The sequence below is a fragment of the Tasmannia lanceolata genome, unplaced genomic scaffold, assembly GCF_043159265.1.
Source record: "Tasmannia lanceolata isolate RefF3 unplaced genomic scaffold, GAP_Taslan_0.1 ptg000012l, whole genome shotgun sequence".
NCBI classification, from domain to species: Eukaryota; Viridiplantae; Streptophyta; class Magnoliopsida; order Canellales; family Winteraceae; genus Tasmannia; species Tasmannia lanceolata.
In genome coordinates, this window is record NW_027518689.1 from 31,479,212 (window position 1) to 31,550,170 (window position 70,959).

The window sequence follows — 70,959 nt, forward strand, 5'->3', positions numbered from 1 at the left end:
GATCTAGCAATTGAAATTATACATAACTATATAAGAAACAATGACCAAACTAGGGAGATGAGCGGGTAGCAAGGGAGATGAGCGGGTAGCAAGGCGCTTCAAATGGGTAACGGATAAGGAGGAGGGCATGAAGAAGTTGGAGTCTATGATTTCGAGGAAGCGTACATTTCAATCGCAGGTTCCAACGGAGGAGGCGGCTTTGGTAAACGGAATTGATGAAGAGGTATTTACTAAGGGTCTGTTCAGTTGCACAGCGGAAACGGAAATGACGTGGTAGTGGGAAAAGAAAAGGAAAAGAAACAGCTAAGAAAGCTGCAGGTGTGTGCATTCAGTTGCCAAGGAAACGGAAAAGAAACAGATAAGAAATTGCATTCAGTTGCCAAACCCCTCTCATCCTTTTCCCAACCCAAATAGAGCCCATCCCAATCAAATCCTATCCAGATGATAAATAGATACATAACCTAACTCTAAAACAGAACACAACCCCCTTCATCTTCTTCCCCAGCTCCAAAAAACGGAGCGAAAAAATGGAAACAAAAATTAAAGAACAATCAGGCATTGAAACCCACAAAATAAACAAGTCTTCCTCTCGAAAAAAATGAGTCTAAAATACAACCCACAAGCCAAATAAACCCAGATAAAAAAATGCCAAAAAGAAAAAAAGAATCTAGATCATGGGAGAAGATGCCGCAAAATACTGAAAATGCCCAAAAAAGATGAAATCAACATACCCTAACCTAAACCCTACAAACCCTAAACAAACCTTAAACCCTAAATCAACAAACCTTTAATCCAACCCTTGGATCTGAAGAAGAAGAAGAAAACGAACCTAAAAAGAACACTGAAAACCCCTATCCCAACAAGAACCCTCGGATCTGAGAGAGGGAGGGAGAGAGAGACGGAGAGAAGGAGAAGAACAAGCTAAAAACGACGAGAGAGAGAGAGGTAGATCTTACCGTACCGAAGCTCCGGCGACGTCGAAATCCTCGCGAGGAAGACGATGGGCTCTCAAGAAGAACGAGATGCGTGGTCGTCTTTTGTGTTGAGATGTGAAAAAGAGTCGCGATAGATGTATTTCCGAGAGAAATTTTATAAAATCGGAGCCTTTTTTACGGAATTAGATGGGCGGAAAATAACTTAACACGTCGGACTTCTCGGATTCCACGTCATTTTCCGAGGTTCCGAAAGTTTGGCAACAAAACAACCACTTTTGCTACTTTCCAGGGAAATCCTTTTCCGTTTCCTTTCCGCCCAAATCAGCGCAACTGAACAGACCCAAGGAAATTGAATCTCTACTATTGGATCTGAGGTATGTTCTAGATATTGCTGAAGTTTATAACTGTAAGAGGTTGGAATAGGTTTTTTTGTAAGTGCTTAAATGAATTGTTTTTTGGGGTTAAGGTAGATGTGCCTTTTGTGGGCACCCTTTTGGGGCCCAAAGTACATAGATGTGACAGGGACTCCTTGCCCGGTGGTTTGTAGGTTCTTTATATATATATATATATATATATATATATATATATATATATATATATATATATATATATATATAGAGAGAGAGAGAGAGAGAGAGAGAACGTTTCCTAGACACTGGCGTAATTAGATTACGCAGCGCACTAGTGGTCTTTGAAGCATGTTTAATATCAGCTGTCAGATCTGCTTAATCCAAACCCTCCATGTGAGAGAAAACGAAAAGGAATAAAAACCTAATTTAATCGACAGACGCAACTTTCTCCCTCTTGCTGGACTGCCTCTCGATGGAACGTATGTCTCTCCCTCTCGCTGGAACGCCTCTCGCAACCACTGGTATTTCATCTCTCTCTCCCTCTCTCTCTCCCTCTCTCTCTCTCTCTCTCTCTCTCTCTCTCTCTCTCTCTCATTTTCTCTGCAAGCAAAAAGGGTTTGGATGGGTTTCTTTTTTCCTTTTTTCAGAATGGGTTTTGCAGAGAGACCTACGATATGAAGAGAAAAAAATAGAGAAGAAAGGTTCTTAAAGGGGTTTTTAACAGGGAAGAGGATGAGTTGTAGATGAGATGAATGGGGTTTTTAAAGGGGTTCTTAGGGAAGATGAATGGGGTTTTCAGAATGGGGTTCTTAAAGGGGTTTTTAGGGAAGATGAAGCCTGCTATTTTTTTTCTACTTATTTGAATGGGCTTTTTATGGGGTTTTTATGGGGGTTTTGGTGGTGGAGTTTGTGTGGCTTACAAAATAGATACAAACTCCATTTGACTGCGTCTGTGAAGAGGATGAGTTGTTGATGAGATGAAAATTTTCATTTCTGCATTTCATTTGAAGCTCCAAAGGCCGGTGTTACGTTCTTATTTTCTAACGAGGGTTTTGACTGTAATAATAATAAGAGCTACTACTACTAAAAACGCGTTTTCTAAGGAGGATTCTGGGTTGACTGGTCTTAAGTCCCAACTCTCTCCAATGTTCAAATTCCTTTTTTTTCTATGCTTTTGGTTTCCTTATTTCATAGGTCACAATGTAATTAGGTTGTGCCTCAAAAATCATTTCCATAGGCTGATCCTAACCATCCCATCTATAGAAGTCTCCAGAATGTACAGTCCCTCTATAGACTATAGGGTTTAGATCATCCAATGGAAATGATTTTCTGAGCACAACCTATATATATTGTGGTCCATCAAATGAACGGTTTGGATCATCCTATGGTGTGGGCCGTACCGTACTTTTTGAAAAAAAAATACAAGTTCGTATGGTCACACGATCATCAAATTGGTTAGGGGTGCAACTCGGTCGGGTTCAACCCGAAAAAAGTCGGGTCGGGTTGAGTTCCGGTCGGGTTCAGGTTCGGGTTAAGTTTTCCCAACCCGGGTTGAGCTCGGGTAGGGCTGGCAACGGGGCCGGGCCGGGCCGGGCCGGATGTTGCATTCCCCGTCCCCATCGGAAGGACCATTCCCCCGCCCCGTCCCCGCGCCCGCCCCGCGGGGATTACCTAATCCCCGCCTCACACAAAAATCCTCACCTCGAAAAAACTTTTTAACACCCAAAAAAGAAAGAAAAGACAAGCTGTATTTGTACACTTACCAAAATATAGTAGTGCCACTATCACTAGCATAAAAAATATATTTACTATTAACTTAAAAAACACTAAAACAATACTAAAATAAGAGGATATTGATAATGGCTTGCATAGTAAAACGGGGCGGGGTAGGTCCATCTCCATCTCGATCCCCATCCCCCGCCCCGTCCCCGCTCCAAGTCGGGGAATCCCCACCCCGTTCGGGGCGGGGCGAATCCCCAGTTTTACGGGTGAAATTGCCAGCCCTAAGCTTGGGTTTGATTCGGCTTGAGGGGCGACTCGAGTGAAACCCAACATTTTTATCAATTTTTTTGTTTTGCAAGCTTAAAAACTCGGGTTGGGTCGGGTTGGAAAAATGGGTTCTCGGTCGGGTCGGGTCGGGTCGGGTTGGCGTCAACCCGACCCAAGTTGCACCCTTAGTAGTTTAGTAGAAATTACATAATGAATGGGCGTACAAACAAGTAAAGTATTTGACCCAACAGGAGCTTCTAAAAGTAAACTGTTGTTGGATCAAATATCAAGGATGGGACGACGAGTACGTGTGTTCGTATGCGTAGTTTCTTAAAAGTCGGTTGCTGTTGGATCAAATATCTAGGGTGCCATCTAGATAAACAAAAATGTACGCTCGGATACCAGATAAAAACTCATCGCAGCATTGCTCATATATATTGTCTTTTATTTTTACGACGATTCGATATTTGTGTTTGGCGAAACATCTGCAGCAGCCTTTTCTCTTCTTCTTCCTCTCGGTATTTTTTTTTATTTGGGGGATTTTCGACAATCTTTGCTGTAAGAGATTCTATCTCTAATCTTTATCATATCTGCCCTAAATTTTCTTTTTTGCACCCTATTTAGGGTTTCTATCGAAGTTCTTGGTCATGAATTTCTGATATTCCTTTTATTGTTTTGAATGTATAGGTTTCCTTCTAGGTTTTGTGTCTAGGGTTAGGGTTTCATAGCCTTCTGCTTCTAGGATTTGAGACTTTTTGTTTCAGTTAGGGTTTCACAGTCTGCAATTTGTGGATCTGTTCATTTTTTTTATTCATTAAATTATTATTTTTGATTGATATCCTATGTTTTTGTTTATGATTTTTGTCTTAATTTTTTTTTCGTAATTGTCAGAGAATCAAAGGTGAGGAGATCTGTCTGTGATTTTGTTATTTAATTCCAACAACACTGTAACATGTTGTGAAAAATTAGGCCTGTTCTAGTACCATCACCATGATCATTAAAACCGGATCTTTTTATGAAATCTTTTGAATTCTTTCCAAATGCTTAGTAATTAGTGGTCAATTGCTTAGTAACTACAGAGCATATATGATGGAGTTAGTGTAAAAACTAGTAAGTGAAAATCTGATACCAGTGAAAAGTCCCCAATTAAAAGTTTAGAATTTGATTTATATGTTCTTTTCTGGTATTCTCTCATCACATCTTATTTTGATTATACAAGTTACAAATGAATTGAACTGCGTTTACTAAGGTTGTGTTTGGGGATTTGATGTACACCCAAACTTACTCTTCATAATTTTAGTTCAATTCATCTGTAACTTGTATCGCCAAAATGAGATGTCTAAAGAGGAACCCAGGCAAGAACATATTAGTCAAGGTATAATCTTTTATTTTTGACTTTTTTTACTAATGTCATATTTTGACTTACTAATCCTCTAAGGCATTGGATGTATTACTGGACACACCCTAGATAATTAAACCAATATAATGATTTGTTTGGTGATGTAGACCTTTTTTATTTGAATGGTGATGGCAACATTCTGGTAATAATAGTTGGCATTGGGATCTCTCAGTGTGATTCTTAGTTATAGCTATAGTATAGCTAATGACGTAGGAAGAAATAGGGGTGTTCATTATTCGGTTATAACCGAATAACCGAACCGAATTGGTTTGGTCGGTTCGATTCGGTTTTTTTCCTTTTCGGTTCAGTTTCGGTTATCTCAAAAAAAAAATCGGTTAACCAAATAACCAAAATTATGATAAAAACCTTTATTTTTTGAAAACAAAAAGTGCTATATGGTTACTCCGTAGGATGATCAAAACCGTCCATTTGATTGATCACAATTTAATTAGGTTGTGCTCAAAAAATCATTTCGATAGGATGATCCCAGCCCTCCGATCCAAACCGAGATTTTGCTTTTTTTCCTCTTTTTCTCTCACTATTCAGTTATTCGCTTATAACCGATTAACCAAATTTTTAATCTGTTCGGTTTTTAGAAATTTCGGTTATCTAAATTTGATAACCGAAATTATTTCGGTTGTCAAATTTCGGTCTATTCGGTTCGGTTATAACCGAACGAACAACCTTAGGAAGAAATGTTGGAACATATATATAATTGAAAACTACCGGAAGTGAACCCCTCTCTCCCCTCTAATAATAACTACTGCCACTGGGGTTTGTCAGTGCGATTTTTAGTTATAGCTATAGTATAGCTGAATGGTGTACGAAGAAGTTCTGGCACACATATATAATTGAAAACGGTTCAACTGAGGGGGCCTACATTAGGGGTTAAGTTGAATGTGTCAGAAGCCACAGGGGGTCTAAGTGTATTTTTCCCTAAAAAGAAAACATACTACAACTACTGTTGTTTCTCATAAACAACCATTAATAATTAACTGAAACCTCATCATGCTCAGAACCTACAATCAGTCCAATCCAAAAAAATCTATAAGATAAATCCTTAATTGCCTTGCCTTGCCTAATTCCTATTCCTATACCTCATTCCTTTCTCCTTGTGCATGTTTCCTACATTGATCATTTGCATTCCAATTAGTTCCTACTAGATCTACTACTGACTACTTTGTATGGAACAGATGTGTTTAAGAACTTCAAAGACAAGGTGAGATTTGGACTCAATGTAGGTAAAGACATAAGGGGAATGATGGGTTTATATGAAGCTTCACACCTTAGAATAGATGAATGTCCACTTGTCATCTCACGGGTGGGCCATCGCATGCAAAGATCGAACCATTTCCCTCAAATTACTAGGTTAGACAGTGAACAAAACTTTTAGCCAACATTCTACAAAAAAAAAAAAAAAAAAAAATATGTTTGAACTTTGAACATTGAAAATACTCTAATCAAGGAAATTCTTGTGTGATGATCCATCAAAGGCCCCCATCTATTGGACGGTGGAGATGGTCTATGTATCTTGTTTCTGTATATTTTTAGACCAAGTTTATATATCCCACAAGCATGTTATGATAAGTGGACCAACACACCTTGTCTTTTATCAATTAATGAGCTCTCAAAGGCTATTACACTTCCCAAAAAACTCTCAACACCGGCCTTTGGAGCTTCAAATGAAATGCAGAAATGAAAATTTTCATCTCATCAACAACTCATCCTCTTCATAGACGCAGTCAAATGGAGTTTGTATCTATTTTGTAAGCCACACAAACTCCACCACCAAAACCCCATAAAAACCCCATTCAAATAAGTAGAAAAAAAATAGCAGGCTTCATCTTCCCTGTTAAAAACCCCTTTAAGAACCCCATTCTGAAAACCCCATTCATCTTCCCTGAAAACCCCTTTAAAAACCCCTTTAAAAACCCCATTCATCTCATCAACAACTCATCCTCTTCCCTGTTAAAAACCCCTTTAAGAACCTTTCTTCTCCATTTTTTTCTCTCCATACCGTAGGTCTCTCTGCAAAACCCATTCTGAAAAAAGGAAAAAAGAAACCCATCCAAACCCTTTTTGTTTGCAGAGAAAATGAGAGAGAGAGAGAGAGAGGGGGGGGGGAGGGAGTATGAGGGAGAGAGAGATGAAATACCAGTGGTTGCGAGAGGCGTTCCAGCGAGAGGGAGAGAGAGAGACGTTCCAGCGAGAGGCGTTCCAGCGAGAGGGAGAAAGTTGCGTCTGTCGATTAGATTAGATTTTTATTCCTTTTCGTTTTCTCTCACATTGAGGGTTTAGATTAAGCAGATCTGACGGCTGATATTAAACATGCTTCAAAGACCACTAGTGCGCTGGTAATCTAATTACGCCAGTGTCTAGGAAACGTTCTCTCATATGTATATATATATATAGGAAAATGATTGTACGCTCGAGTGTACCAACCTTATGGTACGCTCGAGTGCCCAATCACATGTGGGCCCACATTTTTAGGATGATCCAAAGCATTCATTTGAAAGGCCCTTATATAGATGGGGTGTCGTGGACCCCGATCCTGAGAGGACTGAGTGCGGCGAGGGACGCGAGATCCCCCTGCAATCCTCAAAGATCTCCACTTGTGAAGGAGAGCTCTACCAAGGAACTCTCAAAATAGGTGCCACTCTCACAGTATAGCATGAGTGGCGATACAAAACGAATGAGATACATCCTGATCAGGAGCCAAGGCTCGAAACCGAGATGTACCTAAAAATAACTCAGAGTCGCCATCCATGGATACGCCATGGAATCAAAACAAATGCTCTGTCTGCAACGGATAACCAGAGATACAAAAGGTTCGTGCCTGATTACGAATGGAGAAGGTCCGAAGAGCACCCCCAATTCGTCCGAGTGCAAGCACTTGGTCTCTTATGCCATTTATTATTAACTCCAAAGAATTTTGGGTAAAATCATGTGAAATGGGAACAAAATATCCCCGAGTGAACGTCTACCTAATTATGCATGACTCGGGGATGAAATAATAAGCACACATAAAGTAAGATAAAAGATGTGTCACCTAATGACAATTAGGTTGTGAGTGACATGCCTAACTGGTGTCTAAGTTCTGGTGGACATACACATGTAAGCTACAGCTAAAGGTATAAGATGTACAGGAAAGGAAATCTAAAATTAACAGTTAATCATGAATAGTAAATGAAATAAGGAATAAACAAAATGCCACGCAAATAACAGAATAATTAAATAAAAACCTACGGCGTGCACATAGCGCCTATTTACAATGGGGCGAATACATAGCGCCTAATATAAAATCCTAACACATCTCATCTAGAAAGCAGTAAATGACAGATAGCAATTGCAATAATAACAACCTATGGCGTGCACATAACGCCTATCTACAAAGGGGCGAATACATAACGCCTAATATAAAATCCTAACACATCTCATCTATAAAGCAGTAAATGACAGATAGCAATTGCAGTAATAAAAACCTATGACGTGCACATAGCGCCTATCTGCAATGGGGCGAATACATAGCGTCTAATATAAAATCCTAACACATCTCATCTAGAAAGCAGTAAATGACATATAACAATTGCAGTAATAAAAACCTATGGCGTGCACATAGTGCCTATCTATAATGGGGCGAATACATAACGCCTAATATAAAATCCTAACACATCTCATCTAGAAAACAGTAAATGACAGATAGCAATTGCAATAATAAAAACCTATGGCGTGCACATAGCGCCTATCTACAATGGGGCGAATACATAGCGCCTAATATAAAATCCTAACACATCTCATCTAGAAAGCAGTAAATGACAGATAGCAATTGCAATAATAAAAACCTATGGCGTGCACATAGCGCCTATCTACAATGGGGCGAATACATAACGCCTAATATAAAATCCTAACACATCTCACCTAGAAAGCAGTAAGTGACTGATAGCAATTGCAGTAAAAGCAGTAAAGCACTATAGTTAAGAAGGTAAACCTACGCAATGAGCAAACATCAGTAGATGATAGTAAAGGATAATAATCAGTAACCTAATAAAGATAAAGAATTACAGCTAAGCATGTGAGAACTACAGCTAAGCAGGTAAGAGCTACAACTAAGCAAGTAGGTAAGCTCTAATAAGACTGAGTTAGTCTCTAATGAAAAAACTTCTAACTAACCACACTAAAAGGGAGCGCAAATGAGTCAAGGACTCTCTAATAGTACTACCAAAAGAGAATGACTCAAGGACTCTCTAAAAGACAGGGGGGCTCTAACATGGGGCTAGGTAAGCCCCCCCCTTAAAGAAGAAACTCTCTAAATGAGACAAGACTTGTCTCCAAATAGGGACTCTATAAATGAGGCAAGGCATGCCTCATATACACAAATGTTGCAAACGAAGGATCTAACGAGGCTGGGCAGGTCTCCTAGTCACAAAGGACGCAAACAAATGATCTAACTAGACTGGGCAAGTCTCCTAGTCCCGAAGGGCACAAACAAAGGATCTAACAAAACTGGAAGCCTACTAAAGAAGAAAGGGGAGTGCTACTAGAAACGAGTGAGTCCCCCAAAGATGGGCTTGGGCTAACGCCTTCATCGCCCTAACCCGACAAAGTGCTTTCGTGATCGAAGAGATCTCGAAATGCAAAGAGTACTCCAAGGAACGTGCAAAGAGTGAATCCGAAAAGAGAGGAAATCCTGAACCCCGCAAGAAGGGATGGCCTTAAAAAGATGGGATCTTTAACCTTACAAAGATTCTAAGACATGAGAAGATGCAGGAGAAGGAGAAATGACCCTAAAAGGAAGAAACCTCTTATCATGCGAAAGTTCTAGGACTGGAAGAGGGGTCAAGAAACATTCCACCATAATTCTTCCCACAAAGACAAATTCCTAAGTGAAGAGAATCACTTCCTTTAGAAAAAGCCAATCCTAACAACTAGAAATGACTTCTAATTAAAAAGGTTGCAGAAGACAGTCATATCATTTAAAACAAGTTTGGGGGAAACCATGAGATATGATATTCTGATGAAAATCTCTAATCATTGATAACAATGGTATTGATGTCAAGCTTTTATGAGAGTACTGAAGCAAAATATTCCATTATAATCTGAGCAAAGGAAAACCAAACTACCCTATTCAAATAATGGTGCTAGGATGTACTGTCACTTTCAAGGTCATACTTTGTTACTTGGTGCACTAGTATCCCATTACTATTGTCAGGTTGCTTGATTAACTGTTGAACCTCTATGAAGGAAAATGGCATCATTAGAATATCACCTCCCATGGATTCTCTGAGCAACAACAAAATTGGTATACCATCTCAAAGTGGGGACAAGAATATTTTCGGGGAAATAGAACACCACGAAACATAAAGGCCCAACTCTTAGCAAATAAGCTGAATCTCTAAAAGCACAAGTTTTAAACTTTTTGAGGAGAAATCAAGATTCAATATTGTGAAACTGGGCATTAAAAACTATGCAATTCACATACACATGAGTACATGAGGTGCATAAAGATAATAGCAACCAACCCTCCATTCTATTACATTGATCTTCAACAGATTGAACAATGACAATTAATAACACAAGTTGGGAATTTAATTGACAACCAAGATAACCTGTTTGAGCAATAGCAATCATTCAACTTTATAATCATTTAGAATACTTTTGAAGAATGCTATTCTAAATGCAAAAGACCCTCACGAAGATATTGAGGAAATGACAATTGATTTCATATCATTTTCGGAATAGGCAGATAGATAATAGAGTTTCTGAATAGTTTTATTTGAAAGATATGCCCAGCTACCATGACTAAAAAAAAAACATAGCCTAAACCAAAGCAGAATGCAAGACCCATGAGTCCTCATGTAGAGGTGCACAAATCACTTCAAGAATTACAAACACACAAATCACAAGGAAAGTCACAGACCGAATGACAGACCCATGACCATGCTCTAATGATATGGGGGGGTCAAGTATCAGCCCTCCAATGTGATTAATCTCAATGAAGGCCAATCAACATGTAACTTGAAATAATACCATGTTCATGGTTTTCCCTGTTGTAAGGTACTTATTAAGAACATGTGAAATTTGAACAAGTCCATGATCCAGCAACAATATTACTGAAACCAAACCAAACCACTAGCTTCAATTAAAACAAGAGTATCACTAAAACTTTATCAGTTTATCAGGATTTAGAGAATCAAAAGCATAGAATTAAAACAAGCTAAATAACAAACATATTTGGAAGCTCAATTATCCCGACACAAGCGCCAAAATCATAAGAATTCAGGGCAAATTCAAAGCAAAAGCTGTATTGAAGATAAACAGAGAAGATACCTAATTTTTTTTTGGTGTTGAATTCTGCTTCTTACCTTTGCTCTTTCCTTTCTTAAGCTCACCTCATCAAGCTCTTTTTTTCTCTGAATAGAATATTCAGAATCAGCTCTTGATTATAGCTTTCTTTCCTATAATATCTCGAACTACAAGTGCACGCTACTTCTCCTAGTTTGGAATGATTGGATTCGAATAAAATTTCTGCTGAGTGATGAAGTCTAGTGAAGAAAAGATGTTCGGAAAGAAGAAATTGAAGCTAGAAAGGCCACCGACAGAGAAAATACTCTGATTCTCATGAAAAATCTTAAGATCAGAATTGGGTCGGAGATGGAGGTTTTCTGATCGGAAAATATGGAGAATGGGCTAGGGTTTTGTGGTAGTGGTAGACGAAGAAGAGAGTGGTGGAGGTTGGCCGGATTCCGATGGGTTTCCCGGAGAAGATGGAGATGGTGGCTGGAAATTGAGAAGGGGGTTTGATGGTGATCAGAGAATGGGATAGGAGGATTGGGGTTTTACTAGGGCTGTGATGGAAGAGGTGATGATTGGGGAGAGGATAGAAGTATAGATGGAGGTAGAGATGGTGAGAGTTCTCGGTCGGATTCCGGTGGGTTCGTTGGAGCTCGGCGAAGGTGGGCTGAGGTGAGGGAGATGTTGCAGAGATTGTGGAGATGGGGTTAAGGAAGGAGATGGGGGTAATCGGATTTCGGCAAGCTCGCCGGAATCAATGGGGATGGGGTCGGATTTCGAAGTGGGTTTGGGAGACGATGAAGAGGGGTTTCGAGGGTTTGATGGAGGTGGTAGTGTAGATGGTGGCTGATGGCGATAAGGAGGGAGCTGATGGGGGTGGAGGTGGCTGATGGAGGTGCAGAGTGGTTAAAGATGGTGGTGGCAATGGCGATGGGCGCCCGGAGAAGATGGGGCGAAGATGGTGGCCGCACTCTCCTCTCCTCTTTTTCTCTTTTTTTTTCTTTTGCTGCAAATGAGAAGAGCCTCCCAAAACCCTAATTCGTTGGGCTTTTTTAACCTAAGAGAAATGAAATATTAGTACCCCCCTTTTCCCCTTGGACAGCGCCCTAATGTATTGATTACTACTCTTTTTATACTACAGGGGGGTGCATGGGTAAAACAACCCTATGCAAAATAAAAATGAATTTAACCCCCCCTCCTTCCATGGACCACCGACCTTAGTGCAATCCCTAACAACCTTTAACCTGCAGGGGGGCCCAAGCAAAAAACAGGGGAGATAATTTTGAGAAAATATCTCCTCCTCCCTTTTGATCCTAGCCCTTCAAATCAGCTTTTTATTTAAGGGCCGGGATCAAAGGAAGCTCAACCACCTAGGAAGCTTCAATGAATGAAGCTTTTTATTTAAGGGCCGGGATCAAATGAAGCTTCCTAAAATGCCTCCTAACTAATCCTAGTCTTAAGTATCTCACTAACCTAGCTTAGGGCTTAATGGTGACTTGGAGGGGAAGAAAAGCATCTTCGCAAATTACAAAATTGCCCTGGTTCAGGATAATACACCCCCTAATTAAGTTACACACTAATCAGTATACCCCTATATCTCCCTGGACAGCCCACCATAGCAAATTTGAACTGGCTTTTTAGGTTCCAGCGCACCCCTATTTCTGGCTTTTTAGGTTCCAGCGCACCCCTATTTCTGGCTAAGTCGCTACCCTTATTCCTACACTACACTACTCTATAAACGTCGTCCGTTTGCTAGGCAAACCGCGACGGATTCTGATGAAATTTTACAGGGACCTTGGTGGGACCCTAAGCTAGCCTAAGGTGTAATTTAGGGTCCTAACACACTGATTTGAAAAAGTTAAGCACAAAATATGGAGGTGCAGGGCACGGTCAAAATGGGGTGCCTACAGGTGTGTACCAAAAATCAGTTCCATAGGATCATCCTAACCCATCCATTTGTGGAGGTCAAAATGGACAGACATTGTTTGTTCACAAATCTGCCCATTTTTGCCCTCCACTTTGAAGGGGTTAGGATGATTCAATGGAGCTATTTTTTGGTACACACACTATCTATGATAGGGCCTTGCAAATGAATGCTTTGGATCGCCACAAAAAATGTGGGACCCATGTGATTCGGCACTCGAGCTTGGTACGCTCGAGCGTACAATCCTTTTCCTGATATGAGGAAAATGATTGTACGCTCGAGTGTACCAACCTTATGGTACGCTCGAGTGCCCAATCACATGTGGGCCCACATTTTTAGGATGATCCAAAGCATTCATTTGAAAGGCCCTTATATAGATGGGGTGTGTACCAAAAATCAGCTCCATAGGATCATCCTAACCCATCCATTTGTGGAGGTCAAAATGGATAGACACTGTTTGTTCACAAATCTGCCCATTTTGCCCTCTACTTTGGAGGGGTTAGGATGATTCAATGGAGCTGATGTTTGGTACACACCCTATCTATGATAGGGCCTTGCAAATGAATGCTTTGGATCACATCATAGTTATAAATTCCGGTCGTTCCTTCCGGCCGGAATTCCCTGTTCCGGTCGGAACGATCTGGAAATGCAGAAAAAATTCAAAATAAATTCAAAAAAATTACTAAAATGCCATTAAGGCCGTTGGGGAGTGTATTTTACAGATTTGCCCTCGTTTTATGACCGTTTTATAGTTGTTGGGAGGGCATTTTTCGTCTTTTCCAAAAAAATTCAAAAAAAAATATATAAAAAATCTAAAAAATTACATAAATTCATTTATGGCTGTTGGGGAGTGTATTTTACACATTTGCCCTCATTTTGTGATCATTTTATAGTTGTTAGGAGGGCATTTTTCATCTTTTTGCAAAAAAATTGAAAAAAATAAAATAAAAATCTCAAAAATTACAGAAATGCCATTATAGCTGTTGGGGACTGTTTTTTACACTTCTACCTTCATTTTATGACCGTTTTATAGCTGTTGGTAGGGCATTTTGCGTCATTTTCACCCCAAAAGCTATAAATAGCCCTCTAACCATTATTTTTTCACAATTCTTTTTTCACAACTCATTTCCTCTTCAAATCTTCTCCTACAACGACAACTCTTGTATCTCCTACACTACACTACATACAACTATATCTACTTCTCCTACAACAACAAAGATCATCTCAAAAGCTTTTATTATTCCAATTCCACTACAAGCTCAAGAATATCAAAGGCTTTTTTTATCTCCTACAACAACAAGCTCTATTATACTAAAGACAAGGGCTTCTCTTCTACAACCTAAGGCTTCTTCAACTTATTCTCTCATCCAAAAGGCGTAAGGAAAGTTAAAGCTTTATTTGATTTAATTTCCTTTCATTTCTTATTCTCTTTCTCTCCATTTCAACTTAAAATGAGTTCTTTTGGAGGAGCCTCATCTATTGGTTCCGCACCCGCTAGATCGGATGACCCGGCATGGGCTTATGGCCTAGTAATTCCGGGTCAAAAAAACTGTGTTAAATGCACCTTTTTGTGAAAAACTCATAAAGGGTGGAGGTATAACCCGGTTTAAAGAACATCTAGCGGGTGTTCCTGGCGATGTAGCGGCATGTAAAAAAGTCAATGCCGATGTAAAATGGAGAATGGCACAAATGTTAGGCGAAATGAGAAAAGAAAGAGCTAGGGAAAGTGTATCAAGGGCAGAGGTGGGTAGTTTTTATGCCGCACCAGAAGAAGAAGATGTGGAGGAGGGGGAGGGGGATGAGGACGACGAACCTATGGGACCACCTCAGCCTAGGAATAAGGGGAAAGCAGTTGTTGTAGAACCGAGTGGGGCAAAGAGGAAAAAGAAGGGTCTTGTAGGGGAGTTAAGAGATTTCTTTGCACCATGAACAACCCCTGGATCCCAGCCAAGCATTAAGAGTGCTTTGGCAACAAAAGAAACACTTGATCGGGCAAATATGGCAGTTGGCATGCTTTGCTATGATGCCAACCTGCCTTTCAATATTGCTAATTCACCATATTGGCAGCCAATGTTTGATGCCATAAATGCAGTAGGCTGAGGTTATAAGGCGCCTTCTTTTCACGATTTACCGGGGGGGAGGGGATATTGAAGAAAACTGTAGAAGATGTAAACAACTACTTGGGGGAAGTTAAGAATTCATGGAAAACTAGTGGCTGTAGCATTATGGCTGATGGACGGACAGACACCAAACAACATGCCTTAATTAACTTTTTGGTGTACTGTCCTAAAGGAGTAGTTTTTCTTAAATCTGTTAATGCATCTGGCATAGTGAAGAATGCTGAGGCATTGTTTGCAATTTTTGATGAGATTGTTTTGGAGGTAGGTCCGGAAAATGTGGTGCAGTTTATAACTGATAGTGAGCCAAGTTATAAAGCTGCTTGGAAGAAGTTAGAAATCAAATATGCCACATTCTTATGGACTCCGTGTGCAGCCCATTGTTTAGACTTGATTTTAGAGCACTTGGGCAAACCAGATGTGTTTCCTCTCATAGGAAGCACAATTGACAGGGCTCGGAAGATTACGAGGTTTATCTACAACCATGCAGCTCTATTGAACTTGATGAGACAGAAATTCACGGGTGTGAGGGACTTGTGTCGTCCTGCGCGGACTAGATTTGCTACCAATTTCATTAGTATACAAATTCTGGTGCTTCATAGGAAAGCTCTACAACAGATGTTCGTGTCTGATGAGTATGCTGCTAGTAGGTACATTCGACATGGATTGATTGAAGAGATCGTGAGTACAGTGTTGGATAAACAATTTTGGGACAACTGCAAGCATATTCTAAACATCAGCGAGCCATTGGTGAAGGTGTTGCGTTTGGTAGACCGGCAAGACAAACCAGCAATGGGTTACATATATGAGGCCATGGATAGGGCCAAAGAAAACATCAAGGCTAGGCTAAAGAACAAGAAGTCAGATTATGCTCCCATCTGGAGGATTATTGACCAAAGATGGGGCAAACAGCTTCACAGTCCCCTCCATGCAGCGGGATACTTTCTTAACCCTGCTCTTTTTTTCAGTCCTACATTCTCCAAGCATCATGAAGTCACCCGAGGTTTGATTGAATGTATTAATCGACTAGTACCTGATGAAGTTACACAGGACACCATCACCAGTTATATTGAGAACTATCGGGAGTCCACTGACATGTTTGCAATGAAGATGGCAATCCGCAACCGAGGCAGATTGGGACCAGGTATATTGGTTTGTTCATTTAATTAAGTATATTTTATTTAAAATTTCCACAAGTAAATGCTTAACTATTATTGTTTCCTTTACAGTTGCATGGTGGAACTAGTTTGGAAATGACGTCCCGGACTTACAGAGTTTCGCCGTCAGAATTCTCAGCCAAACCTGTAGTGCTACTGGATGGGAAAGGAACTGGAGCACTTTCGAGCACATCTACTCGGCAAAAAGAAACAGGTTGGAGCACCAGAGGTTGAATGACTTGGTATTTGTCCATTACAACCTCAAGTTTCGAGAAAGGTATGCTACTTAATTGAATTAGAATTAATTTTCTCATATTTCACCACATGTCTTTAAATTTTAAGTATTACTTATTAATTTATGTTGGACATTCTTTTCAGGGACTTAAACAGAAGATCTTCTACCACTAGCGACCCACTGAGTATAGATCACTAGATGTTATAATGGATTGGGTTGCGGAAGATGAAGATGTTATTCTGACACCAGACGACATTGGATGGGAAAATATTGAAGCGCCTTCTAGAGTTGATGCAGCCGACGACGAGGAAGAGGACACAAACCTTGAGGACACTCCTCCAAGAGGTGGTGGTGACGGCGATGATGAGGGCTACCAGTCGGTTGAGTATGATGATCCTCAACCAGATTCACCACCATTTTGATTTAGATTTAGAGATGATATGAGATGTGGCTGGCACTATGTATTTGGCTTTTGTTATTCTATGTTCTAATTTTTTATGTCTTAGTTGTATTAAACTTTGGTTTTTAAGTAATAAAGATGTCTTTTAGTAGTATTAAACGTTTCGTTCCGGTAGTCAAAACGGAACGGCGACCGGAACGGAATTTATAACTAAGGATCACATACAGTTATTGTCGCCTTCCAAAAAAAAAAAAAACAAGAACAAAGCATAAATCTTTGATACTACCAGTAGAAAATAAGATCAAAGCACAAAACTTTGTTACCATTTGTAAAAGAAGAAATCAAAGCATAGGAAGCACCAGAGAAGAAATAAAAAGGAGACATGGAAATGTCAAACCGTCAAGATAAATCAGAGAGTAGAGTTCATACAATAATAAACATGGAAATGGCGACAACAATCCTTTCTGGTTGTAGGGCATGAAGACTAAATAAAAAAAGAACCGAGGAAAAAGAAAGAAGGGAAAAAAGATTTTCTTACCCCATAATAATTGGAAAAATGAAGTTGTGGCTCCTTGATTTTCTAGTTGAGTTATTGAAGCCTTTCTTTTAAAGAAATTGTTTAAGTTTTATTTGACTTCTTATTACACAAGTTGAAGTTTTTGTTGCTTTCCCCCACTGAATGCATTTCTTTAGATGGTCTACATGCATATAGTTTTGATATTTTAGCTTATGATTTTTTCATTGCAATCAGCTATGCTTCACTCATGTGGAGATAGACCTGTTGAAGTCTTTCATTGAGCTTCAGTAGTTTCGCATGTAGCTTGTCTATAAGATTCTTTCAGAGTCTTGCATTTCCCTCATATGTAGAGATTGACATTATATCAATTCCTATCGGGTTCAGATTTGAGCCGTTCGTAATCAGGTTTGAAAAAATAGATATAGTAGCTCTTCCCTCTGTGCTATTCTTACATGCCTGGCAGAAACAAAAAGCATCTGATCAAATCCCTGCCATCCTGACTAGAAAACTAAACTCACCATGCAGATAAAAGAAACTAGAAATCTTTCCCCTTGTCATTAAGTACCAGTGACCGTGAAACAGATAAAATCTCTGTTCTATGGGTCATTACAATAAGTCTCAGTCTAAATCATGAAGCTAAAGAAAATACATAGATACTTAAATATGGGTGGTTTGGAGACTGCACTCCTTAAATTCCACATTCTCAATAGGTAATTTGTCACTAGGATATGGGCAGGGCCCCGATCTGGATCTCTGTTCACTAAGTAAAACACACGGTTGAGGACTCACAGAACTCGAAACTCCCTGAATATCTGTGCAGTTCCATGCAGGTTTCTTCGATTCTGCCATTCCAATTGCCACATTAGAGATACAAATGCCAGTAAAAGGCGAATTGTGGAGCCCCTCTAATTTTCCAGCCATGGTGACATTCTCTGCAACCATATTACTATAACTGATCTTGTCAATAACAGGAATTGCCTTTGGATCCCAGTGTTCATCAGGATGGCTGCCATAGGCACCCGTCATCCAAAAGACATACTTCATTGTATGCATGGTAAAACCCTTTACATATATGTCTTTAACAAATGCTCCCCTACCAATAGCTGTTTTGATTCTCACCCCAGACTCTGAATTAATGGCTGTGATGTCTTCAACCCTAACATCCTGTATTCCACCAGACATCTCGCTGCCTAGAGCGATGACAGCACTGTGGGGTGAAATGCAGGTGAGCCTCCTGATGATCACATGTTGGGTCGGCATCCCAACGGCAATCCCGTATTGATCCCAACCACTTTTTATCGCAATACAGTCATCACCCGAAACAATATAACAGTCTTCAATTCGTACATTGGTGCAAGAATCTGAAATTAAGACAGAAACAGTTAGATCATGAGCACAATGATGTGTTGTTCTTGTTTGGTGATTCTAGAATTAGCACTCATTCAAAGTTCAGACACATTGCATCACTCTGAAAGAGTCGTGGTATGTGGTGCAATTTAATCACACTCATTAGATTGAAAACTAGAAGTTCAATGAGCAGACAAACCTGGGTTGATTCCATCAGTATTTGGAACATCAACTGGGGCAAGAATAGTGATGCCTTTGACAATGACATTGCTGCATATATAGAACTTAATCAGCACATTGAGACAAACTCGAAACAAATAAAACCATCATTTCTGAAATGTTCAATCTAGATCAGTTTTCTTCTCTTCTATAAGGTAGAGATTGTGTCAAACTAACATGTGCTTGGTTTAAATGTGATCTTCATTAAATGATGTTGATAAATACCAAATTATTTTGGTAAGAGAAGAGCAGACCTGCTATAAACAGGATGAACATTCCAATATGGTGAGTTCACCAATTTAATATTGGATATCAGAATCTGATCGGAATACATGATTTCGATGAGGAATCCACGTGTGTAGTTCAGCTCTTTCGCTTCGAATTTGTCCCACCAGATTTTACCCTGTCCATCAATCGTGCCATTGTCGCCTGAAATCAAAATAAGGCAAGCAAGATACATAAACAGGATGAACATTCCATGTTTGTCATCTTACTTCTGTTCTGTACATATTACAAAATATTTTGAGAATTTATAACCTCAAGGCATTTTAGGTATCCCAATTTGCAAATTTTGTAGACGATTATTTTGCAGACCAACAAAAAAAATAGTGGAAATGTCATCTGATATGGGTTGGAGTAATTGGTCATTTCACATTGGTATTAGAGCTATTGCCTTACGGTATGTCTTGGGTTCAAACCCAACAACTCCTTGATATTAAAAAAAAAAAAAACATGTATGACCACCTCACAAAAAGAAGAAGAAGAAGAAGAAGGGCAACTTGTGAGGGGGAGCGTTGACTTTAAATGATTAAATAACACCAACTCAAACAACTTGTGGAAGAGGAAGTATTAATAGCAGAGTCAGAGTGAGATGAGGCCATTGCAAGGATTGTTAAACACCCTCTGATATTATAAAAGAGAAAAGACATGAAATATTGCAAAAGAAAGAATACAAGAGAATGGAAGAGAATAGACATGATAATGGTGCATCATTTACCTTCTTTGGTAGCCATGTCCTCTATTTATAGTTGTTTTACATTCAAGAAACATTAGAGATTTTATATGATGGCCGACCTTTACATGTAAAGGTCGAAGAGAACCCCTCCCCTCCCTTGATTTTTGATCCAAGAAAAGCCCTCTTTTTTTTCCTTGGATAAAAAATCAAGGGGGCATGTTTTCTCTCTCTCCGCCCTTGTTATCACACGGTCGACCACCATATAATTTCTCACACATATCAACTACCACGTATAGAAACTGAATAACTACAAAAGTTCAAAAATAGAACACAAACTCATGTTGCATCACTTATCCACGTGAAGAATGATATTTAAAAAGGTAACTACTTTTGCAACTGTTGTTGTATGTGTGGGAGAATGAAATTCAAAAGGGCAACTGCTATTGCACATGGACAGAGATGCTATCTTTTAACTGGTTTGCCTCCCAATATTGGACTAAGATGATTGGGAGGACTGTTTTCGTCTGATTAACAAATTGGGTCGCCACGAATTGGGAAGTTGGATGAACTGAGAGTACCTGTTATTACAACATCAGTGAGATTTGATCCCATAATGAGGTTGCTATGCCTGCCACCAGGTAAATCTCTTCCTCTTCCATAAGAAGGCAAGGGAGCAATAATTGGCCATTCATTCATGTCCTGCAAGTGAATTATGAGCAGTTAAACAGTTATTTAAACATGATTAACAAAGTAAACTATTCATAATAAATTAGTTCATGAAATATTATTTAACTAATATTTTATAGTTTGAAGTCACCCAATGAAAAAACAACACATAAAAAATCATAATTATCAACAGTTTGCTTTTAGACATGCATCAAATGGTCAAGATCATGCATCAAATGGGGCACTAGATGCAGATCTTCGAGTTGGAAAATTGGCTAATTCTGGCTATTTCTGACATTCTTGACACGATTGAGGATCATTTCACAAATTTTCAACGTGTTCATAGGTCAGCCAATTGTGAGGCGGATATTCTTGCTTGTGCCAGTGCAAACCCTGGGAGTTTTGAGACATTTGACCACCTCTCCCCCTTGAGGCTTCTTGGTTTTCCTGTTCTTTGTTGTATAATATCTTGACTTTCTACTTAAAGTTCTAACATTAGATTCTGTAGAATATTATTCTCAAGTTTAGAATCCTTATGGACACACCACGATTACAAAGTGGGGGCCCACATTTGGTTGATCCAAACCATCTATCTGATAGTCCCTATGTTGGATATTCAATGGCTCAGATGTCATGCCCATTGAAAAATTAAGAACTCCAAGTATTTTTCTGTGTAGGGCCCACTAGCATACGTAGTACAATGGAATTTTTAAAAGAGAGCAGATAAAAGTCACATTAATAGCTATGCTTAATAATGCACACCGACCGTTCATCGGGTGAGACGTGCCTTGGACAATCAATGGCCAAAATTTTGCAATAGAAAGATGTCCTAGTCTCATTGCTGGTCCACCAAAGGAACCATCAAAACAACACTAACATCCTAAGCGTTGCCCCAAGTCACAAGTCTCAAAGTAGGGATGTTTAAAAAAAAAAAAAACCCCACATGGGGTTTACTTCATTTGCTGAGCCACAACGTAAATAAGCCGCACCCCGTAAATCATCTCGATCCATGAGATGATACAAACCCTCCGATCTATAGAGGGACTGCACATTATAGAAAGCTCTATAGATCTGTGCAGTCCATCTATAGACCGGAAGGTTAGGACCATCCTATGGAGATGATTTACGGGGTACAACTTATTTGCATTTTGGCCCACCAAATAAACGGTTTGGATCATCTTATAAAATGGCCCAAGTGTCTTTCTCCACCGCCCGCAAAATTTACAAACATTTTCATCCTTTTCCTATTCCCACCCCCTTTTGTTTGTCTTTTCCTGAAAATGAAGACATTTCTAAAAAAAGACAAACAAAAGGAGGTGTAAATATCATTTAATAAGTTTTTAATCAGACCTGAGAGGCTAGAATAACGGCATCCCTATGTAGATAGAGAGTGAAATGGCTGGTGAGATTAAAGCAACCCGTAAGCCATTTTCCTGCCGGGACCACGAGCTGTCCTCCACCGTTGGATCCGAATTGGCTTAGATGATCGATGGCCATCTGAAAAGCCTTTGTGTTCAAGGTCACACCATCTCCCACTCCTCCAAAATCCTTCAAAGATACAGTGTGAGCTCTGCAGTTCGTTGATCGATACGTACATGATTCTAAAATCCCAACTTGATGGCATTCTGCTCCTCTTAAGCTCCATAATCCCAACACTATAAGTAAAGATATCTCAAGAATCTGCATATTGAATGAAATGAAAATAAGATGGAAATCCTAAAAACATGGTTGTCCTGTTATCTCATTTCCTTTTTTTTTATTGTCTAATTCTATCTAATGAAGAAACCAAGAGATTTCATGTATTCGAAAGATAGGAATAAAGAGAGGAGAACCCGCATGCATTAAGGAATTGTAGAACAAAAAGAAAATAGGGTTATCTTTTTTCCATTACTTGAGAACTTCTGTGATTTTCCTGAAACTCCATTGTCGTGGATGCAGCTCTATGGGTCATTCTCAGATTGCAAGAGACTATATAGAAGAAAGAAGTTTAGATTAGCATAATCCGGTTATAATTACATTCTATCTTTCTGTTGGGTTTGTTTGTTCTAACGGGGATTTACTTAAAATATGCTCCCCATTGACGTGAGTTCGAATCCCATGGTCTTACCCGATTCGCGTGGTTTACCGGTCATTACCCCCATCCATAGGAAATAGTCCCGCCCTAAAAATTGGGGTATACCCTGCGTGGTTAATTGCGCATCCATAGGGAATAGTCCCACCCTGAAAATTGGGGTCGGGATACCCTATGTCATAAAAAAAAGTGGTTTTACTTTAAAAAAAAAAAAAAAGAGAGAGTAACAAGTAGGATTCGGTGAATGGTCCCTTGCAAATCCCTAGCGTCAATGGATTGATACTGCTTCTTGATAAATAATATTTCTCAGTCCCCTTCCTCTCCATTGCAAATTCCCATACTATTCAAAACCTTATAAATGTAAAATTTCCAATAAAAATATATTACTATAAATGTAAATCAATTTGTAGCTAAACTTATCTTATAAATGCCAATTTCTTTCTGGCCCTATTTGGATTGCGAGAATTTTTTAAAAGTTTGAAAAAGAAAAGGTTTTTCAGAATTTCTTCTTGTTTTTTTTATTACATTCTGTGATTACACATGAAAAGAATTAGCTTGAACCATCGTGTTCATGTTTTATTTTACAGGGACCTTTAATTTATCATGACATCCCTCTAAATAAGTCATAACCATATCATTTCCCACTAAACTATGCATTGTGGAAACATAAAAATTTTCCTAGGAAAAAAGTTTTCGACAAGAAATGTTTTTCATGCCATCCAAACAGGGTCTATGGTATCAAATATGCCTTACAAACTCAAATCTCTTCATAGTATAAATAACTTACAAGAATTATCAAATTAAGATGATGTTTAAACATATGCAAATATTCTACTCATGGCAACAAAATCTCCTATAAAGAAAGGGTGGCTGTAAAAATATTTCTCAAATGTATATTAATCAAATTCATTGAAGTGGTGTGCAACCACAAGTCTAGCCCATTTTAATTGGTCCCACAATAATTAGATGACCCTCGAACGTTCAGCAGTAATGTGTCTTTAGGCACCCGCTAAGAGAATCTGAAGACTTGATTTTGTTAATGTTGATTTACGTATTGGGAGTCAATGTGTTCAATGGGACCCGAATCATACACCGGGACCCACTAAATCAATGGTTGTCATGAGTTGAGTTCATACGATAATAAACATGGAAATGGAGACAACAATCCTTTCCGGTTCTAAGGCATGAAGACTAAATAAAAAAAGAGAACAGGAGAAAAAGAAAGAAGGGAAAAGAAGATTTTCTTACCCCATTGATTAGATAATAATTGGAAAAATGAAGTTGTGGCTCCTTGATTTTTCTAGTTGAGTTATTGAAGCCTTACTTTTAATGAAATTGTTCTTTTATTCGATTTCTTATTGTACATGGTGTAGTTTTTGTTACTTCCCCCCCACTGACTTCATTTCTTTAGATGGTTTGCATGCATATATATAGTTTTGATATTTCAGCTTATGATTTTTTTCCTTGCAATCAGCTATGCTTCACTCATATGTGGAGATAGACTTGTCGAAGTCTTTTATTAAACTTCAGTAGTTCTCCATGTAGTTTGTCTATGAGTTTCTTTCGGGGTCATGCCTTTCCATCACATGTAGAGATAGAAATTGAATCACCTCCTATCGGGTTCGGATTTGAGCCCCTTAGTAGCCCTAATTCAAATGCATAATCACTTTTGAAAACATAGATATGTAGCTCTTCGCTATCACCTTATGTACTGTTCCTTACAAGCCTGGAAGAAACAAAAAGCATCTGATCAAACCCCTGTCCATCCTGACTAGAAAACTCACCATGCAAATAGAAGAAACTAGAAATCTTTCACTTTATTATCAAGTACCAGTAAGTTAGAAACAGATAAAAACTCTGTTCTACGGGCCATTACAAGAGGAATCACTCGAACTCATGAAGCAAAAGAAAATACATTGATACTTAAATATTGGTGGTTTAGAGACTGCACTCCTTAAATTCCACATTATCAATAGGTAATTTGTCAGTAGGATATGGGCAGGGCCCCGATTCGGATCCCTTTTCGCTAAGTAAATCACACGGTTGAGGACTCACAGAACTCGAAACTCCGTGAATATCTGTGCAATTCCATGCAGGTTTCTTCGATTTCGCCAATCCAATTGTCACATTAGATATACAAATGCCAGTAAAAGGCGATTGGTGGAGCCCCTCTAATTGTCCAGCCATGGTGACATTCTCTGCAACCATATTACTATAACTGATCTTGTCAATGACAGGAATTGCCTTGGGATCCCAATGATCATCAGGATGGCTGCCATAGTTGCCCGTCATCCAAAAGGCATACTTCATTGTATGCATTGTAAAACCCTTTACATATATGTCTTTTACATATGCTCCCCTACCGACAGCTGTTTTGATTCTCACTCCAGATTGTGAATTAATGGCTGTGATGTCTTCAGCCCTGACATCTTGAATTCCACCAGACATCTCGCTTCCAAGAGCTATGACGGCACTATCGGGTGAAATGCAGGTGAGCCTTCTGATGATCAGATGTTGGGTCGGCATCCTAAAGGCAATCCCATATTCATCCCATCCACTTTTTACGGCAATACAATCGTCACCGGAAACTATATAACAGTCTTCGATTCGTACATCGGTGCAAGAATCTGACATTTAAGACAGAAAGCACAATCAGATCATGAACACATAGATAGGTTGCTCTTGTTTTTTTATTCTAGCACTCATTCAAAACTATAAGTCCAGTGAGCAAACAAACCTGGGTTGATTCCATCAGTATTTGGAACATCAACTGGTGCAAGAATAGTGATGCCTTTGACAATGACATTGCTGAATATATGAAACTTAATCAGCACATTGAGACAATCTCGAAACAAATAAAACCATAATTTCAGAAATGATCAATCTAGATCAATTTTTTTTCTGTTCTTTAAGGTAGAGATTGTGTCAAACTAACATGAATGTGCATTGGTCTAGATTGATTCTTTATAAAATGAGATTGATGAACACCAAATTAGTGTGGTAGGAGAAGAGTAGACCTGCTGTAAACAGGATGAACATGCCAAGATGGGGAGTTCACCAGTGTAAGATTGGATATCAGAATCTGATCAGAATACATGATTTCGATGAGGTATCCACGTGTATATTTCAGTTCTTTAGCTTTGAATTTATCCCACCACATTTTGCCTTGGCCATCAATCGTGCCATTGTCACCTAAAATCAAACAAAGGTGAGCTTGATGCATAAATACGATAAACATTCCAAGTTTGTCATCTTCTGTTCCATACATATTACAAATTATTTTGATAATTTTTAACCTCAGGGCCTTTTGGGCATCCCAATTTGCAAATTGGGTAGTACTTAAATTGTCTTTACAGTGATTATTTTGCAGGCCGATAACAAAATAGAGAGTGGAAATGTCTCAGAAATGGGTATGCTTCCCAATTTTGGACTAAGATGATGGAGATACCTGTTATTACAACATCAGTGAGATTTGATCCCATAATGAAATTGCTATACCTCCCACCCGGTGAATCTCTTCCTCTTCCATAAGAAGGCAAGGGAGCAATAATGGGCCAATCATTCATGTCCTGCAAATGAATTATGAGAGTTAAACAGTTATTTAAACATGATTAAAAAGTAAACCATTCATAATAAATTAGTTCATGCAATATTATTAGTCCAATATTTTATATTTTGAAGTCACCCAACGAAAAAACATCACATCAAAAATCATATTGACCAACAATTTGCTTTCAGAGATGCAATTGTATTAAATTAAAATATAAAAATGGTATTTATCCAGTGGTTTGATAAACAAACCGTTTGTTTATCATAGCCTGAGATTGTTTAAATTGATTGTCATGTGCCGAATCTTTGTTGTATAATATCTTGACTTTCTACTCAATGTTCTAATATTATTCCTGTTTGGATTGCAAGAAAAACTTTTGTGGTGGATTTTTTTTTCACTGAAAAGTTTTTTCTTTACACAATTTAGATTGAAATGATATGATTATGGTTAATTTAGAGGGATCTAAACGAAAATTACTGCAATCCAAACAGGGAATATTATGTTCTAGTCTGGAATCCTTATGGACACCCCACTATTACGAAGTGGACCCCGTATTTGGTTGATCCAAGCCGTCTATGTGAGGGTCCCTATGTTGGATATCCAATGGCTCATATGCCATGCCAATTGAAAAATTCAAAAATCGTTTAGGGCCCACTATATAGTACAATAGAATTTTTAAAGGAAAGCAGATAAAACTCATCCTAATAGCTATGCTTAATAATGTCGGTATGATCCGACCGTTCATCTGGTGAGACGTGTCTTGGATAATCAATGGTCCAAATTTTGCAATAGAAAGATGTCCTATATTCTCATTCCAGTCCCACCAAAGTAACCATCAAAGTAAAGGATGTGTTATATTCACCCCTTTTTCAAATTGGGACAGCCTCTCTAGTGTATTTATGGCTACTCTTTTACCCTAGAGGGGGCTGTTCCAAGTAAGAAAAGAGGGGAATATATCATTTCCCTCAAAATAACTCTAAAATCATATGGGTGGCCCCAAAGCACAAGTCTCAAAGTACATATTTTACATGCTGCTTGGGTGAAGTCCAATATTTTTCAAAAAAATAATCACATGGGACCCACTTCATAGTATGATCCAAACCATTCATTTGTTAGGCAACAACGTAAATTGCTCATCTTCATAGGACAATCCTAACCCTCCCATCTATAGAGAGACTGCACATTATAGAAACCTCTATATATTAGAGGGTTATGATAATTTCCTCAGAGAAAACTAAGGATGGAGCTGAAAAAGGAAAAAGTTTTTAGCACATAAATCTACATATATAGAAGTTGGAAATCAGACCTGAGAGGCGAGAAGAACAGCATCTCTCTGGAGATAGAGAGTGAAATGGCTGGTGAGATTAAAGCAACCTGTGAGCCATTTTCCAGCGGGGACCACAAGCTGTCCTCCACCGTTGGATCCGAATTGGCTGAGATGATAGATGGCCTTCTGAAAAGCCTCTGTGTTCGAAGTCACACCATCACCCACTCCTCCAAAATCCTTCAAAGATACAGTGTGAGCTCTGCAGTTCGTTGATGGATATGTAGATGATTCGGCTCTTCTTAAGCTCCATAATCCCAATACTATAAGTAAAGATAACTGAAGAACCTGCATATTTAATGAAATGAAAATAAGATGGAAATAGCCTTGTTTGATGAGAGAAAATTCAAGCATAGAGAAACCCCCATTTATAAAATAAAAATAAAAAATCTTTGATAACGCCATCTTTAACAACAGCTTAAGCTTTTGGAGAAATTGGTAGTTTCAATGGTATCAGATCAAAGGTTCCAAGTTCAAAAATCCTTGATATTAAAAGAGGGGCCACATGTGCCACGTCTAGGCCAACCCTAAAAAAGAGCCACACGTGAGGGGGAGTGTTAAAGTGTAAAAGATTAAATAATGCCATCTCCAATGGCTTAATCTTTTGGAGTTATTGGTTGTTTCGCAAGAACTCTTTGTGGACCATATAACAAAACTTCTGATTTAAACCGAAGAGAAAGAAAAAACTATACCAAAACCCCACAAACTAGTACCTTTCATGCAAAATGCAGAAACCAAGAAGGGAAAACACTCAAACCTACAACTTAGAGAGAGAAAAAACTGAAACAGGGAAAAAATGTCCCTCATGTAAACAAAAAAGAAAAGAAAAAGGACATGGATGGGATAATTTTCACTACTTGAGAACTTCTGAGATTTCTCTGCAACTCCATTCTCGTGGATGCAGCTCTTTGGATCATTCGGAGACTAGAATAGACTATTTAAAGAAGAAAGAAGTTTGGATATGCATAATCCCGCTGTTAGATTCTATTATTCGGTTGGATATGTTCTTACGTGGTTTTCCTTATAAAAGAGAGAGAATTAAAAGTAGAAATCGGTGAACCTGAATCCTGAAAGAGGAACTAAAGATTTCGTGAGGGACCCGTGTCCAAATCCAACTATAGGGCGCCGGGACACGTGGCTTAATCTGGATCCTCTATATGGTGGGTCCCAAGCAACGGATGGGATTTGCTAGGGACCATTGCAGAAGGCACCGGGCCGGCTGTTGCATGAGAGTACAGCCACCTCATGAATAAGACAAAATCTGTGAAAAGTGAGCATCTCATGAATAAGACAAAATCAGTTGAAAAGTGAGCCTGTGTGGCCGCTCTCTCATGGCCTGCGAAATGCCTTCTCGGATGGTCCCTAGCAATTCTGTTAGTTAATTTAAAACATTATAAACGTAAATTTCCCAATAAAAATCAATTACTATAAATGTAAATCAATTTTTAGCTAAAGATCTATCTATCTATAATGGGATTTGCTAGGGACCATATCTCGAAGAAGGCATTTCACAGGTCTGCTGTTGCATGAGAGAGTACCACATAGGCTCACTTTTCAACAGATTTTGTCTTATTCTTTTAAATCATCGGAGGAGGCTGCTCTCTCATGCAACAGCTTGCCTGTGATGGTCCCTATCAAATCCCATCTAACTATCCATCTATAATCAATCGGGATTTGCTAGGGTCCATCGCAGAAGGCATTTCGCGGCTGGTCTGTTGTATGTCGGACCAGCCACCTTGTGAATGGAGACAACACTGCTGTCTCCATTCACGATGTGGCTGGTCCGACTGTTGAATGGAGACACCAGTGTTGTCTCCATTCACAAGGTGGCTAGTCCGACATGCGACAGACCAGCCGCGAAATGCCTTCTGCGATGGACACTAGCAATTCCGTAATCTATCTATCTATAATATGGGAGTTGCTAGCGATTTTCGTAGAAAGCCATTTCCGCATTTGCATGAGATGACAGCCGCACATGTTAACTTTTTGGCAGATTTTGTCTAACTCATTCATCTAATATGACTCTAATAATCACATGCAAAAGCCGTACGCGAAATGGCTTTCCACCAAAGTGGCTAGCAAATCCCCAATAAAATATACTAAGCATGTTTCTTTCCATTGTTATTCACTTTCTTCCCTTGAAAAATATTTAGGGGAACCTTGCATTTCAAAACGTGACAAGTACAACCCCTGAAGTTACAATGGGTTTTTTTAACGTGATGGAATAAACGGCGAGGCGAAAATGACTAAAATGCCCTCGTCTTCCCCGACTGAAAATGAGATGGATATGGTGGGAATTGAATCTTGGATCTGTTGAGCCTTAATATGTGAACTAAAATCAAAATACTTTAATAAAAGTACTAGAAGAATAAGAAGAAACAAAATAGTAACTTGGATCTAAATCCAACGTAACTTGAATCACCAAAACACTTCAACGAATTGTTCAAAACCCCTATCTCAAAAACATGAAACCCATCTCATCTTCAACCTGGATACCTAAAAATATGCTCCAAATGTGCAGGCCCAAAATCCACTTTGAACCAGCTCCAAGCCCACTTCACTCATCTTCAAAACCATTCAAATCCAGATTCAATACCATATACATCTCATTTCTATACCCATTCCAACCCAGATTCAATACCAAACCCATCTCATTTCCAAATCTATTCATGCTCAGATTCAGTGCCAAACCCATTCAAATCCAGATTCAATACCATATCCATCTCATTTCTATACCCATTCCAACCCAGATTCAATACCAAACCCATCTCATTTCCAATTCTATTCATGCACAGATTCAGCCAAGCCCATTCAAATGCAGGTTCAATATCCCATCCCTCTTTGAAATACATCTCTCGGAGCCCAATTCACCCATCCAGATCGATAGCCGCTAGAACCCACCTTCGCAGCCACCCAACTTCGAAACCCATTTTGATTCCTTGACACTATCACATATCTTATTTCAGGTATATAAAAAAGCCCATTCATTTGCCTTTATCCCTGTTGATGGGGTGCGACAACGCAGTAGCCTGTTAGCTTCCAACACGTGGCTAGAGGAGGGCCCACCGCAGGACCCTCGCCAGCAGGGGTAGTTTAGTAATTCCCTCGGGGTAGGTGAACCTGAACCTATAGCTGGTCGACACCTGCGTTGGAGGCATTAACTCCCTACCTACCCCAAACTTTCCTTATAAAAAGGCTTCCAAAGCTCATAAATCGGGTATTAATTCTCACCCTCGACTCTTAAAACTCCCTCTTCACTCCGGTTCATACTGACTTGAGTGTCGAAGGGCCAGTCCGGAGTACACTCCGGGTCGGTCATTCTGACCTCGTTTGCTTCTGTGCAGCATACAGTTCATCCGGACTCTATTTTCTTCACTTCAGCTCCTTGGGCCCTCCAGCTCGGCTCTTACGTCACTGTCATATCTGTTAACTGATTTCGGGCCTAACAGATTGGCGCCATCCGTGGGACCCCTGAACTAAAGGCTGTTCCAACCACTTCACAAAAATGGCAGGACGCAAGAGTGCGCGGGTGCCAACCGCACGGACCACCCGAGCCGTGCTACCCGGCAGGACTCGAAGTGAGCGACTCGCCTCGCTGGTAGTTGCAGCCTCCGCCACGGCTGAACAGAACCAGCCTCGCTCCGTAAACCTTAACCCCATGCCGACTCCAGAGCAAGTCCAAGCTCTCTTTCAACAGATGACCGCTCTCGTTGGTCAGTACCAGCAGCTGCTCCAGGCACCTCCCCAACCTCCTCCGGAAGCTCCACAACCTGTCCTAGAAAGGCCAGAAATCCACAGGGGAGGGTCGTCGCGCCGTAGTGAAGACCGGACTCACCATTCCCCCAGACAAGTCCGTCACCCCATAGCCAGGCATGCGCAGACAGAGCCGCACCGCCGTCGGAGGTCTATGTCTCGCTCTGCGCAAAGGCGCCGAGCTCATGAAGAGCGCGCGCCACAGGCAAAATCAGGGTCCCGTCGTCGAAGTCCGGAGAGCCACTCCGGCTCCGCAGCAGGCCAATCCGTGGGGAGAAACAGGTCATCAGAACATAAAGACGACCCGGTGATGCGAAGGATAGAAGAGATGGGCCATAGAATCGAAGAGCTGGCTAAGGATCAAAGCCGGCCTATGTCTAGGGCGTTCTCGAGCAGAACGCCGTTCACCGACGATGTGATGGGTGCCCCTGCACCAAGGGGGTTTAAAATGCCAGCTATCTAGCAGTATGATGGGACCACGGACCCCGTCGACCACTTGGAGACGTTCCGGACATTGATGCTCCTCCACGGTGCGTCAGACGGTTTCCTCTATAGAGCATTCCCGACGACCCTCACAGGTGCAGCTAGGGATTGGTACTCAAGGATCCGACCGAACTCCATCAACAACTTCGATGACTTCGGGGAAGACCTGGTCCGCCACTTCATGAGCAGCCGCAGGCCAAGGAAAACAGCAGCATCCCTGATGACCTTGCGGCAGGAGGATAATGAACCTCTCAAAGCCTTCGTCAGCCGCTTCAACAGGGAGGCACTCCAAGTGCCAGATTTGGACCCCTCGGCCGCTACGAACGCGCTTCTCGCGGGTGCTAGATCAAATGATTTCCGCCGAGCAGTGGCCCTCCGGAATCCTCACTCCCTGGTAGACCTAATGTCCGGGGCAGAGGAGTACATATCTGTAGAAGAGACACTGGCAGTTCTGGATTCGAGTCGGAGGAGAACCTCTGATGACAGGAACCAAGACAGGCCCCATGCTAAGCAGCGCAGGGACGATAAGGTCGTCAGAAGGGACAAATCCCCGCACAGGAGGGAGGAAAACTTCACCCCTCTCAACACCTCCCGAAGGCATATCCTGGCAGCCATCAGCGGAGAAGAGTTCATAAAATGGCCAACTCCAATGATCTCCAAGGGAAACAGGAGAGACAAATCGAAGTACTGCCGGTTCCACAGGGACCACGGACACGATACAGACGATTGCCGACAGCTGAAGGAGGAGATCGAGCAGTTAATCAGCAGGGGCTACTTGAAAAAATATGTCCGGAGTGACACCCGCGGGAGTGACCCCAAGGAGAAGGGTCCCCAGGGTCGAAGCCCTCGACGGTCTCAACCGCCCCCAGTCCGAAGACAATCTCCATCGCCGCCCAGTCCACCGCCAGAAGCACACGGCTCCCAACCAAGAGGAGTCATCGGCACAATCATGGGCGGCCCGGCGGCTGGAGGCACCTCCTCTTCTGCTCGGAAAGCATATGCACGCCGAGTCAATGCCGTGCATGCATGCAGTAAGAAAGCGAAGACGGAGAATGAGATCTCCTTCTCGGACGCGGACCTTGACGGCCTGATATTACCACATGACGACGCCCTAGTCCTGACTATGCTCGTCGCAAACTGGGAGCTGAGGAAAATCCTGGTAGACAACGGGAGCTCAGCCGACATTCTGTACTATCACGCCTTCGAAAGAATGATGATAGGTGACGACCGCTTAAAGCCCGCGAACTCAGATCTTTTCGGCTTTTCAGGAGAAGTAGTCAAGGTTGAGGGACAAATCGAGCTTCCTGTCCTCGTCGGAGAGCCGCCCTGCCAAGCCTTCGCCATGGTCAACTTCCTAGTAGTGAGGGCCACCTCGGTCTATAACGCTATTTTAGGACGGCCTGGCCAGAACCTGATCCGCGCCGTCGCGTCTGCTTATCACCAGAAGATGAAGTTCATAACGCCCAATGGCGTGGGAGAAGTTCGAGGAGACCAGCCGCAATCTCGGGAATGTTATGCAATGGCGCTTAAGGGCAGAAATGCGACGGAGTCGTTGCCAATCGAGCTACTGGACCTGAGGGACGAAGCTCAGGGAACTCAGCTCGCCGAAGACCTTGTCCCCGTCCCCCTGTGCGAGAACGATGATGAAAAGGTAGTCCAGATCGGCTCCTCTCTGGACGACGGCGCCCGGCACAACCTCACCCAGTTCCTCCAGGACAATGCGGATGTCTTCGCATGGGCCCCCACGGACATGCCCGGCATCAACCCGGAGGTCAGTTCGCACAGACTAGGTGTCGACCCGACCTGCAGGCCGGTGAAGCAGAAGAAGAGACACTTCGCCCTCGAAAGGCAGATGGCGATCAGAGAAGAGGTGGAGAGACTCCTAAGAGCAGACTTCATCCGAGAAATCCAATACCCGGACTGGCTGGCAAACGTAGTCCTGGTGAAAAAGGCCAATGGGAAATGGAGAACCTGCGTCGACTTCACGGATTTGAATAAAACCTGTCCCAAGGACAGCTACCCGCTCCCAAAAATCGATCAGCTCATCGATGCCACCGCAGGTCACGAATTGCTCAGTTTCATGGACGCCTTCTCTGGATATAACCAGATCAGAATGTATGAGTCAGATATCCCGAAGACCTCCTTCGTAACGGATCAGGGGACCTACTGCTACCGTGTCATGCCCTTTGGCCTGAAAAATGCTGGGGCCACGTATCAGAGGCTTGTAAACAAACTCTTCCGGAATCAGATTGGCCGCAACATGGAAGTATATGTCGACGACATGCTGGTGAAAAGCCTAAGCTCGCAAGATCATGTCTCCGATCTAGAAGAAACGTTTCAAGTCCTGAGAGACAATAAGATGAAACTCAATCCCACCAAGTGCACTTTTGGGGTCAGCTCGGGAAAGTTTCTGGGGTTTATGGTCAGCCAGAGAGGGATAGAGGCCAATCCAGAAAAAATCAAGGCCGTGGTGGAGCTCGCTCCGCCGAAAACCATCAGAGAAGTGCAGCGACTGACAGGGATGATAGCCGCGCTGGGGCGCTTCGTCTCAAAATCTGCAGAGAGGTGTCTCCCTTTTTTCAATGCAGTCAAAGGCCTCAAAACCTCGCCCTGGACAGAGGAATGCCAAACCTCCTTCGAGGAGCTGAAGCAATATTTGTCCTCTCCACCGCTATTGACAAAACCGGAGCCCGATGAGGAGCTAATCTTGTATCTATCTATAAGCCCCCTGGCTCTGGCTGCGGTCCTAGTTCGTGAAGAGCGCAGCCAACAAAAACCGGTCTACTACGTTAGCAAAGCCTTGCACGACGCCGAAATAAGGTACCAGCGGGTCGAGAAATTGGCTTACGCGCTGGTAATGGCGGCCAGGAAGTTGAGACCGTATTTCCAAGCTCACACGATAAAGGTCCTAACTGACCAGCCGCTTAGACAAGTCCTCCACAAGCCAGATACTTCAGGACGACTGGTTAAATGGGCCGTGGAATTGAGTGAATTTGACATCCGGTACATGCCCAGGCCCGCGATCAAGGCTCAAGTATTGGCAGATTTCGTAGCTGAATGCTCCATCCCCCATCAGATCGCCGAACCTGAAATCGCCCAAGCCCCAGCAGCGAAAGGTGCTACTACAGCCGGAGAACCAGCAGAAGATGGAGCCAGAGCAGGAACCATCCCCCTGCCACCAGTTGAGCATGATCCTTCAATCGCCGAAGCACTTTGGGAAGTGCACGTGGACGGATCCTCAAACAAGGCTGGTTGCGGAGCCGGTCTGGTTTTAACCGGGCCGGACGGTTTCGCACTAGACTACGCCTTGAGGTTCGGCTTTCGCGCTTCCAACAATGAGGCTGAGTATGAAGCACTCCTCGCCGGAATGAATCTTGCAGTCCAGACCGGAGCCCAGAGATTGAAAGCTTACTGTGACTCCCAGTTGGTCGCCAACCAGATCCAAGGTATATACGAAGCCCGCGACGAGCGAATGATTAAATACCTCTCCCAGGTCCGGCAACTATCCTCCAAGTTCAGAAGTTTTGAGGTTGTCAGAATCCCCAGAACGGACAACACAAAGGCAGATGTACTGTCCAAGCTGGCCGCATCCGGATACACGACTCTCGGGAATATATGCATGGAGTTCCTACAGGCCTCCAGTATCGAAAGAAAGGCTGCTGAGATAATGCAGGTGGAACACGAGCCCTGCTGGATGGATGAGATCGTCGACTACCTGCGTAGTGGGAAACTGCCTGAGGCCAATAGAGAAGCGCGCAAGGTGATCCAAAGAGCAGCCCGTTTTTCACTCGATGGCGAGAACTTGTTCAAAAGATCCTATACTCTCCCATACTTAAAGTGTCTCCGGCCCAGCGACGCCACGTATGCCCTGCAGGAGACATACGAAGGTATTTGCGGGGAGCACTTGGGGGGCAAAGCCCTGGCGATCAAAGTCCTCCTGAGAGGTCTGTACTGGCCGACGTTGAGACAAGACGCGCTGACCCTGGTAAAGAGATGCGAGAAATGCCAAAAGTTCTCCCCCACCATTCATCAGCCCGCTGTATCTATGGCCCCAATCGTCAGCCCGCTACCCTTCGCTATTTGGGGGATGGATATCTTGGGCCCCTTCCCACCGGCCTCCGGAAGGCGCACCTTCGTAGTGGTGGCCATTGATTACTTTACCAAATGGGTGGAGGCTGAACCTCTAGCCCAGATCACCGAACAGAATGTGCAGAACTTCTTCTGGAAATCAGTAGTCTGCAGATTCGGGATTCCTCGCGCCTTGATAACAGACAACGGCAAACAGTTCGACTGCCGAAACTTTCGGAAGTTTTGCTCCGACCTGAAAATTGAGCAGAGGTTCACCTCCGTAGCACACCCACAGACCAACGGGCAGACAGAAGTCACAAACCGAATCCTACTGCAAGGGATCAAGAAAAGACTGGACGAAAAAGTTGGTCGATGGGCAGATGAGCTGTATCACGTCCTATGGGCCTATCGCACCACCCCGCGCACACCAACGGGTGAGTCTCCATTCAACCTGTCCTTCGGAACAGAGGCGGTAATACCTGTCGATGTAGGCACCCCGTCCGCTAGAATTTCCAACTTCAACGAACAGCTCAACGGTGACGGGCTCCGCGCGAATCTTGACTTATTAGAGGAGGCCAGAGAAGAATCCCGAATAAGAGTCGCCGCCTACAAGCAGAAAGTATCTCGCTACCGTGACTCGAAGATACGCCCTAGAGAGTTTCGAGTTAGAGATCTTGTCTTAAGGAAAGCTGCTATCTCCCAACCCAAGAAGGCCGGAAAGCTTTCCCCAACCTGGGAGGGGCCTTACCGAGTAAAAGAGGTGATTCGCCCGGGAAGTTATAGACTGGAAACACTCGAAGAACAACTATTACCACATGCCTGGAACTCGAAGAACCTTCGCAAATATCATCAGTAGCAAAGTAGCCGGCACACACAAAAAAAAAAAAAAAAACTTTGTAAATATCTCCTGAATGTGAATGAAAGAACCTTTCCTTTTTTACAAATGCCTTCGTGTCCGTCAGATTTCAAAACCCAGTTCACTAAAACTAGGGTACTCAACGTTTGGTTCGCCACGGCTCGTCTCCGCAAAGACCGGGAGCCCACTCCTGGTCCGGAACCAGCCCGGATGCAAAAACCAAAGCTCCTTCGAAACCCAGTTCACTAAAACTAGGGTACTCGACGTTTGGTTCGCCACGGCTCGTCTCCGCAAAGACCGGGAGCCCACTCCTGGTCCGGAACCAGCCCGGATGCAAAAACCAAAGCTCCTTCGAAACCCAGTTCACTAAAACTAGGGTACTCGACGTTTGGTTCGCCACGGCTCGTCTCCGCAAAGACCGGGAGCCCACTCCTGGTCCGGAACCAGCCCGGATGCAAAAACCAAAGCTCCTTCGAAACCCAGTTCACTAAAACGAGGGTACTCGACGTTTGGTTCGCCACGACTCGTCTCCGCAAAGAATCGGGAGTCCACTCCTAAGTCCATGACTCCTACCTAGAGCGGTAGTTACGCATCATACGAAAAAGCAGTGTAAACTAGAGACGGACAAGCATAGAAGAGGTAGACAAACAAAAGTTCTTTCCATTCATATGTTGGGGCCTCAGAGGACCATTACAAAAAGGGAGTGGGGCCTCCAAGGGGCCATTACAAAAAGGAATCAAGAAATCGCCAAAAAAGGGGAGAAAAAGAACTCAAGGCGCCTCATCGCCCCCATCCCGCGCTGAATCTGCCCCCGGGGGCAAGAGTGCGTCAGCTGCGGCCGGCTCCTCGCCAGTGAGCGTCGGTGGATCAGGTATAACCATCCTCGACAGGTCAACGCCCGGATTGGAATCCTTGACCTGCCCAAGGCAGTCAAAGAACCCTATCTTGTAGGCCTCACTGGATAGAAGAAGGAGTTCGTCCTCCTTCTCCTGAACGGCAGTCGCCTGCCTCGATAGGGCTCTCTCCCTCTGAGCGTTGAAGGCTTCCGTCGCTTCCTCCTTCTGCGCGGCCAGCTAAGCGGCAAACTCTTCTCTCAGCCGCTTGATCTCGTCGGCAGATTTTTCGACGGACTTCTTCAGCTCCTTCGCCTCCTTTTTCAGCTTCCCATTCTCCTCCTCAGACTTAGTTATAGCATCAGAGAATTTCTTACTCTTCCCCCGCAGATCATTGAAGTACACTCCGATCTATAAAATACAGATGAGCAAGTGTTAACACAAGCAAACAAAGCAGAAGGCGAACAAAGAGTAAGCGTACTCGTCAGCCATCTTACCTGATAAAGAGAAGAAAATACGGCCTCTTCGGCCGTAGTGGGCGGCTCGTGGAGAACCTGTTGCTTGTCTTTGTCAAGAATACATTTAGTTTGAATCTCTACAGCCACCCGGCTTTCTCCAAGGCCGGTATCAGTCTTTTGGACGGCCCAGTTCGGCCGACAAACGTTATCACGGGGCCTCGTCGGGGGTGGGAGGGTGCCAGCAGATGTCGCCACGGTCCTCGAGGACCCTGCGCCCCGGCCGGATGAACTCACCAGTTTCACTGAACTCTTGGCCTTGGGCGGGGGCGGCGCGTCCTGAGTCGGAGCCGGACTCGCCGTCTCTGGGGCCTTCCTTTTCTGGCCCTGACGGACCGTCCCGAAGGCCCCCTTCCTCATCTTATCCACTAACGACTGCTGCTGCATCTCTGAAAGATAGACGAAAACAAAACCAGTCAGAGACAAAAAAATAATAATAAATAAAAAAGAAAAGAAAAGGGGAGAGACGAATTTTAAAGGGGGCTATCTACGTACGTGCCCGGGTCGCAGTACTAAGGCCCAACCCAACCAAAACCTCTTCCCCTTGGAAGTCTGAACAATCAACAGGCCCCTCCCGGTCCAGCACCTCCCGAAGTAGAGCGAGGGTTATCGCATCTTCACCCTCAAGGAACGGTTTGCGACTCATCGCGACTGTATCCGGGGTTCCCCATTTCAAAGGGACCGGCCAAGGCTCGCTGGACTCCGCGTCCTCGACATAAAAGAACATGTTCCTCCACATGTGTATGGAGGTGGGAATGCCAGTGATCATTTTTATCTCCGGACGCTGGCTAATGTAAATCCAACCCCCACCCTTGTGCTTCTTCAATTGCGCACACGCGCGGAACAACGGTACTGACAAGTCCCTCTGAAGCCGGCCCCGAATGAGGTATACAAACCCCGTGAGCAGCCTCCATGAGTTCGGCGCCACTTGGGCCGGAGCTAGCCCGTAATGCTGAAGCACCAAAGCGAAGAAGGGGTGTAGAGGAAATCGGAGTCCGGCCCTCAGTGACTCGTCATATATGCAAATATCGGAGCTTTCGTTACAGGCTCTATCTCCCTCCGTCGCCTCCCTCAGTCCAAACCTGGATGGGATGTAGTACTTATCCCTAATCACTGCCATGGCGGACTCATCCAGGTAGTTCTCCTCATTTAGAGCCTGTATGTTGTAGGTAGGGTTGGCATCCATACGGGCCCGTGCCACGACCTCAACGGCCCGGCCCAGGTGAAACGTTGTGGACGCCTCGCCGGCGTCACTACCAACACTCCCCCCTTGTGGGACGTAACTATCCGTTAGAAGCGGAGCGGTGTTCAGGTCTAATATCGCCTCGTCCTCCCCCTCCTCACCACTACCTATAACAGTCACACTCGCCGTTTTCGGGGCCGGTGACCAGGTAGGCCTATCCTCGATCCTAATCAACTATCTAGACCCTGAACTACTAGAAGACGACTCCCCCGAACCGGACTCAGAACTAGAGCTACTAGACATGAAAGCAGGAAAAGAAATGAATGAGACGCGCTCAAGAAAAATTACCGGATCACACTAAATGCTCCCGAATCCACCGCCGTTCACAAAAACTACACGGCCCGAACTGACCTTCGCCGAACCAATAGAGAAAAAAGAGGGGGAGAAGAAGGAGAAGTAAAAAGTGAAAGTGAGAAGGTAAAACCCACTCTTATATAGATTTCTCTGAGGCGGTGTGCATTAAATGAAGGGCACACGTCTCGAGGACGCCCGAGGGGTGCCACGTGTCTTGTATTAATGGTGGGCACAAACTTCGAGATGAGTTCCAAGCAGTCCGGCCCAAGCCGGACTGGGTCGCTAAACGACAAAAGGCAGTCCGGCCCAAGCCGGACTGGATATGACGCGTTTCGCAAAACGACAAAAAGCAGTCCGGCCCAAGCCGGACTGGGTCGCTAAACGACAAAAGGCAGTCCGGCCCAAGCCGGACTGGATATGACGCATTTCGCAAAACGACAAAAAGCAGTCCGGCCCAAGCCGGACTGGGTCGCTAAACGACAAAAGGCAGTCCGGCCCAAGCCGGACTGGATATGACGCATTTCGCAAAACGACAAAAAGCAGTCCGGCCCAAGCCGGACTGGGTCGCTAAACGACAAAAATCAGTCCGGCCCAAGCCGGACTGGATATGACGCGTTTCGCAAAACGACAAAAAGCAGTCCGGCCCAAGCCGGATTGGGTCGCTAAACGACAAAAGGCAGTCCGGCCTAAGCCGGACTGGATATGACGCGTTTCGCAAAACGACAAAAAGCAGTCCGGCCCAAGCCGGACTGGGTCGCTAAACGACAAAAGGCAGTCCGGCCCAAGCCGGACTGGATATGACGCGTTTCGCAAAACGACAAAAATCAGTCCGGCCCAAGCCGGACTGGGTCGCTAAACGACAAAAAGCAGTCCGGCCCAAGCCGAACTGACGAAAATCCGGACTGCTCCAAAATTCGGACTGCCACAGATTCCGGACTGCCCCAATTTCCGGACTGCTCCAGAATCCGGACTGCCTCCAGATTCCGGACTGCTCCAAAATCCGGACTGCCACAGATTCCGGACTGCCTCCAATTTCCGGACTGCTCCAGAATCCGGACTGCCTCCAGATTCCGGACTGCTCCAAAATCCGGACTGCCACAGATTCCGGACTGCCTCCAATTTCCGGACTGCCTCCAATTTTCGGACTGCCCCAATTTCCGGACTGCCACAGATTCCGGACTGCCCCAATTTCCAGACTGCTCCAGAATCCGGACTGCCTCCAGATTCCGGACTGCTCCAAAATCCGGACTGCCACAGATTCCGGACTGCCTCCAATTTCCGGACTGCTTCATATTCAAGACTGCCACAGGCCAAGCCTCGACCACTTCCAATCGGAAGCGTACCCCACCATATTTCCCCAAGTCACCATAATAACTTGGAGAACTGGGGGGCAACTGATGGGGTGCGACAATGCAGTAGCCTGTTAGCTTCCAACACGTGGCTAGAGGAGGGCCCACCGCAGGACCCTCGCCAGCAGGGGTAGTTTGGTAATTCCCTCGGGGTAGGTGAACCTGAACCTACAGCTGGTCGACACCTGCGTTGGAGGCATTAACTCCCTACCTACCCCAAACTTTCCTTATAAAAAGGCTTCCAAAGCTCATAAATCGGGTATTAATTCTCACCCTCGACTCTTAAAACTCCCTCTTCACTCCGGTTCATACTGAATTGAGTGTCGAAGGGCCAGTCCGGAGTACACTCCGGGTCGGTCATTCTGACCTCGTTTGCTTCTGTGCAGCATACAGTTCATCCGGACTCTATTTTCTTCACTTCAGCTCCTTGGGCCCTCCAGCTCGGCTCTTACGTCACTGTCATATCTGTTAACCGATTTCGGGCCTAACACCTGTTTCTTATTTCTTGGTTTTTTTTAATGTTCATGACCTTTTTGCTTTCAGGGTTTCTCAAAAAGTACGGTAGGCCCATTCCATAGGATGATGCAAACCGTCCATTTGTTCAGCCATGCCACAACGTAAATGGGTTGTGCCGGAGATTGCAACGGCGGCCGTGATGAAGGAAAGGGCATAACCCTAATCCCTCTGCAAATGGCTTAAAACCAGTGAGGGTATTTCTGTCCTCAAAATCTTAACCCAGGTTAGTTTGGGCCATTCTGTCGGGTTAAACTAACGGACAATTGACGGAGGGGGCATACTTATAACAAAATGCAATCTCAGGGGGTGTAGTTGTCACGTTTTGAAAGTCAGGGTTAGAAGTGTATGTGTCAGAAACTAGAGAGGGTGTAAACGTATTTTTCCCAAAAATTTATTAGAAAACCTTTTCTTTGTACCTGATGTTTTGTTTTCATAAGGAGGGGCCTAATAGGGTTTGGGCCTGTAGCTCAATGGTTGAGGCTTTGTTTCTCGATGTTGAGGTCAAGGGTTTGATCCTAGCTTTTATTCAGTTTTTAATCGGACCTGAGAGGCAAGAATAACAGCATCTCTATGTAGATAGAGAGTGAAATGGCTGGTCAGATTAAAGCAACTGGTAAGCCATTTTCCAGCTGGAACCACAAGCTGTCCTCCATCGTTGGATCCAAATTGGCTGAGATGATCGATGGCCTTCTGAAAAGCCTTTGTGTTCGAAGTCACACCATCTCGCACTCCTCCAAAATCCTTCAAAGATACAGTGTGAGCTCTGTAGTTCGTTGATCGATATGTAGACGATTCTAAAATCCCAACTTGATGGCATCCTGCTTTTCTTAAGGAGAATTTATATGATGCCCGACCGTGAAAATCACAAGGGCATGGTGTCAAGGGTGTCAAAACCCTGACCCTTGATTTTTTATCTTGGTCAAACCACCTTTTTTGACTTCCCACCAAGATAAAAAATCAAGGGTGTGATTTTCACGGGCATCATATAAAAACTCCTTCTTAAGCTCCATAATCCCAATACTATAAGTAAAGATATCTCAAGAATCTGTATAATGAATGAAATGAAAATGAGATGGAAATCCCAGAATTCAAAGAGGGGGAAAATGATGATGTTCTTTTTCAGATAAAACCCACTAACAGAAAAGTAGAGAAAAGTCCAAAAACACATTTTGGGAGAAGAAAATTGGAAATTTTGAGGAAGAAACATAGGTCGTCTTTTTTTCTTTTTCTTTTTTTCATTAATTAACCTTCGATCGCTCTTTGAATAATAAAAGACCAAATAAGTTTGTGCAAATATAAAAACATGGTTGTCCTTTTATCTCATTTCCTTCTTTTTATTGTCTAATTCTATCAAATGAAGAAAAAAAAGATATTTCACCTATTCGGAAGATAATAATAAAGAGAGGAGAACCCGCATGAATTATGGAATTGTAGAACCAAAAGAAAATAGGGTTATTTGTTTCCATTACTTGAGAAATTCTGTGATTTTTATGAAACTCCATTGTCGTGGATGCAGCTCTATGGGACATTGTCAGAGTGCAAGAGACTATATATAGAAGAAAGAAGTTTAGATTCGTATAATCCGGTTATAATTACATTCTATCATTCTGTTGGATTTGTTCTCATGTGGTTTTACTTAAAATATGTTCCCCATTGACGCGAGTTCAAATCCCCCAGGCTTACCCGATTCGCATGGGTTACTGGTGATTACTCGCATCCATAGGAAATAGCCCCGCCCTAAAATTTGGGGTGTACCCAATAATAAATGGTTAATTGGGCGCATCAATAGGGAATAGTCCCGCCCTGAAAATTGGGGTCGGTATACCCTATGTCATCAAAAAAGAAGAAGAAGTGGTTTTACTTAAAAAAAGAGAGTAATAAGTAGAATCCTCAAAGGGAAACTATAGATTTTGCAAGTTAGAGAACTCCTGATCTTTTGTGAATTGCCCCCCTCAATCTTCTCTGACTAAGTACAATTCTGTTTAATGAGGGGACTGTCCAAATCCAGCAATAATAGGGTGGTATCAAATTCGCCTATAAACATTTCGACAAGAAATGTTTTTCATGCCATCCAAAGAGGTTCTATGGTATCAAATACGCCTTACAAATGTAAATTTCTTCATATTATCAATAACTTACAAGAATTATAAGGAAGAAATCTATAAACTATCAAATTAAGATGATGTTTAAACATAAGCAAATATTCTACTCATGGCAACAAAATCTCCTATAAAGAAAGGGTGGCTGTAACAATATTTCTCAAATGTATATTAATCAAATTCATTGAAGTGGTGTGCAACCACAAGTATAGCCCATTTTAATTGGTCCCACGATAATTAGATGACCCTCGAACGTTCAGCAGTAATGTGTCTTTAGGCACCTGCTAAGAGAATCTGAACAGTTGATTTTATTACTGTTGATTTACGTATTGGGAGTCGATGTGGCATGGGACCCAGATCATGTAGATCATCCACCGGGACCCCCTAAATCAATGGCTGTCATGGTATGATCATTAAGGTCATATCTTAACAACGATCAAAGGCCACTCAAACCCGATCGAGCCTGGCCACTTGTTTCAAGCGGAAGTTCTGATTAATGGAAATGGCAACAATAATCCTTTAGCATGAAGAATAAATGAATAAAGAGAACATGGGGGGGGGGGGGGGGGGGGGGGGAGGAATGAATGGAAAAGAGGATTCTCTTACCCCATTGATTCGATAATAATTCGAAAAATGAAGTCGTGGCTCCTTAATTTTCTAGTTGATTTATTGAAGCCTTACTTCGAAAGAAATAGTTTAGTTTTATTTGATTTCTTATTGTTGTAGTTTTTGTTACTTTCCACACTGACAGCATATCATTAGAGGGTCTGCATGCATATAGTTTTGATATTTTAGCTTATGATTTTTTCCTTGCAATCAGCTATGCTTCACTCATATGTGGAGATAGACTTGTCGAAGTCTTTTATTTAACTTCAGTAGTTCCGCATGTAGTTTGTCTATTAGATTCTTCCGGAGTCATGTCTTTCCATCACATGTAGAGATAGAAATTGAATCACTTCCTATCGGGTTCGGATTTGAGCCCCTTATTAGCCCTACTTCAAATTCATAATCAGTTTTGTAAACATAGATATAGTAGCTCTTCCCTATCACCCAATGTACTACTCCTTGCAAGCCTGGCAGAAAAGCATCTGATCAAACCACTGTCCATCCTGGCTAGAAAACTCACCATGCAAATAAAAGAAACTAGAGATCTTTCACTTTATTATTAAGTACTAGTAAGCTAGAAACAGACAAACACTCTATTCTAGGGGCCATTACAAGAAGAATCACTATCATGAAGCCAAAGAAAATACATTGATACTTAAATATTGGTGGTTTAGAGCAAGGTTGCCAGAGTGGGAATCGAAAGCGGGAATCGAAACGGGTATCGAAGGCGAGAATCGAAGGCTTCCAGGGAAGAATCCTGCTCAAGGTTGCCAGAGCGGGAATCAAAGGCTCCCGGGGAAGAATCCTGCTTCCTTGGTTTAGAGACTGCAGTCCTTAAATTCCACATTATCAACAGGTAATTTGTCAGTAGGATATGGGCAGGGCCCCGATTCGGATCCCTTTTCGCGAAGTAAATCACACGGTTGAGGACTCACAGAACTTGAAACTCCGTGAATATCGGTGCAATTCCATGCAGGGTTCTTCGATTTTGCCATTCCAATTTTCACATTAGATATACAAATACCAGTAAAAGGTGATTGGTGGAGCCCCTCAAATTGTCCAGCCATGGTGACATTCTCTGCAACGATATTACTATAACTGATCTTGTCAACGACAGGAATTGCCTTTGGATCCCAATGATCATCAGGATGGCTGCCATAGTTGCCCGTCATCCAAAAGGCATACTTCATTGTATGCATTGAAAAATCCTTTACATATATGTCTTTTACATATGCTCCCCTACCAACAGCTGTTTTGATTCTCACTCCAGATTGTGAATTAATGGCTGTGATGTCTTCAGCCCTGACATCTTGAATTCCACCAGACATCTCGCTTCCAAGAGCGATGACGGCACTATCTGGTGAAATGAAGGTGAGCCTTCTGATGATCAGATGTGGGTCGGCACCCTAAAGGCAATCCCATATTCATCCCATCCACTTTTTACGGCAATACAATCGTAACCGGAAACTATATAACAGTCTTCAATTCGTACATTGGTGCAAGAATCTGACATTTAAGACAGAAAGCACAATCAGATCATGAACACATAGATAGGTTGCTCTTGTTTAGTGATTCTAGAAGTCATTCAAAATTTGGTGAATCAGAACTATAAGTTCAGTGTGCAAACAAACCTGGGTTGATTCCATCAGTATTTGGAACATCAACTGGTGCAAGAATCGTGATGCCTTTGACAATGACATTGCTGCATATATGAAACTTAATCTGCACATTGAGACAATCTCGAAACAAATAAACCCTATCCTATCTATGTCAGGGCCGATCAAATGAATGCTTTGTATCATCCAAACAATGTGGCCCACTATTTTTTTGGTCGGCAGACGAGAGAAAGTTCTCTAGTTGATCATATATATATATATATATATATATATATATATATATAGAGAGAGAGAGAGAGAGAGAGAGAAAACGGTTTCTACACACATGTGTAGATAAGTTATCTACACACTAGATTAAAATACAGTGGAGGCCTACATTGTTTGGGTGATCCAAACCATTCATTTGATTGGCCCTCACATAGATAGGGTGTCCACAAAAAATCAGCTCCATAGGATCAACCTAACCCTTCGAACCGTAGAGGCAAAAAATAAACAAATTTGTGAAGGTTTATACACGTTCATTGTAAGCCCAATGGTTCCCACCTTGGCAATTCCCATCTTATTTTGATGATTCCAATACACAAGTGATTTAAGATCACTAATGTGTTTGATTGTCTAAGTTGTAGATCATAATTGCTTAAAGACAAGATTGCTTGGATTGAGGCCAAGAAGCTCTCATTGAACCACATTCGGAAGGTCAATGACATCGAAGATCCAAGACGAATGTAGACTTGAAGAATCAATTGAAGATCAAAGTCATTTTAGAATGTATTCAATCCAATCTTAGTTTAAGATTTTAAGAGGCATAAATAATGTAATCTAACACACCCCTAAAATGTTTAAGAGATTGTCCTTATGGTGTTCCAACAATGTGGAACCCTCATAGCAATCCTAACTTGGTGTAAAGTTGGAAGCCCAAGAAACAGAATTGAAAATCTGCTGCTGATAGGCTTCTCGGAACTCCGAGAAATCCTCGGAGCTCCGAGATTTGGTCCAGTAGAAATTTTCCAACTTCTGTTTGTATTCCCGGAACTCCGAGACCACTATAACTGTCAGAATTATAGCCGTTGGGAATTTTCGCAGGAATTACTACTATGCCCTTGAACGGTCATATTTGGGTTTTTCTATAAATATGGGCATTCCAAACTTCCCAATCATCAATCCTAACACTCTAAAACTCTACTTGAACATTCTAAGAGTGATCAAAGCTTGTTTATGCCTCTCATCCTCTAAGATTAGGATTTGGATCATTAGGCTCGATTTGTACATCTTCTACAAATCTTATAAACCCTTGTGAGGAAATTTTTGTTCTTTCTTTCTTATTCAAGAACATTGTATCGGGCGAGTGTTCGGAGAAACGCAGCCCACTCTCCGTGGTGAAGATTGCCACCAAGGTTAAAGGTGATCGGAATTGTAATCGACACCGATCTTCGCCGAAGTTAAGAAGATCATTTAGTGAAGCCATCAACGGGTTTGGTTGGTGGAGTGGAGTAGGCCTCGCGTTTTAAGGACCGAACCACTATAAATCTCGGGTGCACTCTCTCTTAAACTCTTGCTCTTTAATTGCATTGCACTTAGGATTTAACTCGTGCGCTTAATTTTCATTGTTGATCTCTTAATCTTCTAAATTGGGTTTGAGTTTTCAAAAGGTTAAAACTTGTTAGCAACCTAATTTTTTTACCTCCTCATTTGTTGCCAATTCGGGACCACCCTTGAAATTTCACGTTCATTTTACCTCCACAAATCGTAGGGTTGGGATGATCCTATGGAGCTGATTTTTTGTGAACACCCTATGTATGTGAGGGCCAATCAAATGAATGGTTTGGATCACCCAAACAATGTGGGCCTCCACTGTATTTTAAGCTAGTGTGTAGATAACTTATCTACACATGTGTGTAGAAACCGTTTTCTCATATATACATATATATATATATATATATGAAAAAAGTTTTTCTAGTCGGCCGACTAGAGAAGCTTCTCTAGTCCGCCGACCAAAAAACACAGTGTGCCCACATTATTTGGATAATCCAAAACATTCTTTTGATAGGCCTTGGCATAGATCGGGTGTGCCCAAAAACTCAACTACATAGGATCATCCTAAACCTTTGATTTGTGGAGGTTAAAAATGGATAGATTTGTGGAGTTTATACGCGTCCATTTTAACCTCCATAAATCGAAGGGTTAGGATGATCCTATGGAGATGATTTTTTAGGCACATCCTATCTATGTCAGGGCCCATCAAATGAATGCTTTTGATCATCAAAACAACGTGGGGTCACTGTGTTTTTAACCTCTACTGTCCATTTTTAACCTCCACAAATCGAAGGGCTAAGATGATCCTATGGAGCTGATTTTTTGGGCACACCCTATCTATGATAGGGCCCATCAAATGAATGCTTTGGATCATCCAAACAACATGGGCCCACTGTATTTTTGGTCGGCGGACTAGAGAAGCTTCTCTAGTCGGCCGACTAGAAAAACTTTCCTCATATATATATACTAGTAAAAAAACCCGTGCGATGCACAGGCCGACAAAGAACTGTACGGACCACATCATAGGTTGATCCAAACCGTCCATGTGATGGAACACAACATAAATAGGTTGTGCCCCAAAAATCATTTCCATAGGCTGACCCTAGCCCTCCAATCTATAGAGGTTTCCATAATATGTTGTTCCTCTTAAATCGGATGGTTAAGATCACTCTATAGATTTTTTATTAAAAAAGCATAAAGGAAGGGGGTAAGATTGAAATTATGTGGCTTTATAGGTTGATCCAAACCGTCGATGTGATGGAACACAACATCAATCGGTTGTGCCCGTAAAATCATTTCCATAGGTTGATCGTAGCCCTCCAATCGATATAGGCTGATCCTAGCCCTCCAATCGATAGAGGTTTTCATAATTGTTGCTCCTCTTTAGGTGTCCGAAATCCGTCAATATTTTGCAAGTGTCCTGCATGAGTAATAGAAGTAGTTCTTCCGTCATTGTCATATGTCTTTAACTCTTCTCGGTAGTTTTTCCCCGTAATTGTCATAGACAGGTACCTTGTGTTGGTACTTTTGTATGTAGATTACGATTTTACCCCCAAATAATTTCTCATAGAGTTAGATGTTAGATATCAGCAAATGGGTTAATGGCAAGAGTAATGATGACTGCTATATTTCGGGTGAATTAAATGTCTATTTTACCTTAATAGATAGTATGTACATATATGTTTATGATAGTATGTACATATATGTGGGGAGGGCAAAAAAGGGTAAAATCATGCACACTGACGTGTTAAATGGATAATAATTCTCCAATTTCTCTTCTACTATATATATATATATATATATACACACACACACACAATAGTAAAAAACCCCGTGCAATGCACGGACCGACAAAGAACTGTACGGACCACATCATAGGTTGATCCAAACCGTCCATGTGATGGAACACAACATAAATAGGTTGTGCCCCAAAAATCATTTCCATAGGCTGATCCTAGCTCTCCAATCTATATAGGTTTCCATAATATGTTGCTCCTCTTAAATCGGATGGTTAAGATCACTCTATAGATTTTTTATTAAAAAAGCATAAAGGAGAGAGAGAGAGAGAGAGAGAGAGAGAGAGAGAGAGAGAGAGAGAGAGAGAGAGAGGATTTTTGGAAGCTGAAAACTTAGTTTATTATTGCTTTTGCTTCATTAGTAGAAAATTCTCTTTGATAATTGTAACATTTTTGTTTTGAAGCTTGTATTCTATTTTATTTTATTGAGAAGTGGTTTGAGAGTTATGGATTGATTGATAACTCTGACCTTATTACAAGAGTTTAGTTTATTAGATTATCATCGATATCATTTAGAATTGTTCTAATATGAAGTTTGAAATGCAAATTGAGACCTTCCATGCTTATGGGACTGAGCCCTATGCAGTCGCTGTCACGTCAATTGCTTGTGCTGCTGGGTTGGGGGCGTGATAGAAAATGGTATCAAAGCTTAATTTTAGGATCCTCTTGACTTTTAGAACATAATATATGACTTTCGGAAATATTGGAATTTAAGATATGCTTTTGTGTACTGTTAGGGCATAGCTTTAAAAATCTAATAGGCAATCTGACGGTATGTTTTAATTTTGGGAGAATATTATTGTTGGGACAAGTTTTTCATTCGTACAAGCTTAGAAATAGTTTAATTTTATTGATTTATTAAGAACGTTAGTGTTGGGACAAGTTTTTCATTTGTACTAGCTTAGAAATAGTTTAATTTTATTGATTTATTAAGAATGTTAATGTTGGGACAAGTTTTTCATTTGTAAAAGCTTAGAAATAGTTTAATTTTATTGATTTATTGAAATAAGGCTTTAAGTTCTAACGTTCTGAATTTTTGTGCAAGTTATTCATTGCAATGCCGCCTAAGAGGAAACTCGCAGACTTCACCAGTGGAACGAGAGATGCGACCCCTCAAGTTTTGAATACTCCTCCACATGAGGACCCCAAAAGTACAGATGGAAACCCTCAGGGGTCGAATATTGATCATGAGCCTTGTATTGGTCTTGGACAGGTGGATATGGTTCAGTTGACGCAGACCCTAGTCGGGGTAGTCCAACGGCAAAATCAATGGCTAGACCAGCAGGATAATGAGAATCGGTTAAGGCGGCGTAGTGGAATTCTTGCAGTTAAACCTGCCAAAGTTTGAGAGAGCCTCCGATCCATTAGAGGCCGTGAGGTGGCTAGAGCAGATGGAGAAAACCTTTAAAGTTCTTCAGAGCACAGACGAAGAGTAAGTGTCATATGCTACTTTCATGCTGGAAGGTGTTGCTTATAGCTGGTGAGAGACAGAGCAGAGAATTCATGAGCGTGATGGAGAGCCATACACTTGGAAAAAGTTCAAGGAGGCATTCTATGAGAAGTACTTTCCCATGAGGGCACGTTTCCAAAAGGAAAACGAATTTTTAAGACTCCAACAGAGAACCATGTCAGTGACAGAGTATGAAGAGTTGTTCACTAGCCTGGCTAGGCTTGTCCCAGATTTAGTGGTAAACGAATCATTTCTAGCGCGACGATTCCAGCAAGGCTTGAGGCGTAGCATTAAGCACCTGGTGGCACCTTTTGAACTTACTACCTTTGGAGAAGTAGTGAGTAAGGCCTTGGTCGTGGAGAGTGGGTTTAATGAGGCCCATAGGTTGAGAGATGTTCGTCAAGGTTGAGTGATGTTCGTCGGAGGAAGAGGGATAGTCCTGGGGCAAGCAAAGAAACCGTGGGCCCAACGCATGTAGTTAGAAAATAGTTTTTTGAATTTTTTTTCTCTTTTTTTCTCTGTTATATGTTTTCCTTTTCTGCTTTGCTATGGGCATGTATGGTTTTGAGAAAAACTGCTTCAAGTACTTAAAAACCTTGTGAGAGGGGTGCATTTAATTCAATGTGTGGTTTAAAATCTGTGGAAGTGCTTATTACCTTTTTTTTTATGAAGTGCTTATTACCTTGTTTGGTTGTTATATGATTTCATGCACATTATGTTGTTGGATTAGTTTTGCCTACCTAAAATTTGCAGAGTAGTTTCCACTTTCTAGTCTTGCTTGTTTGTGCTTATAAGCATTTTCCGCAGACATCTTCAAATGTGCAGAAGATCGATTCTTATTTCCTCAAGCGTTTGATACAAGTGGGTAAACCAGCTGGACCCATATGCGTGGAGCCACTGCATTGCGTGTTAATAGAAGCATTCTCAAGCAAATTTGTCCACCGAGAGGAACATCGGCATGGGGTAGTGTCTGTCCACTCTTTTAGATGTTTTTTGAATCACTTTTTTATTTCTTTAAGATGCCTTTGATCACAATGTATTGTAAAAATAGGTGCCTTGACTTCTACCCCAAAGAAACAAGGGGACAACAATAATGTGGAAGGAGGACTCATTACAAATGATAAGGCCGAGCCCATTGTTGCCTTCAACAAACCGCCATGGCCACCTGTTATTGGTCCTTTCATTGTTCTCTCTCTGCTGGAAATGGGATCGAGGCAGGGATGGAAACGACGACTGACTGGTACTAAATTTCGACTGGTACTAAATTCCCTTTAATGTGTGTTACTGGATGTATAAATAAGAACCTTTCAACTATTTCATCTTTTGAGGATTGCTAAAATCTTGAGCAAAATTTTAACAAAAAAGCTGAGTAATGATGCCACAAAGTTCCAAAGATGGGAGTAATACACCAAAGCAGACAGGAGGAAAGGCTCAATTAACATTTTGTAGATCTTCAATAGCATCTGAAACAGAATTTGGTGATTTTCTAGAAATTCTGCAATAGGAAACAGTAGTGATTAGTAATATATAAGGTCATTCTCTCTAAGCTTCTGAAAAGAAAAATGCTAGGAAAGTAACATACTCTCAGTCATCTCTGGGAACTGGTCGAATAGGGAACTGATCATCTTGAGAAGTGTCTGAAATTCAAAGACAGTTGAAACATAATACATAAATTTGCTTCGCAACTAAACATGATTATTAGGATTGTTGGAAGCTTTAATGGCTTTCGATTTGTTATTTGCACCCTTTTTCTTGAGAAATTTCTTCTGGATTCTTATGACTATTATCTCAGCATCTGTGAAGATTAATTTTAGATTGATTAAAATGGAAGGAAAGAAAAGGTGATGGATTTACCAGCGCAAAGATTCCTGGTTTCACCGGCGTCTCAATCACAACTCGACCTGTCCTGCATTTCATAAAAGCACAGCAGTTTAGTTTCATAAACCTTGAATTAAAAATGCTAAAACAGAAGGGTTAAAGTGTTTGTTACTACTTAATGAGGAGTTTGTCTCCTTGGTTTAAGAACTCATAGAAGCTGCACCCTCTTGTGAAGGGGATATGTTTGCCTTGCCATTCTGCAACATCAATATGTATTTGTATCAGAAAGTCCTCTAACCCAAGAGAACTATAGGAAAAGATCATGGCAAGATGAAGATTATTAATTATGAGAGATTGAAAGTAAATGAGGCATTACCCATGTGCCACGTAACCCCGACAATGGTGCCATGTCCTTCATAAATCCTATCGATGACGAACATTGTGTTCTTCCCCATGCTGTTAGTCAGCTCGCGTAAGAAATACATCACTTCCTGTACTAGATCAATCAAATGTAAGGAATACATTGCTTTTTGTACTAGATCAACTAAATGTCTTGAGCAACAGTCGAAGTGGGGTGATTGATATCGGATTTGGTTGTTTCCTACGTAAGTGGGAAGTGAGTCCCCCTTTAATTTATGATTACTAATATGACTAGGATAGAGATGGAGAGTTAAGTTTAACTGTCTAGGTGTTTCTTAGTTTGATTGGGAGAGAGACCTAATCTGTATAAAGTAGTTGTGGGGAGAGAAACCACACGGCTAGGTGTTGTGGTGAGAGAATTGATGTGTGATTGGGTACCTAGGGAGTTCTTGATTGATCCTCTTCTAAGAATGTGCATTCTGCTTGAAGAGAGAAGGTTACCTGTTTTCCTTGAAATGGGTCAGGAAATGACAACTCTTCAAAGTAACAGTTGTCTGAGATTAACTTCTCTAATATCTCCAGGTTTTTGTTGTTGATAGATGAGTAGAACAGCTCAATTGTGGTAGACGGCCGAAGAGGATCTGAATGGAGATCAGAGCTGCCCGACTTGACGGGCCTTCTATCACAAAATGGTTTTCGTCCATCTGGTTTCAGATAAACTCTCCGGTAGATCATTCCCTTCGGATCATACAAACGCTTCCTGCAGAGGGCCAATGAATCTTGTCTGAGCTGCATATAAGGCCCGAAAATAGGCGCACCATAAGATTTTCCGGTTGCCTGAAACCTCAAGGCCAGAGGTGATGGAAAAACAGAGCCAGACATGGCTGAACCCAAATGGGAAGCCGTATCTCAAGCAGATTGATCAAGGTGTTTCTTTCTTAAGGAGGTATATGGTAACATGATGAGAGTGAAGGAATAGAGCAAAGGATAAAGAATAAAGTGTCATGATCTTCTTTTGTTGCTTAGCAAGAAATTAAAGAATATGTGATCAACCAGCAAATATTTTCTCACATTCTTTCTTTCTTAGGCTTCATTCATCATCCCCCTCATTATTCCTAGTTTCAACAAATGGGATCAGAATTAAGCAGTGCATGGAACATTATCTCCTTATTAGCAGTGAAACTGAATAATTGGAATTGCAGACTCCTTTTTGTCTTCTTGAGGAAAAAAAAAGAGATGAATAAATATAATAAAAATTGGCACTTGCTCTTTTATCGAAGCCTTGGATAGTTATAAAAAGGGATTTACTAGGGACTTTAGCAGAAAAGAATTTAGAATCCCTATCCATGCAGTAACATCATTTTTCAACCACTCGATTTTCATAGGTTCCCTACAACCTTGTAATGGGTGTTCTTCATTCTCAAGACTCGTTCTCAAGACTTAAATTCTGTGCCATTGCCTTAACTCTTTGCACTTATGATGAGCACTGCAACACCAATGTGCCCATACAAGGCTACTTGATGCAGAGGTCTTTTTCAAATTGGATGGCACCTAGATGGCAAAGGAGGTCTCCTAGAAAAGGGGTTGTATTTACTATTTAGAGTTTTCGTACCTCTGCTTGTGATTGCCCTGGAAGAATAGGGCTCACGGATTATAGGGAGGATTTTATAAGCTAAAACCTGTTTTATATATTTCTAAAAATGTAAAATCCAGGTTTTAGCTTATAAAATCCAAGTTTTAGCTTATAAAATACAGGTTTTAGCTTGTAAAATTCTGGATTTTACAATCCACACGAGAAGGCCAAATCCAAAGCCCTCCCAACACAATTAGAAGGGCATAAAAAAGATGATGGACTATCGAGGAGGAAAAGAATTGTTGAAACATTAAGGGGCGTTTGGATACGCGGTGATAGGGTCCGGACTCAGCACTGAGGGAATCCGGACTCAGCGCGGAGAGAATCCGGACTCAGCACTGAGAGAATCCGAACTCAGCATCCAATTAGCTGCTGGCACGTGGCCCTCACAAGGACCGTTGGAAGGCCAACACCTGTCCCCACTAGGTGTGGCACCTGGACCAATCAGGGACCTCCACCTGCCCTCCTTAGGTATGAAACCTGGTCCATACAGAGGCCACCACCTGGCTCAGAACTACCACCTGTCCTAGACAGGTGGCTCAGAATCACTATAAATAGCCTTCACTTGTGCTAAGGTGAGGGTCCTGGAAATCTGAGAACCAAAACTCTAAGCTTTTTGCTCTGACATTGCTCTACACTCCTGCTCATACTGACTTGAGTGTCGAAGCGCCCGTCCGGAGTATCACTCCGGGTTGGTCCTCTGACCCTTTTCTTTCTTGTCTGTACTCTGTGCAGCGCAGGACTCAACCAGCCATTCAGTCGTGGCTCGTTAGCTCGGACCACCCAGCCCTACCATAACCTGTTACCGATTTTAGACCTAACAGATTTGGCGCCATCCGTGGGACCACGCAACAAAAAGCTGTTCGAAATCTCACCCAGATAAAAATGGTAGGACAGACCGGCAAGCGAGCACCTCCGACTTCTCGGGCTACCCGGGCTACGGCCCCCCGCGAAGGACGAAGTGAGCGGCTGGCCTCACAAGTGGAGGTCGGGGCGGCCGTGGAGCGGACTTCGCCCCACTCGGACCGTTCAGACCCCACCCCGACCCCGAGGGAGATGAGGGCCCTTTTTCAGGAAATGACCGCTGTAGTTGCGCAGTTCAGGAATGCGGCTCCCGCACTCCAGCAACACCCCGTCGAGGTTTCTCGACCCGTTCAGAGGGGAGAAAGCTCCCGCAGAGAACGCGCGTCTCCACCCCGCGACCAAACTCGTCACTCCACTCGAAGAGACCACCACTCGCGGGACAGGAACGTGCGCCCTGAGCCTCGTCGACAGCATCACCGGTCACGATCTCCCTCCGTGCAGAAGTGGGACAGCAAGAGAGACCCTATGCACGGAGAGGGATCGCGGCACCGGCGAAGGAGTCCCCTCAGCCAGTCCGGATCCGCACGGAGCCCATCAGCCGTAAGGAGTAGACCTGCCCGTCTGGCCGAACAGAGGGATGATCCGATGTTACTGAGAATCCAGAAGATCGATAACAGAATCGAGGAGCTGGCTAGAGATCATGGCCGCCCTGCTTCAAGGATCTTCAGTAGCAATCCCCCTTTCACAGACAGGGTACTCGGTGCGGCAGTCCCCTTGGGCTTCAAGATGCCGCAGATCCCGCAGTATGATGGGACCACCGATCCCGTGGATCATCTGCAGACCTTCAGGACCACGATGCTTCTCCACGGGGCGTCGAACGGGTTCCTTTGCAGGGCACTCCCCACCACATTAACTGGAGCCGCGAGAGATTGGTACTCACGGCTGAAGCCCAAGTCCGTTGACAATTTCGACGACTTCGGGGACGACCTGGCCCGGCATTTCATGAGTAGCAGAAGGCCTCGAAAGACGACGGCTTCACTGATGGCCCTGAGGCAGGAAGACGGTGAGGCCTTAAAAGCGTTCGTTGGCCGGTTCAACAGGGAGGCCCTTCAGGTACCCAACCTGGATCCCTCCGCGGCAACGAATGCTCTTCTGGCCGGAGCCCGGTCCACCGACTTCCGAAGAGCAGTCGCCCGGCGAAATCCGCAGTCCCTGGCAGATCTGATGACCGGGGCGGAGGAGTACATCTCCGTCGAGGAGACTCTCGCTGCCCTGGATTCCGTCAGCAAGAGAAGACCAGAGGAGAAGAACCCCGCCAAGCAGCGTAGGGATGACAGACCTCAGAGGAAGGAGAGCAGCCCGTCCCGGAAGGAAAGGAGCTCCCCCCGGCCTCGAAAGGAGAGGAGCCCCCCGACGAGGGAGCGCTACACGCCCCTCACCGCATCTAGGGCTCAAATTTTGGCAGCCATCCGGAAAGAAGACTTCATCCGGTGGCCAAAGAAGCAGACGCCAGAGGCGGGCACCCAAGATATGTCCAGGTATTGCCGGTTCCATAAGAGCCACGGCCACGACACCAATGCCTGCATTCATCTCAAGGAGGAGATCGAGCAGCTGATAAGCAGAGGGTACCTCGGGAGGTACTTAAAAAATAACGACAACAGAAGGGAGCGCCAGGACAACCCGAGGCCCAGAGACCGAAGTCCTCGAGACGCCCAACCCCTGGGCGACCGCATCCAGGCTCCTGCCCCGGCCGTTCTCCCTCCTCAGGTACCTCAACCTCAACTCCAACCTCATGGTGTTATTGGTACCATTTCAGGAGGGCCGACCGCGGGAGGGACCTCTTCATCGGCCCGCAGGACTTATGCCCGGCAGGTCAACGTTGTCCATGCCTGCAGCAAGAGGGCCGAGCCAGAAAATGAGATATCCTTTTCGGAGGCAGATCTTGACGGTCTGATCCTCCCGCACGATGATGCCCTGGTCGTCACAATGCTAGTGGCGAACTGGGAAATGAAGAAGATCCTGGTCGACAACGGGAGCTCCGCCGACATCCTCTACTATCACGCCTTCGAACAGATGATGATCGGAGCTGACCGTCTGAAGCCGGCCAACTCAGATCTGTTCGGGTTCTCAGGAGAAGTTGTCAAGGTCGAAGGGCAGATTGAGCTTCCAGTTCTTATCGGGGAGCCGCCCCGCCAGTCCTTCGCAATGGTGACCTTCCTGGTGGTTAAGGCCAAGTCGGCCTATAACGCCATTCTAGGACGCCCCGGCCAGAACCTCCTCCGAGCGATTCCCTCCGCTTATCATCAGAAGATGAAGTTCATTACGCCAGGAGGCGTAGGTGAAGTCAGAGGGGATCAGCCCCAATCAAGACAATGCTATGCGGCAGCGCTGAGAGGGAAGAATGCGTCTGAGTCTCTTCCAATCGAGCTGTACGATCTGAGAGACGAAGCGCAGGTCACAGTCAACGAGCCCGCAGAGGACCTCATCTCTATTCAATTGAACATCGATGACGAACAGAGGGTTGTCCAGATCGGCTCTGCCCTGCCAGAGGCCGCGCAGCAGGATCTCGCTCAGTTCCTCAGGGCCAATGCAGATGTCTTTGCCTGGACTCCTTCAGACATGCCCGGCATTGACCCGTCGATTAGCACCCACGAGCTCGGCGTCGATCAGACCTGCAAGCCCGTGAAGCAGAAGCGTAGACACTTTGCACCGGAAAGACAGAGAGCCATCAGAGAAGAGGTGGAGAGGCTTTTGAAGGCCGATTTCATTCGTGAGATCCAGTATCCGGACTGGCTCGTGAATGTGGTAATGGTAAAAAAGTCCAACGGGAAGTGGAGGACCTGTATAGACTTCACAGACCTGAACAAGGCCTGCCCAAAGGACAGCTACCCACTCCCAAAAATAGACCAGCTCATTGACGCCACAGCAGGTCACGAGCTGCTCAGTTTCATGGATGCTTTCTCAGGATACAATCAAATCAGAATGTACGAGTCAGACATCCCGAAGACCTCATTCGTTACTGACCAGGGGACTTATTGCTATCGGGTGATGCCTTTCGGACTGAAGAATGCAGGAGCCACTTACCAGCGTCTCGTCAACAAGCTGTTCAGAAATCAGATCGGTCGAAACATGGAGGTCTACGTTGATGATATGCTAGTGAAGAGCAGAAGTGCTTCAAACCACGTCTCCGACCTCGAAGAGGCCTTCCAAGTCTTGAGGGAACACAACATGAAGCTTAATCCGACCAAATGTACGTTTGGCATCGGAGCAGGCAAATTCCTGGGCTTCATGGTAAGCCAGAGAGGAATAGAGGCGAATCCAGAGAAGATCAAGGCGGTAATGGAGCTGACTCCTCCCAGCACTATCAGAGAAGTACAGCGGCTGACCGGGCTGGTGGCAGCTCTGGGGCGGTTTATTTCAAAATCCGCCGAGAGATGCCTCCCGTTCTTTAATGCGATCAAAGGTATAAGAACCGCGCCCTGGACTCCAGAATGTCAAGCAGCGTTCGAGGAGCTGAAGCAGTACTTATCCTCCCCCCCCTTGTTGTCCACACCGGAGCCAGGGGAAGAGCTGATTCTGTACCTCTCAGCGGGACCCTTGGCAGTTGCGGCAGTACTGATCAAAGAAGAATCTAATCAGCAAAAGCCGATCTACTATGTTAGCAAGGTCCTCCACGAGGCAGAGACCAGATATCAGCGTGTAGAGAAGCTCGTGTGCGCCCTCATTATGGCGGCCCGGAAGCTAAGGCCGTACTTTCAGGCGCACACGATCAAGGTCTTGACAGGGCAGCCTCTCAGACAGATCCTCCACCGGCCAGACACTTCGGGCCGACTTGTCAAGTGGGCCGTGGAGCTCAGTGAGTTTGATATCAAGTATCTACCCAGGCCGGCGATCAAAGCTCAGATTCTCGCTGACTTCATAGCCGAGTGCACAGTTCCGGACCCAGACCCCGGGCTGGTAGCAGTTCCATCTCCAGAAGCAGAGCTGGCCGTGCCGGAGCCTCGAGTCGTTTCCAGAACATCACCGCCCCCCGGGACTGAGTCCGTCATCGCGCACCCAGTTTTTGATGAAGAGCCGCTCTGGGAAGTTTATGTGGACGGGTCATCGAATAAGACAGGGTGTGGTGCAGGACTAGTTCTCACCGGACCAGAGGACTTCGTCCTGAACTACGCCCTGAGGTTTGGTTTCCGTGCGTCCAACAATGAAGCAGAATATGAAGCGCTCATAGCCGGGATGAATCTTGCTGTGCAGACCCGTGCTCAGAGGCTAAAGGCGTACTGCGATTCACAGCTGGTCGTCTGTCAGATCCAGGGAGTATATGAAGCCCGTGAAGAGCGAATGATCAAGTACCTGGGGAGGGTTCGCAGTCTGGCCGTTCATTTCAAGAGCTTTGAGGTCGTCAGAATCCCCCGAGCAGAGAATGTAAAGGCAGATGTGCTGTCAAAGCTTGCAGCCTCAGGTTACACCGCCCTCAGAGAAATTCGTATGGAGTTTCTGAAGAGGTCCAGTATCGACGCCCAGTCCGTCGTGGTGATGCAGATTGACGATGAGCCGTGCTGGATGGATGAGATAATCAGGTATCTGCGCAGCGGAGAGCTCCCTGGAGAGAGTAAGGAAGCCCGTAAGGTCACGCAGAGGGCAGCGAGGTTTTCACTGGATGGCGAGACTCTATACAAGAGGTCGTATACCCTCCCGTATCTGAAGTGTCTTCGCCCCAGTGATGCCTTGTTAGCCCTGCAGGAAACCCATGAGGGAATCTGCGGAGAGCACCTCGGGGGCAAGGCCCTCGCCATTAAAATCCTCCTGAGAGGTCTGTACTGGCCTACATTGAGGAAGGACGCGCTGAGCCTTGTAAAAAAGTGTGAGAAGTGCCAGAAGTTCTCTCCGACCTTCCACCAGCCACCCGTTCCGATGGCCCCGATCATCAGTCCTCTTCCCTTCGCGGTATGGGGAATGGATATCCTAGGCCCCTTCCCGCCAGCCTCGGGAGGCCGTGAGTTCGTCGTTGTCGCTATTGATTATTTCACCAAGTGGGTAGAGGCAGAGCCTCTGGCCAAGATCACAGAGCAGAATGTACATAACTTCTTCTGGAAATCAGTGGTGTGCAGGTTCGGAATCCCCCGGGTCCTCATAACGGACAATGGCAAGCAGTTCGACTCGAGGAACTTCCGAAAGTTTTGTTCTGACCTGCACATAGAGCAGAGATTCACATCTGTGGCACATCCTCAGACGAATGGGCAAACAGAGGTGACGAACAGGACCCTCTTGCAGGGGATAAAGAAGAGACTGGATGGCAAGGCCGGGCGTTGGGCAGACGAACTGTATCATGTGCTCTGGGCGTATCGGACTACTCCGCGTACGGCCACAGGCGAGTCGCCTTTTAATCTCTCCTTCGGAACAGAAGCAGTGATCCCGGTTGACATCGGCGTCCCCTCCCCAAGGATCGTCCATTTCAGTGAGCAGCTCAACGGGGACGGACTCCGTGCCAACCTTGACTTGCTTGAAGAAGTCCGTGAGGAATCTCAGATCAGGTCGGCGGCCTATAAGCAGAAAGTATCCAGATATCATGACGTTAAGATCCGACCAAGAGAATTCCGCGCAGGCCACCTAGTCCTGAGGAAAGCCTCTGTTTCCCAGCCAAGAAGCGTGGGCAAGCTCTCTCCGACCTGGGAAGGACCGTACAGAATCAAAGAAGTCATCCGCCCAGGAAGCTATCGGTTAGAGTCCCTCGACGAACAGATGCTACCACACGCCTGGAATTCTAGAAATCTTCGGATCTACTATCAGTAATTTTGCTTGCCTTCAGAGGCTTGTAAAGAACTGCTGTAATCATCCAAGTTCTGTAATGAATAAAATAAGTTTCCCGAACAATTGTCTCTCTTTGAGTAACTCATTTAGACATCAGTATATAGAAGCAGTGGTGCACTCCGGCTCATCCTAGTGGCTTGGAGATCAGTTCCAGCCAGGACGCCCGCAGTGGAAACCACCTTCAATTATTTCCTAAGTGTTTGAGTACCAAGCTTCCAGCTCGGTTCTCGCAGACTTAGGACGAGCAGCAGTGGTGCACTCCGGCTCATCCTAGTGGCTTGGAGATCAGTTCCAGCCAGGACGCCCGCAGTGGAAACCACCTTCAAATATTTCCTAAGTGTTTGAGTACCAAGCTTCCAGCTCGGTTCTCGCAGACTTAGGACGAGCAGCAGTGGTGCACTCCGGCTCATCCTAGTGGCTTGGAGATCAGTTCCAGCCAGGACGCCCGCAGTGGAAACCACCTTCAAATATTTCCTAAGTGTTTGAGTACCAAGCTTCCAGCTCAGTTCTCGCAGACTTAGGACGAGCAGCAGTGGTGCACTCCGGCTCATCCTAGTGGCTTGGAGATCAGTTCCAGCCAGGACGCCCGTAGTGAAAACCACCTTCAAATATTTCCTAAGTGTTTGAGTACCAAGCTTCCAGCTCGGTTCTCGCAGACTTAGGACGAGCAGCAGTGGTGCACTCCGGCTCATCCTAGTGGCTTGGAGATCAGTTCCAGCCAGGACGCCCGCAGTGGAAACCACCTTCAAATATTTCCTAAGTGTTTGAGTACCAAGCCTCCAGCTCGGTTCTCGCAGACTTAGGACGAGCAGCAGTGGTGCACTCCGGCTCATCCTAGTGGCTTGGAGATCAGTTCCAGCTAGGACGCCCGCAGTGGAAACCACCTTCAAATATTTCCTAAGTGTTTGAGTACCAAGCTTCCAGCTCGGTTCTCGCAGACTTAGGACGAGCAGCAGTGGTGCACTCCGGCTCATCCTAGTGGCTTGGAGATCAGTTCCAGCCAGGACGCCCGCAGTGGAAACCAACTTCAAATATTTCCAGCTCGGTTCTCGATGCAGCACAGAAATAATACGTACAAAAAATAAGAATGCTGTACAGACAGTTGAACAAAAATGTATTTGTATTCAGTATTCGTATTACAAAATTGCTCTCTTCGCCGAGCTGGCTTACAAAGAATAGGCGTTACAAACTGTGCAAACAAAAAACGTATCACCAAAAAAGAAAAAAAGGCTGCTGCTCAGGCCTCCTCGTCTGCCACCACCTCGGTGACGACCTCTGCGGGAGTGAGGGCTGCAAGCTCGCCACCCTCTGCCGAGGAGACGGCGGCCACAGTCACCTCCGCATCTACCTCAATAGGCCGGGAGGAGTCCGGTTCGTCTTCCTCCTCATCTTCCTCATCCTCTGGAGGTGCATACGGGATGGTTAGCCCGTCCAAGGAGATGTCGGGGTGAAGCTTCTTCACCTGCTCGGAGCAGAGAAGAAAACCCGCCCTGTAGGCCTGGAGGCCTAAGTCGAAGTGCTGGGCCTCCTTCCTCTCCTCAGTTTCCTTCACGGCCTTCTCCACGGCCGCCTTCTCCTTCCTTCCGGCCCTCTCTGCCGAACTCAGGAGATCCTGCACGGCCTGGTTTTTGACCCTCTGCAGTTCGTCCTGTAAGCTGTTGAGTTCGGCCTCTTTGATCTGGACGGCTTCATTGAGCTCGCCGTTCTCCTTCTGGAGCTGGGCCTTTTCGGACTCGATCCTTGTGATCGTCTCAGAGAAGAGATATCGCTTCTTGGCCATATCCCTTGAGTAGACCTGGAGTTGATAGAGGGCGGAGCTGATTGCCGCTTCGCAGGTCTCCGACACCTCTTTTTCGACTGCTAACCGGTCGCGTGCGAGGACGCCCTTGTACATCAACTCTGTGGCCACCCGGGTATCCCCCAGGCCGGTGTCCGTTTTCTGCACGGCCCAGTTCAGGCGGAAGACGTTGTCGCCTCCAACCGATGCAGTAGCCGGCATGCCCAGTACTGTCCCGCCGTGCTTTGACCCTGTCGCCGCTCCGGACTTGGAGCTCTGACCCGTGGTGTCTGCCCGGCTCGATAGGGCAAGCTTATGCGTCGCCCGGCTGCTTTTCAGAGGCTTAGCCAGCGCGACCATCGGCGGAGTCGACTCCGGCACCTTCCTCTTCTTGCCCTTTGTTTGGGGCTGCTCCTGCGCTGGGGACGCGCCTGAGGACTGCTTGATTCTGTCCAAAAAGGACATCTGCTTCACCATTTCTGCAAAAGAGAACGGAGCGCAGTCAGAAATATGAAAGTTGAAAAACACTTCAGAAAAATAAATGTTATCCTATAGTATCTACGTACGTGCCGGCGTCGCACGACTGACCCCGAGTGCGACCAGCTCGGCCTCTTCTTCGAACTCTGAGCAGTGTACTGGACCTCGCTTGAGCTCTTCTTTGATCAGAGCGAAGGTCATATGGTCATAGTCCTCGAGGGCTGGTTTTTTACTAAGGCGGCGAGTGTCCGGCGTTCTCCATTGTAATGAGAACGGCCACTGCGAGCCCGGCGCGGTGTCCTTTACATAGAAGAACCTGTTCTTCCATGTGTGAATGGAAGAGGGTATCCCAGTGATCATTTTCATTTCAGGCCTCTGGCTAATGTAGATCCAGCCGCCATCCTTATGCCTCTTCAGGTGCGCACACATCCTGAAGACGGGCACGGTGGGGTTCCTACGGAGCCGGACTTCAAGAAGGTACAAGAAGCCGATCAGTGTTCTCCAAGAGTTTGGGACGACCTGTGTAACTGCCAGCCCGTAATAATTCAGTGCGTCCGCAAAGAAGGGGTGGAAGGGGAGCCTAAGCCCGGCCCGAAAGGCCTCCTCATATACGCAGAGGTCTGCGCTGTCGTTGCTGGCCCGATCCCCTTCGACAGCCGCCCTCAGAATGTACCGGCTAGGAATACAGTATTTGTCCCTGACGATCTGAAGCCTGTTCGGCCACAGATGGTTCACCTCGTATAGGGCCCCGATGTTATACTGCGGGTTGGCTTCCATCTGTGCCTCCGCTAGCACCTCGACTGGCATACGCGACGATTGAGGAACTGCCGCTTCGACGTCCTCATCATCGTCGCTGGTTTCTACCCGGTCCGGTCCGTCCCCACAGGCCGGAATTGTGTCTAAGTCCACGCTCATTTCCTCACCGCTCTCCTCGTCTATTATGATCACTAGCTCTTCACCCTCAACACCGGCCTCCACTATAGGTGAGGCCGGAACCGCCCTCTCCGACGCCTCGGACCCCGATGCGGTACTGGTCGAACCGGACTCCTTTGAGCTGGAGTCCGTCTCCGAACTAGTGCTAGACATAAAAAAGGAAGAAAAGAAAAGCTAAAAGCTAAAAAAGATTACCGAACTGAAGTGTTGGACGAGGACCTCCGGGCTCACTGATCCGAAGCGGGCAGAAAACTTGAGTAGCCGAACAGAAGAGGAGGAGAGTAAAAGATGAAAAGTAAGAAATGAAGAGTAAACTTCTGTATTTATAGAGAAGCTGGGAAGAGCGGGAAAAATCCCGCCCATTTCCGCCAGCCGGAGTGCGCCACGTCGCCTTCCGCATTAAATGCGCCGCTCGCATTAAATGCGCCGTCCGCATTAAATGCGCCGCCTGCATTAAATACAAGGCACAGGTCCCAAAGCGCCAGACGACAAAAGACCTGTCCGGCTGTCCGGACAGGATATGGCGCATTTAGGCGACAAAAGACCTGTCCGGCTGTCCGGACAGGATATGGCGCGTTCGCTAGGCGACAAAAGCGCTAGGCGACAAAAGACCTGTCCGGCTGTCCGGACAGGATAATTCAAAAGACAAAGACCTGTCCGGCTGTCCGGACAGGATAATTCAAAAGACCTGTCCGGCTGTCCGGACAGGATATGACGCGTTCGCTAGACGACAAAAGCGCTGGAAGACAAAAGAGTTTTACCAGTAAAGACCTGCCCGGCTGGCCGTTCACAGCCTTAGCCGAGCAGGACCACATGACTTCCTGAACCAAGGACGTCCAGGGCCTCTGGCCGCCCAGACCTCTGTTTAAAAATTTAGCCGTGCTGGATAGCCGAATGCCTTCTGCCCGGCCGTACTCCTTCAGGCCAAACGCCAAGGCCAGGCCAGGGCGCCAGGAGTCTCCTGTCCAGCTACTATTTCTCCTAGCTGAGTCTGAGCCCGGCCTCAGCTGCCTGGAGGTCTTAAGGCCGGCCCGACGCTGTCTTTACCTTCTCTTTGCTTCTTCTAGCCACTTTCATGGCTTGAAGAACCAGGGGGCAACTGATAGGGTCCGGACTCAGCACTGAGGGAATCCGGACTCAGCGCGGAGAGAATCCGGACTCAGCACTGAGAGAATCCGAACTCAGCATCCAATTAGCTGCTGGCACGTGGCCCTCACAAGGACCGTTGGAAGGCCAACACCTGTCCCCACTAGGTGTGGCACCTGGACCAATCAGGGACCTCCACCTGCCCTCCTTAGGTATGAAACCTGGTCCATACAGAGGCCACCACCTGGCTCAGAACTACCACCTGTCCTAGACAGGTGGCTCAGAATCACTATAAATAGCCTTCACTTGTGCTAAGGTGAGGGTCCTGGAAATCTGAGAACCAAAACTCTAAGCTTTTTGCTCTGACATTGCTCTACACTCCTGCTCATACTGACTTGAGTGTCGAAGCGCCCGTCCGGAGTATCACTCCGGGTTGGTCCTCTGACCCTTTTCTTTCTTGTCTGTACTCTGTGCAGCGCAGGACTCAACCAGCCATTCAGTCGTGGCTCGTTAGCTCGGACCACCCAGCCCTACCATAACCTGTTACCGATTTTAGACCTAACACGCGGATTTTAGAAACCAGGTTTTTAGTTTGAAATCAGTGTAAAAGAGGGTTCATGATCAGGCTGCTGTGTGCTGTCGTGGCAGCGTTTCATGGATTTTAAGCAAGAAAATCAGGTTTTAAAAATCTCTCCTGCAACTTGAGATTTCTAAAATCCGCGTATCCAAACGGCCTAAATGAAAGTAAAAAATTTAGTCTAAAACACAATAGGAAGTAGATCAATTTTTTTTTCCTTCCCTAATTTCGATGATTTGTCTGTATAAGGAAAAGTGCAGCACATCAGCCAACATCAACCCTCTGATTTGTACTCTTTAAATGGGCGGCCAAATAAAAGAAAGCCATTTGGCCACATTCACTGGAAAGTTTACACTCAAGTTGATTAGGATAGTCCTGGAGGAGGTACTTTTAGTGCATAGAAGAGTAGCAGATGAACGGTTTGGATCATCGAAGAGCACTCTGTTTGGATTGCAGGAAAATATTTTCCGTGGATAAGCATTTTCCAAGAAATTTGATATAGTTATAGAGGAACCCCTATCATTGTAAACTGAAGATCCCTCTAAATAAAACTCGAAATGCTGTGGTTCAAGTTACCTTTTTTTCATTTATAACCAAACAAGAGAAGCAACAGATTTTGGAAAAAAAAAAATATTTTCCAAACTTCTCTAGAAAATTATTGCAATCCAAACAGGGTCTAAAAGGCAAAAACAGGAGAAACACTTGTACCTATTCCCCCAAAAAAAAAAAAAAAAAAAAAAATAGAAGGAAGACAAAACACATATAAAAGACCCACAAAGAAGGCTTAGAAACGGAAGAATTGTGGTTCTCAAGGCCGTAGACCAAGTTTTGTATATCCTTTTAGCTGATGAGAATCAATTATGTCTGAGAATCAATTATGTCCTCTCTTTGAAGAAGTAATGGGAGGTCTAAATACTGTTTACTATGGTAACTATTGGGTTTGCACATTGGACCAACAATGCCCTGGAGCCAAAAGATCTCATAGATGGAGCAAACCTTGGACATGTATATGTTGGCGCTTTATGGTGTGGCCCACATTGGTGGGTCCCACAGAAGAGAAAACGTCAGTTTTTTTATTCCCTTTTCTACCTTGTGTTTTATTCACAAAAGAGTCTTAAGAGATTAATCCCAAGTGTTTAAGAACTCTAAAAACACATGAGTGTTTGTAGTTTGGAAGGACACATACTTGTGATCCAAAATCTTATAAATATATTGGAACACGCATACGTTTATAGCAAAGTTCCATCTTAAAGAGGCTCCCTCATCTGAGAGGAAAAATTGTGCCTGCGATTCCATCGATCGGGCCTTAAGGTCTTCTTAAGATTAAAAGATCTCTCTTCACTTGTCTGTAGTGCAGCTGAGGTTCGTGTTCGTGTGCGTGGTTCGTCAAAGCTCGAGGAATTCGTGATCTTCGATTCTAATCACCATGACCGGAGGCAAGTTCCGCATTAATTTGGTTAAAATTAAAGTTAAGAGTTGGTATCAGAGCTGCCCTTCGGGTTGTGGTGACTGGTTAAGGATAATTAATAGATTTTCTGTTTGATCAATTTACTTTCTCCGCCCAATCAGAACTTGCTTGATTAACTTTTGGAAAAGTATTTGATGAGAAATTGATTAGAATGTTCAGAAGAATCATTCCAGCTTAAATCTATGGTTTCTATCACTGAGATGGCGAAAATGCCATTAAAAGGGATGCTAAAAACTTGAGTTTCTGGGTTTTGGATTGAGCCTGAAAATGCCTTGCCGCCGGCACATAAGGGCCACGGACGGCGATCGGATAGTACGGTTACATTGCCCTTGATAATTGGAGGCCAACGCCATAGACGACGCTCTGATCCGATGAGTGGATTTCTCCTGCAGGCGTTTAAAGATCTGACTAGAAGCTATATTATAGCAGCTTTTATTATTAAAATAATCACGGAAGAAAGAGGGTGTGTTTCACCGTGATCTGCACCGTGATGCCGCCCGGCGTCATGCTGACGGGCGCGTCACCCTGATTCATACATGTTTTTTGTTTATTTTGTCTTTTTCTCAGATTTACTCCGGACATTAATTAGGGCCCTCAAATCTCATATTCTAGAAAAGTGTTGAATTGTACCCTACCTTTTTTTCGGCGTTCCGGACGCAATGATACTGGTTTCAGAAGCATCAGAGACCTGTAGGTTGCTGTTTTTGAAATTCCAACTTTTATTGTGCGTTGGAATTTTGGTTTTTCAAGATCTAAAATAAAAGATGTGATTCGGATTAAGTAAATCCAAAAGTATAATAAATATGAGCCTTGTTTTATAACTGGATGGGACACTGTTGCTTTGGTTCTTCAAGAAACAACAAAGAATTGTGCTAGTATGGTATATTATCCAAGAGATCAGAGTAAGTGACAAAATATTGTTAGGAAGCAGGTAAAGTTTTTAACATGGATATTAATAATTCCTGAGAAATGTTTTATCTTCTCAAGAAGCTAGTGAAGTCAATATTCCATATTAGATATGAGAAATTTGAAATATATATATACATATAAAGGAAAGTGTTGGTGAGCTTAAGCTCACCAAACTTATGGTGAGCTTAAGCGCCCAATCACATTAGGGCCTACTTTGTTAGGATGATCCAAAGCATTCATTTGAAAGACCCTTACATAGATGGGGTGTGTACCAAAAATCAGCTCCATAGGATCATCCTAACCCATCCATTTGTGGAGGTCAAAATGGACAGACATTATTTGTCCACAAATCTGCCCATTTTTGTCCTCCACAAATGGAGGGGTTAGGATGATCCTATGGAGCTGATTTTTGGTACACACCCTATCTATGATAGGACCTTGCAAATGAATGGTTTGGATCACCACATAAAATGTGGGACCCATGTGATTGGAGTGCTTAAGCTCACCATAAGTTTGGTGAGCTCACCAACACTTTCCTCATATATATATATATATATATATATATATATATATATATATATATGAGGAAACTGTTGGTGAGCTTAAGCTCACCAAACTTATGGTGAGCTAGCTTGCCCAATCACATGGGTCCCACATTTTGGGGAGTGATCCAAACCATTCATTTGCAAGGCCTTATCATAGATAGGGGGTGTACCAAAAATCAGCTCCATAGGATCATCCTAACCCCTCCATTTGTGGAGGACAAAAATGGGGCAGATTTATGTCTGTCCATTTTTGTCCTCCACAAATGGAGGGGTTAGGATGATCCTATGGAGCTGATTTTTGGTACACCCCCCATCTATGTAAGGGACTTTCAAATGAATGGTTTGGATCATCCTAACAAAGTGGGCCCCCATGTGATTGGGCAAGCTAGCTCACCATATATATATAAGAGAACGGTTTCTACACACAAGTGTAAATAAGTTATCTACACACTAGCTTAAAATACAGCGGAGGCCCACATTGTTTGGGTTATCCAAACCATTCATTTGATTGGCCCTCACATAGATAGTGTGTCCACAAAAAATCAGCTCCATAGGATCATCCTAACCCGTCGAACTGCGGAGGCAAAAAATGGACAGATTTGTGAAGGTTTATACACGTCCATTTTACCACCACAAACTATAGGGTTGGGATGATCCTATGGAGCTGATTTTTTGTAGACACTCTATCTATGTGAGGGCCAATCAAATGAATGGTTTGGATCACCCAAACAATATGCCCTGCCCTCCACAATATGCCCTCCCCTTACAATTCTATGGTGATCCAAACCATTCTTTGCAAGGCCCTATAGGATCATCCTAACCCCTCCATTTGTGGAGGATAAAAATGGGCAGATTTGTGGACAAATAATGTCTGTCCATTTTGACCTCCACAAATGGATGGGTTAGGATGATCCTATGGAGCTGATTTTTGGTACACACCCCATCTATGTAAGGCCCTTCAAATGAATGCTTTGGATCATCCTAACAAGATAGGCTCCAATGTGATTGGGCGCTTAAGCTCACCATAAGTTTGGTGAGCTTAAGCTCACCAACATTTTCCTCTCTCTCTCTCTCTCTCTCTCTCTCTCTCTATATATATATATATATATATATATATATATATATATATATATATATATATAGAGAGAGAGAGAGAGAGAGAGTTTTTATATGATGCCCAACCGTCAAGTAAATAGAACACGCGACCACCATGTGAAGATTAAGGTAATCATTTTCTTATCATATGGAGTGGTAGATAGCTTCAGTTCTACTTGATATTTTTTTTTATATTTTTTTTTATTTTTTTATATATTCTAGAAAATAGTGGGGTATTGTTGGATATTTTTAAAATATTTTGTTTTGTAAAATAGAAAAATGAGATTTTACAAAGGAACACTTTTTTTTATGTGAAAAGATATTTCCATTCAAAAGACACGTTATGGAAAGGTGATATTTTAAATGAAAGGGTGCCTCCATCATCTATAAAAGAAGGCATGTGATCTCATTTTAACGGAGAGAGAGTGAATTTTTTTTTTTTTTTGAAGAGGGCAACAGAATATGTATATATATGTATATATAGATGAATAAGCAGAACCGAGATGGTCCTGTAGGAACAATGAGAAAAGAAAATAGCAAGACAATAACTCAAGGGGGGAGGTAGTCAAAACACTCCAGAGCAGCCCGAGAAACACCGCTCTTAGCCAGGGAGTCGGTTGCCACATTGGCCGATCTCCGGATATGCTGAAAGACCATGGAGTAGCCCTTTGCTCTATCCTCTATCTCCTCAAAGAAAGGCACAAGTCGCCAAGGGGGAGAAGCGGCTCCCGAAAGCCAGCGAATAACATTTACGGAGTCGCCTTCGACTATCAGTCTGTCGCACTCCAAGCAAGGCATGGAGAGAATCTCGCTGTGAACGGCTCTAACCTCCGCCTCAGTCGAGTCGGCAAATCCAAGAGGCCCCGAATAGGCCCAAATGACTTCCCCTTTGTGATTCCGACATAACCCCCCCACTCCAGCCGCTCCTGGGTTGCCGATAGAGGAACCGTCAAAATTGAGCTTCAGAGACCCCGGCGGAGGGGGAGACCAGGAGGGCCGAGATTTCACTTTGGTAACTGATTCCATACATATGGTTGGCCACCCTTCCCAGAGGGCATAAGCAGAAACAAACCGAAAAAGAGGAAGTGAACGGGCACAGGAGATGACCGCTGCTACCACCTGTATATAAATCCAATATGAGGACCTGGCCTTCCCTTCGAAGACACGCGCATTCCGCTCTTTCCACAAGAACCACCAGGAGGCTAATAGACAC

At 43.9% G+C, this 70,959-nt stretch overlaps 5 protein-coding genes and 1 pseudogene across 6 annotated transcripts in view; 1 reads left to right on the forward strand and 5 right to left on the reverse strand.

Annotated features, from left to right (window-relative positions):
- The window catches only part of EMB2769 (Cwf15 / Cwc15 cell cycle control family protein), an 11,472-nt gene extending 10,357 nt beyond the window's left edge, over positions 1 to 1,115 (reverse strand). Inside the window, exon 1 of one of the 2 annotated variants that reach the window (XM_077392049.1) lies at positions 957 to 1,115. The gene's annotated coding sequence lies outside the window, so the exon portion shown is untranslated. The remainder of the gene's footprint in view (positions 1 to 956) is intronic. The other variant, XM_077392050.1, reaches the window with a different exon arrangement.
- A 13,998-nt stretch (positions 1,116 to 15,113) lies between these two features.
- On the forward strand, positions 15,114 to 16,595 carry LOC143888726 (uncharacterized). The gene is made up of 3 exons (XM_077393147.1): positions 15,114 to 16,157; positions 16,252 to 16,439; positions 16,541 to 16,595. The coding sequence occupies exons 1-3, from the start codon at positions 15,114 to 15,116 to the stop codon at positions 16,593 to 16,595; spliced, it is 1,287 nt and encodes a 428-aa protein (XP_077249262.1).
- Positions 16,596 to 17,840: 1,245 nt separating this feature from the next.
- LOC143887188 (putative polygalacturonase) lies at positions 17,841 to 22,529 on the reverse strand. Its single transcript, XM_077391292.1, has 6 exons — positions 22,393 to 22,529; positions 21,852 to 22,181; positions 20,414 to 20,534; positions 19,135 to 19,309; positions 18,861 to 18,931; positions 17,841 to 18,675 (listed from the first exon to the last, which is right to left on the reverse strand). Exons 1-6 carry the CDS (start codon positions 22,450 to 22,452, stop codon positions 17,972 to 17,974), a joined length of 1,461 nt encoding a protein of 486 aa, XP_077247407.1. The 5' UTR covers positions 22,453 to 22,529; the 3' UTR covers positions 17,841 to 17,971.
- Positions 22,530 to 24,368: 1,839 nt separating this feature from the next.
- LOC143887189 (putative polygalacturonase) lies at positions 24,369 to 42,858 on the reverse strand. Its single transcript, XM_077391293.1, has 6 exons — positions 42,826 to 42,858; positions 27,429 to 27,734; positions 26,021 to 26,141; positions 25,590 to 25,764; positions 25,310 to 25,380; positions 24,369 to 25,199 (listed from the first exon to the last, which is right to left on the reverse strand). Exons 1-6 carry the CDS (start codon positions 42,856 to 42,858, stop codon positions 24,511 to 24,513), a joined length of 1,395 nt encoding a protein of 464 aa, XP_077247408.1. The 3' UTR covers positions 24,369 to 24,510.
- Positions 42,859 to 44,879: 2,021 nt separating this feature from the next.
- On the reverse strand, positions 44,880 to 48,887 carry LOC143888727 (putative polygalacturonase; annotated as a pseudogene).
- A 2,566-nt stretch (positions 48,888 to 51,453) lies between these two features.
- LOC143887191 (Nuclear transport factor 2 (NTF2) family protein) lies at positions 51,454 to 53,602 on the reverse strand. The gene is made up of 6 exons (XM_077391294.1): positions 53,136 to 53,602; positions 52,651 to 52,765; positions 52,450 to 52,531; positions 52,311 to 52,362; positions 52,039 to 52,093; positions 51,454 to 51,951 (listed from the first exon to the last, which is right to left on the reverse strand). The coding sequence occupies exons 1-6, from the start codon at positions 53,514 to 53,516 to the stop codon at positions 51,773 to 51,775; spliced, it is 864 nt and encodes a 287-aa protein (XP_077247409.1). The 5' UTR covers positions 53,517 to 53,602; the 3' UTR covers positions 51,454 to 51,772.
- Positions 53,603 to 70,959: the final 17,357 nt, after the last annotated feature.

Bases quoted from the DNA above. Each gene is read 5' to 3' on its own strand.
- LOC143888726 (XM_077393147.1), top strand. From the start codon at position 15,114: ATGGCTGATGGACGGACAGACACCAAACAACATGCCTTAATTAACTTT. The intron at 16,158-16,251 runs GTTTGTTCATTT...TGGTGGAACTAG, and splicing joins GATTGGGACCAGGTATATTG to TTTGGAAATGACGTCCCGGA. The intron at 16,440-16,540 runs GTATGCTACTTA...CATTCTTTTCAG, and splicing joins AACCTCAAGTTTCGAGAAAG to GGACTTAAACAGAAGATCTT.
- LOC143887188 (XM_077391292.1), bottom strand. From the start codon at position 22,452: ATGACCCATAGAGCTGCATCCACGACAATGGAGTTTCAGGAAAATCAC. The intron at 20,535-21,851 runs GTCTGATTAAAA...ATTCACTTGCAG, and splicing joins CCGTTATTCTAGCCTCTCAG to GACATGAATGAATGGCCAAT. The intron at 18,932-19,134 runs GTCTGCTCTTCT...CTATATATGCAG, and splicing joins GTTCATCCTGTTTATAGCAG to CAATGTCATTGTCAAAGGCA.
- LOC143887189 (XM_077391293.1), bottom strand. From the start codon at position 42,858: ATGGAGTTTCATAAAAATCACAGAATTTCTCAA. The intron at 26,142-27,428 runs GTCTGATTTCCA...ATTCATTTGCAG, and splicing joins CTGTTCTTCTCGCCTCTCAG to GACATGAATGATTGGCCCAT. The intron at 25,200-25,309 runs GTTTGTTTGCTC...CTTAAATGTCAG, and splicing joins TACTGATGGAATCAACCCAG to ATTCTTGCACCGATGTACGA.
- LOC143887191 (XM_077391294.1), bottom strand. From the start codon at position 53,516: ATGTCTGGCTCTGTTTTTCCATCACCTCTGGCCTTGAGGTTTCAGGCA. The intron at 52,532-52,650 runs GTAATGCCTCAT...TTGATGTTGCAG, and splicing joins CGGGGTTACGTGGCACATGG to AATGGCAAGGCAAACATATC. The intron at 51,952-52,038 runs GTATGTTACTTT...TTCCTATTGCAG, and splicing joins GTTCCCAGAGATGACTGAGA to AATTTCTAGAAAATCACCAA.